General features: G+C 37.8%; 1 protein-coding gene across 5 annotated transcripts; it reads right to left on the reverse strand.

Annotated features, from left to right (window-relative positions):
• Positions 1–9342: 9342 nt before the first annotated feature.
• On the reverse strand, positions 9343–37843 carry Dsel (dermatan sulfate epimerase like). Of its 5 annotated transcripts, none has more exons than XM_041648278.1 (4): positions 37233–37690; positions 33155–36807; positions 23476–23570; positions 9343–9748 (listed from the first exon to the last, which is right to left on the reverse strand). In XM_041648278.1, exons 2-4 carry the CDS (start codon positions 35991–35993, stop codon positions 9707–9709), a joined length of 2976 nt encoding a protein of 991 aa, XP_041504212.1. In that variant the 5' UTR covers positions 35994–36807; positions 37233–37690; the 3' UTR covers positions 9343–9706. The 5 variants fall into 5 exon arrangements, with proteins under 5 accessions (XP_041504212.1, XP_041504213.1, XP_041504211.1 ...); XM_041648279.1 differs by having other exon boundaries at positions 9726–9748; positions 34329–36807; XM_041648277.1 differs by lacking the exon at positions 9343–9748 and adding an exon at positions 12157–13281.
• Between the last annotated feature and the right edge of the window lie 34246 nt (positions 37844–72089).

Raw genomic sequence — 72089 nt, forward strand, 5'->3', positions numbered from 1 at the left:
CTTCTGTTCAGACTCATATGTGTAGCCAACTGAAACAGTGTTTGTCTCAGGAAGTGCTTCAGATCTATCTAAAAACTCTGCCTATTCTACTTAAATCCAGGTTTGTGCATTTTTACAGTTGGATGAATGCTTTGAATATAAGATAAAGTCTGTGTGTGTTTAAATTTCTAACCTTGATGTCTCCAGGACCTCAACCACAGTATAATCATAGTTACTATTTTGCTTTCAAGGATTTAGTTTGTCCACAAAGAAAGTACTCTTCCCATGTCATGTTTTAAACATTTTAAAATTTACTTTTCTGGGGATAGTTAAGGAAGAGAGACTAGAGATGTTGATATTTGGCTTCTCAATGGAAAAAAAAGGTAAAAGTTTTTAATATATTTCTGAGGAAAGAAGTGTGTGGAATGAAGATGTCAGAACAAAGTCAGTTAATATTAATTTTTTTGTTTTACTATGTAGATAGAATATTATAAACCATTAAGATGTTTATAAAGATCATGTTAGAACAAGACAATGCTTATTTTATGAGTAAAATATAAAATAATAATTTTAATGTATTTGCAACAGTGTATAATTTATACATACGTGAAATATTTAGTTCTCGAGTCAGTGGCATTGAGGAGATCATTTCTTAAATATCATAGTTGCGTTTATTACTCAAAGTTGAAAACACAGATAGGCAAAAAGAAAGTTTAAGTTGTCTTCTATCAGTGAAACTTTCAAATTCATGAGATTGTTAAGTATGGGATATTTTACAATGACTGTGTAAGTAAAGCTTAATGGACAGATTGGCCATTTAAATTAATGCATATGTAATATGGCTACCTTAAAACTGACGTGGAGCTGGGCGGTGGTGTACGCCTTTAATCCCAGCACTCGGGAGGCAGAGGCAGGCAGATCTTTGTGAGTTCGAGGACAACCTGGTCTACAAGAACTAGTTCTAGGACAGGCTCCAAAGCTACAGAGAAACCCTGTCTCAAAAAAACAAAACAAAACAAAAAAAAAAACCTGACATGGATTTTACCAAGCTAAGCTATATTCATCTTTTATATCTGTGCTGTTGACTTTGATCAACTCAACAAATTAGAAGAGAACTATAAGGAAACTCACATGGTACTAAACCTTCAAGTTGAGAGAATATCTTCCCAAGATTTTCAGCTCTGTAGTTTGGTTCTTTCCTTTCCTAGAGTGTAGTATAAAACAGATGGAAAGTCTGAGTAGAGTGTTAGACAGACAACCGAGTGAGCAAGTGAACAAATGTATGCCTGCTCTCCTGTACCCACATCAGGGGTGGTATGATATTTAGAATTTCTATGAAATTTACTATTGAAATTGAAGAAAAAAATTCTTTCTTGAGTTACTTATTTTAATGTGTTATATATATAAACATTTCTAGAGCTATATATAAACATGTAAGTGCAATTAGAAAATAACTTGAGATCTTAATCAGTATCTTAGAACTGTTCAGTGAGTCAGAGTAGGCAGTGGTCAGTATAGAGCACACATAGAGAACTGTTCAGACAGTGAGTCAGAGTAGGCAGTGGTCAGTATAGAGCACACATAGCAGTGTCATGTTTACATAGCATATGTGCCTATTTGCAAATGTTTCACCATGTTATATAAAATATTTTATTTTTCCTATCTCTTACAGGGTAATAAGAGATTTGTTTTTAAGTTGTAATGGAGTAAACCAAATAATTGAATTAAATTACTTAGATGGGATTCGAAGTCATTCCCTCAAAGCATTTGAAACTCTGATTATCAGCCTAGGGGAACAACAGAAAGATGCTTCAGTTCCTCAGCCGATGCTGAGAGATAACGCTATGGCTTTGTGAAAGAACACACTTTTAGGATGGCTAGGGAAGTTCAGGTGTGTCTCCACAGCTCCGCGCTCCGGGGTGCAGCCTCCGCGTCCTCCCCGTCCGCGGGTCCCCGGGCCCCGAGGCCGGCGACCCGAGCTAGGCCGCCGCGGGGGAGCTGCTTGCCGGGCGCGGGGAGTGGGGGGAGGCGTCCTGGCGCAGGTGAGCGGGGCGTCTCCTCCACCCTCCCGGGCCCCGCCCTGTGAGCCTGCGGCAGTGAGGTCACAGTTCTGAGGCTCGGTGTGTGCCTGTGATGTCAGGGCTCTACCCGGAGAGACCGTGATGTCACCGCAGGCCCCGAGTGGCGGAAGGGCTGGGAGGACCCGCGGGGAGAAAAAGGAAGTTCAGTCCTCGCAGATTTGAACCGAAATCGTGGATATCAGCTTCATAGAATTTGAATGTAATAATTGTCAGGTGTTTAAACTTCATTTCAGAAAGCATCGTTAGTGTCAATTTAAAGGACATTTGGTTTAGAAGTAGAGAAATTGTGGGAGATCTTGAGGGGAGGCGGGAGAAGGGGTTTTGGGATATTCACTGTGAGTGTCTTTCAGGAAGCTAAACTCAGTTTGATGGTTTGATAACAGCAGTTGCTGGGGAGGGGTGAGCGGGGGCAGAACCAACTGGAGTGCTGATAATTCCGTTGGCTTTATTTACCTTTTTCTGGCTAGTGATCTGCTTGTTAGCCTTTTAGTTAGCGAATGGCCGTGGCAAGCAGATCTTAAACGAACTTTGTTTTATAAGAGCTCTTTTTAAATAATAATCACCTGAGGATTTAATTTATCCAAGTGCTTATCGCCCCCCCCCCCCCCCATGAAGGATAATTGGAGGTTTTCTGTGGTTATGGCTCAGCAACAAGACTTTTTTATTTTTTTGCTTTTTTTAAAAAAAACAGACTGGGCTGTAACTTAATATAATAACACATCTGAAGATTGCCTTTTGGGACTGGTAACTAAAATTTCATCAGTAGTGCTTTGAATGTGAAATTATAAATTTTAGGAGATTTTGTGTATGATGATTTTCTTGGCTTTGACCTGCATAGAAGCTGGCGTGCTGAACTAACCTGCAGGAGACATTCCAGAGACTCAGTCCTTTCAGCCTTTCTTCCTTCTAGACTCTTGTTCAAAGGTAGCAGACTTAAAACCGAAGCATGCTTACAATTAGGGTTCTCAGAAGGAAGCCTTCATTGGAACTGTCTGTGCCTCCTCATGCACAGTTACTTGCAATAGTAGGGTCCCCTCTTTCCAATACTTTCTGCTTCCCATTTGCTCTTCAAATATTTGCATTTTTATAGGCAAATATATCCTTAATAACTTTTTTTTGACAGGGTCTCACTCTAGCTCTGAGTGGCGTGGTACTTGCTGTGCTGTCTAGGCTGTCCTTGAACCCTCAGCCTGCCCCTGGTGTGCTGGGATTACCTCTGCGTGCCATCACACCTGGCTCCTTGAAGACTTTTAATGGCTTTCTGGATTTTGCATCAGTATGCAGATGAAATGCAAATTAGCACAGGAAATGAAAGCAAAAATTATCTGTTAATATTGGATTTGGATGTGTGTCCAGAGAGACAAGTCTAGGGTCTCCTGCAGGAATACCGATCGGCACTGAGCTACATTCCCAGGCCCTGACTGTTGGATCTGACTGGCTGTCAGTGGTTCTCAACCTTCCTGATGTCTCAGCCCTTTAACACAGCTGCACATGTAGTGGAAACCCCACCACAAAGTTATTCCTAATGCCGCAGCCCTTTAATACAGCTGCTCGTGTAGTGGAGACCCCACCATAAAGTTATTCCTTTGCTCCTTGATAACTAATTTTACTACTGTTATGAATTGTAAATATCTGGTGTGTGAGCCCTGTGAAGGGATCGCTCGCTCTGTGTAAATGGACACTGCTAATATAAATGGAAGGGGTGGGGTCAGTGTAAACGGGAGTTAAAAACCCTGTAGCTGACTGCTGTGCTTGCCAGTGCTTGGCCACCTCACTGTCTATCTTGCTTTGGTGTTAGTTTTTATTTTTACATGGAAAGAGAAGAGTTACTGGGTGGAGAATGAAAGTCTTAGTGTGTTCTGATGTTACTAAGAAACAGTGGTGGGCACAAGAAAGCCGCCTGCATGTGTGTCATTGCATAACAAGCCATGACTATGGAACATTTCTATAACCTGCTTCTGCTTCGGTGCTTCTCACCCACGTCTTGCAGTTTTTGGTCCAGGAAGCAGCTTTTACTTAAATGGTTTTAAGGAAATTGGAGATTAAGCTTATATTTTTAAAAGACATTTTGTCATTTAGTTCACTCACAGAATTTGAAGGAACTAAAGCATCATTAGTAATGTGGCATCTTTGTGACGAATAAGGCAATATTGTGAGCAGAGTGTGCTATTAGACAGGAGCAGATGCAAGGCCATGGAAGGGTGCTGCTTATGACTTGCTCCCCGGGCTTGCTCGGCCTGCTTTCTTGTAGAACCCAGGACCACCAGCCCAGGGATGGCACCACCCAAATAGATTGTGCCCTCCCATATTACTAATTAAGAAAATGCTGTATACAGGCATGCCTATGGCCTGATATTATGGAGGCATTTTCTCAGTTGAGGCTCCCTCCTCTCAGGTGACTTTAGCTTGTGTCAAGTTATTATAAAACTAGCCAGCACACTGTCCAATGTGGTTAATATTATTCTATGGAAACAATAATTTTAAAGATTATTAAAAATTAGTTTATTCTCTGACTTGAATATAAGTATTGGAAATCGGGGATTTTTTTTTAAATTGACAAGCCTGTAGGTTGCTCTAGACTAGTATTTCAACCTCAAAGTTTATGTACTTTCTGGTAGGTACTTCAGTCATAATTTCATGTAAAATATAATTTCTGGTAAATTTAAATTTTCTTTATGTTTATGGTGTTTTGCCTGCATGTCCTGTCCTACATATCACTGAATAATTAAGCTACCCTCAAGAACCAACTATAGGTTATACATGAATAAACATCAAAACACATAAGAAAAAGAGCTTTTAAATTTAGCTACTTTAGACTTTTACTTTATTCTTTCTTCCACTTTAAATAGGGGCAGTGATATATGCTCAACTTTCAGCATCTTCAGTCCAAAGTGCTGGACTCTGGGAAAGATATCAAGGGACTGAAGAATAGAGAATAGAAATGAGGGAAAGAAAAGAAAGCAAAGGGAAGAGAAGAGTAAGAGAAGGATGGGGTAATGGGGGAAAGAAAAACATGGAAGGGTAAAGAGAGGGAAGTACAGAAAAAACAATAGAAGAAAGGGCTGGACAAATAGGTATATGGAGAACAAGAAGAAAAAGGAGATTTAGTCCAGAGTGGGGGGGCAGGAGATCTAATCTAGAAAACACTGGCTCTATTATTTTAAGTTGGGTATTTGACAGCTGGTATTTGAAAAATAAGCAAATAAAGAAAATGGATTTTCAAAATCAGTGTGTAAATTCGCATGTATGTTTAAGATGATTTTATATAGAAAAAAATTCCCAGAGGAATACTCTGTATTGTTCTTCATTTTCATTAAAAGTTATTGTTCTAGGATTCTGAATTGAGCAGCTGTTGGTATATGTGTCTCTTGCCACACTCATAAAGGGATCTTATGTTCAATAACAGACTATAGCTCACCTCGTCTATGGTTGGCTGCATTATTTATATATAACTTTGTAGCAACTTTATATGTGAAAGTCATACTTTGATCTCTCCATTTTTAGTTCACAGCAAACAAGACTTTTCATTCTAAATAGTGTCATTTACCTAGCAGCCTTTCTGCCAGAGATGTTTTATTTCAGCACACTCATATGTGAGAACTGTGAGAAGTTTCCTGTTTAAACAGGTTATCCTGAAAGCTAATCTGATTATGCTGAGAACTTACCTGTGCTCCCACAGCTTATTTCCATATGCATGTATAGCTCAGAAATGAAAAAAAAACTTTAGTATATATGCATAGGATTCATTTATCAGTGAAGTGAAATTAGCAAATTGATGATCATATATCAAAAGTTACAATGACTGAGTGTAAATTTTGATTGAGAACTGTTCTTCTGACACTAATACCTTCTGATTCTGATAGCCTTCACATCACAGGGCACTGTGGAACCACAAGATGAAATTATTTTATCCACACATTTTGTTTTAAGACATGCCCTATATATCTACCAACTGTTTTTATGAACACTGATTTCTTGGATCTTCTTGGTAGAAAATGGAGCCTGAAGTCATAATGTCAGAACAGTTTACTCTCCCATAAGGAAGACAAAACAGTGAGTGTTCTCCAACCTGGCTGCATGGAAAAGACAATCCAACTCTTTGTTAGAAGTTATCTGTAAGGGAAACGTATTTTGGAGTGACTTTTAGTAAAGGGGATAGGTTCATTCAAACCAAACTGATAAAATACTAATGCATTTCAAACACAGCTCCTACAAAGGTGCTAACTATCCATGGCTAGACAGATTCTCATGTAGAGTAGAGGAGTGAATCAAGTGGAACTGCAGCACATAGAACAATTTAGAAATCCACACAGGAAAAAATAATATCACTCTGTTGAAATAGTTTGGTTTGGGAAATTGAGAAGGAATGTAAATATATGATCTCTTTGCAGGATAAGAAATTTCCTTTCAGAAAAAATACTGTAGCCACTATGTGGGTATTATTGGGCAGTAGACACTCTGAGGAAGTCACAGAATACATACAATTACTGCAGGGCCTAAGCAAATCTTACTCTGGGTATTATGTTAGGACAGAATTCCAAATGAGACAAAATGTAAGAGTGTTTTGTCTATAATTATATGCAGCCAATCACTGATTCCTTCTTTAATTCAAGGTGGCTTTATTGGGACCATGGAGTGACTGTGTAAATAATTCTTCTGCAACATTTGGTCCTGGATGAACATTGGAAGATTGTTGGATTCTTGATCCCAATTATTAATAGTCCATCAAAATAATAGAGAAAGGCAAAAAATATTCCAGCCTAGGAATTTTATGTAGTCACTGGTACTTTCCATTATTTCCATTTCATTGTTCTTTAAGATCATATAGTATTTAACTTATGTTGTAAATCTAAGAATGTGCATTGACCTATTGTAGACATAAAATTATTTCCAAGAATCTCTTCTTTTAATTAATGAAAAAAAATTCTGCTCTTTTCCCTTCCCTTTTCCCTCCCCCCACTCCTTTCTCTCTCCCTCTCCAGTCCGAAGAGCAGTCAGGGCTCCCTGCCCTGTGGGAAGTCCAAGGTCCTTTCTGCTCCATCCAGGTCTAGGAAGGTGAGCATCCAAAGAGGCTAGGCTCCCACAAAGCCAGTGCATGCAGTAGGATCAAAACCCAGTGCCATTATCCTTAGCTTCTCATCACCCTCTTTTTAAAAAGTTGACTCATTGTCCAGTCCTCCATAACACTGAATAATTAAGCTATCCTTCACAACTATAGAAGAAAGTATAAAGAAACTAAAAAGCAAAACTGCCCCTCCAATGAAGTGGTATGATAAACAGCTATTATAAAATCCATTCCATGTTAAGATAAAGAAAATATGCCTCAGGAAGTTAATTTTTTATAGAAATTTAAGTTCTAAAATCAAATTGAATTCCAAAATGCCAACATATATTAAATTATAAAGTTTAATATACTTCAACAAAGTATACTGTGTTGGCTCTTAGTCCTCTCATATTGAAAACTCAATTATTGAACAGAAGGAAGATAGATAAAAGGAATAGTTTTTAAGATTTGTAGAGAGTAGCAAAATAGAATTGATAGCTAATGCAATGAAAACAAAATTAGGAGCGATAATGGCTTTGTCCATCTGGCATACTGTGTAGAATCCATGCCTGATTGCTATAGAACTCAAATAAATGTCTGGCACTTTTCGTATCTTGTTGGTATAATTTCAGAGATTTTGAAACCTCTTGGGAGTAATTACTTTACAATTTAAAAAAGTGTGGAGATTATAATTGAATGTGCAAATATAATTTGATTATCAGGTTTAAGTTCCTAAGACTTCTAACATAGAAACACACAGCTGTTAACATAGATATTATATTCCATTCTTGAACTGGATTTAAGTACACTTCTATATCACTTTTCTGTTTTGGCCAAGTATTTACTTTCATGATTATGTGTCAAGTAATCAATTCTAAATCTGATGTCCAGATTCTTGGATTTCAGTGGTGGAGTCAGCAAGGGCCAGGGAGTGAAAGAGAAAAGGTCAGAGTTGAGTCAAAAGTTTTGGCTCAGTGCTAGTGAGTCTGTAGACTGGAGGTTGGTAGGATACAGATTGGCTCTTCATAGTGACTGCTTAGTAGGAGCAGTGGGAGAGTTCCTTTAAAAAAAGAAAAACCAACAGCCTCAAACTTTGGAGGCAGGGAGAGAGAGTCCGACTTGGATTTTTTGTAACTCCAAAGCCACATCTGCTCCACCAAGGCCACACTTAATACTTCCTTAAATAGTTCCATGAATAGGGACCAACCAGTCAAATATATGAGTTTAGACAATCATTCTCCTGCCAACCATCATAGACACGTAACTGAAGATAAACAATGCTCTCATTCTCAGAGTGAACTAGAGCCATTCTAGGGAGAACCCAGGCATATATTCCTTAAAATCTGGAACTTCCATGAAAATCAACTGCAGATCTGGGTCTTAGTTGTATTTCCTTGCCAGACTGTATACTCCTGGTAATGCTACACTTGCTTTCTCTTTCAGTAATTTTTAGAACATCAAGGATACTTCAGCATCCAAACATATTTAATTTGACAAAAAGAGAACCAGGAGTAAACACATCCATGTGTCATCAAAATTGGACACAAAACATTACTATAGGAAAAAGACCTTCTTCCTGACACATTAATATACCAGAGAGGCCCAAGGTCAGAGAAAAGGGGAACCATTAAAATGAAGGCTAGACCTGGGAGAAAAAGAGGAAGGAGGCACCATAATATGGATATATAAAATGAGAAAATGTATATTTTTAATATGGGAAAATAAAAAACAGTAAATACAACAAATAAATGAAACAAATAAAGAGATTATGTGAAATAACAATTTAAAAAAGGATGAACAATACTTTGAGAAGGAAAGAAGGCATATGGGACAGGTTGCAGGGAGGAAAGGAAATTGGGAAAAGATGTAATGATACCATACTAATGTAAAAAAATTAATAAATATTGTCAATAGATTCTAATTTGTATATGCTATATTTTTGCAATTATCACTCATTCACTTTTTGTCAACTAACAATTTTGGAAGGCCTTTATTATATCTATATAACTGATTGTGAAAATTTCCAAAAATAAATAATGCTTTTCTTTTTTTGTTAAAGAAAAACAGGGGCTGGAAAATTTGGTAGCTCCTACATCAGAAAGGGACACTTTAAAAAACAAACTAAATGAAGAGATGCCTGATATCAACCTCTGACCTCTAGATGCATAAAGAACGTACTTGTGCCCCTACCCCTAGTAGGAATCAAAGAGGAATAAGCTTTGGAGAAACCAGGATTGTCAATCACAAGGGCACAGTTTCTTCACTAATTGATGTCTAGTCACCTGAAATGAGAGGGTGAAAAGTGATCGATCAACCTTGTTATTTCTTCCACCTGAATTTCCTTAATATTCTGAGCATTTTTTAGCCATATGGTGAATAGAACACATTCCTTTGAAAGAGGTCCATGTACTTTACATCCTCCAACAGTACTCTACCCATAATACAGATGCTTCTCTAGGCCCTAGCCTTAGCTCTCTTTATCAGTCAATAAAATTCATTCTTACTGTAAAGATCACAGACCACAAGTTCAGTTTTTAAGTGTGTAATAAAAGTAAACCCAAGGTCAGTCTCTGGAAGATTTCAACCAAGTGCAAGATGGCCTCTAGTTTCGTTCTTCATATATTGCAGATACTCCCACCACTGTCTGTAGAATGAGAGGTTTGTGTGTGTAAGGCAGTGAACCAGCATGCTCCTAATACACACATACACAGACATAAACACAAAGAAAGTCACTAAAATGCAGAAAAATGTTGCTGTTCACAGACCAAAATTCATATGATATGTTGAAAACCAGGAGAAATATATGAAAAAGATGTTAAAGTTTTATAAAAACACAAAACAAAAAAATGAAATGTCTGGTTTATTACTGGGTTATCATACAATTAAAAAATAAGAACCCCCATCATATTAGAAAAACACAGTATCACATCTATAAGTTAATTTTTAGAAGTATTTTCCTGGTCAGTGTTTGTGTATAAGTTCCATCTCAAGCCCCCTCCTCTATGAGTTGCTTCAGTCTAGACTCCACTCTGAGAAAGCCTGCCAACTATGACCCCTCCCCAGAGATTCTCATGACCACAGGGTATTTAAACAGCACCTTAGAGAACAAACACATGGTTTTCAGGTCTTTCTTCCTGGCTCCTCTCTGGGGGACTGGAAAGCCATCTAGTAGTGTTGGTATCCATTAAACCTGGGCTTTTTCTAATTTGGTTCGATTTGGTCAGATTTGGATTATTGCATTGGTAGAGAAGTTTATTGGAGTGCAAAAACTTCAGTCAAAAGTTGTAGCTTAGTAGGAAAATACTTGCTTAAAAAGTCCTATTTTGTCCTCAGTAACTCTTCAGTAAATCAACCAATAAAAGTAAGCTATTTTTTTTCCTTTTAAGACTAAACTTAAACTCCTGGGTAAGGGTTTACTTGCTTGCTTTTATGTCTAAATAAAATAATGTAGGGCTGTTGACATAGTTCAGTGACAGAGTATTTGCTTATCAAGAACAAGATCCCATGTTCAATGTTCTGTACTATAAAAAGAACAAAATTCTTAAAGTATCTACTAAATATTTGAGAAAAAATAAAATGTTTTTTCTTTTAACATATGTAGTTTTCTACTAAAATACATGTTTGTTCCAAATAAATGCCTTAAATTTGTATTGTGGATTAAATATTAACACATATCTGAGATTTGTTAGACTTTTTTACAAATCCAAAAGATGGGAAGAGAAAGACCACTGACCCAAAGAATCATGGCCAAAGCAAACAATTAATTAAAGCAAGCTTTTATATTCATGTACATGGGCTACAACTCTCCTGCTTAAGATGGGGTTCAAGAGGTCAGCATTAGGTGTGATGAAAACAAGGTTTTTATAGCTCAGGTGTAAAGTGTTTCCAAACAGGGGATTTGGCTGGCAAAACAGGCAGGATTACAGCATCGTAACATAAGCATAACAATTTAGTCCCTTCTGAAACAGGTTGCAACCTGAGCAAAACAAGGTGGTCATAAAACTTTTTGAAACAAAAGTCAGGTTGAAAGAAATAAAGTCATGAATATTGTTTACAAATAATGAAAGAGAGAATCATTTGTAGTTAAGGTTACAAATATGACATAGCCTAACCATGATGAAACAGGTTTAATCAAAAAAGGAATGAACCTAATTTGCCTTTACTATAAGATAGCTTTTAACTCTAAGTTGGATGCAGACAGGTTCTTCACAATATGTACTGATTTACAATCCTACTAATAAGTATGGACCTTCACTACAAAACTCACATCTATATATAATTTTGTTGAAATAAAATTTTTATGCTTTTTTATTTAAAAATTAAATTTCAATTATTCATTAAAGTCCTTTTAATGTTAATTTTTATTGTGACAGATCAAGCATTACCTATCATATATTCAAATTAACTATACATTAAATATTGGTACTCTTTTATATTGATTTTACTGAGCTATGCGTTTTTCTCTGCTTGCCTCCCTTCTTCACTTCCCTTATACCCTCTCCCATGGTCCCCATGCTCCCAATTTATTCAGGACATCCTGCCTTTTCCTACTTCCCATGTAGATTAGATCTACATATATTTCTCTTGGGTCTTCATTGTTCTCTAGGTTCTCTGGGATTGTGACTTAAAGAAATGCTCAACATCCTCAGTCGTTAGAGAAATCAAATCAAAACAACTCTGAGGTTCCATCTTATACCTGTAAGAAAGGCCAAGATCAAAAACACCGATGACAACTTATGCTGGACAGGTTGTGGGCTAAAGGGAACACTTATGCATTGCTGGTGGGAATGTAAGCTGGTATAGCCACTTTGGATATCAGTCTGGTGATTTCTCAGAAAAAATAGGAATTCCAGAAGACCCAGCAATACACAATTTTGGGGTATATACCCAAAGGATGCTCAATCATACCACAAGGACATACATTTAACTATGTTCATAGTAGCATTGTTTGTCATAGCCAGAACCTGGAAACAATCTAAATGCCCCTCAACCAAAGAATGGATGAGAAAAACATGACACCTTTATACAATGGAGTATTACTCAGCAGGAAAAATAATGACATCTTGAAATTTGCAGGCAAATAGATGAATCTAGAAAACACCACTTTGAGTGAGGTAACCCATACTCAGGACAAACATCATATGTACTCACTCACTTTAAAGAAAAATATTCTTAGAGAGAAAAAGAGCCTTTGTGTGCAAAGAATAGTCATGTGAATCTGATGACTTCCCTGGCATCCTGTGTTCCATAACTAGCTGAAGGGACTGAGTAAGAGGGATTGATAAAGCTGCTGCCTGCCTTTTTTTTTATTTAATTAAAAATTTCCACCTTCTCCCCTCCTCCCATGCCTGCCATTTTTTAAGCAGATAAAATAAAATTATTTATTGTCTCTGAGCTGTCAGGATTCTTCCACAGGAAAAGAGATTGGCTTTCATCACTGTCCTAAGTCTAAAGCAAAAAGAGTGGCCACTTAAATTACTGTGATCTGTTTAATAGGAATTGTCTTTGAGAATGTGTGCCATAGGTCAAAACTAATTAAACTGGATGTTAAAAACACAGTGCTCATATAAACGTTCAATCCTGCCATTTCATCCCTGTTTTTAACTAATAGAAATAAAAAGAAAAGTAAATTAACAGAAATACAAATATATGAAACAAAACCTAATGAAAATACAAGGAAACACAGGCAAAGTCCATTGAGTATTTTTAACAACATAATAGAAAACTAATATATGTGGGCAGACATATAATAATATACACAATTTAAAAACTGTCCTAGGAATCAGGACTAAAAGTGACTTGGTCTATAAGAACCCTATCTTAAGAAATACATAGAGCACATTACATCCACACATATGTTTTGCCATGAATAAGTGATACTTCCTAACCACTGACTATATACAGAACCATTAAGATGAATTCTAAAAACATTCCAAGTGCTGAAATTATCTTTATTCTAGGCTTATCAAAATAATAGCTAGAAAAATAATTAATAGGGCTGCTATACTAAAAAAGCTAATAATCATAACATACAATATAATAAAAATAATGAAAATCTTATATATCAAAATATAGGAAATATATGCCATCTGAAGATCAGATTCCATGCATTTCTCTAGCTAAACAGGCATCATGTAAGCTACTCCAGTGGCCAAAGAACTGTGTATCAAGCATCTCCTGGGTAAGAAGAAAATATTAATTAGGGACTATCAAGGTGGTCAATTACATACTTATATTACCATTTTACATGCACAATCCCTAAAGGTCAGCATTTCTCCATGTTTTCCTGCTGTTTATTTTAGCCTTTGGTTTGGCAAAAGACTGTGAAGTGCTATCCCTTGGTAATGCCTAATATTTCATTTAATCAAAAATTTTATTTTACAATGCAGAAAAGGAATGAAAGCAGAAAAAGACACAATGCCTAATTCTAGAATTAAGTAGAACTGAAAATTTTCTGTAAATGAAATAAAATTACAATTTTATATTTCCATAACTTATAGAACTATTTTAAACTATCTCTACTTAAGCTTTATTCCATTACACCCAAAATTACATATATTAAATAAAAAATGCACTTGGATTATTTGGATCTCAATTACTAGGCGTAAAAGGCACTTCCAGTTTTTGAAACTTTTAGTAACAAATGAATCTGTAATATTTTAAAGCACCATTTTTTAAAAAAATTCTACTTTAGGATCTCATTTCAAGATGTCCAAAGTAGACTTTAAGTTTAATGATTACTTGCTTAGTAGTCAATCTGTTTTTAAATTTTATATTTAATCTTCTCAGAAGGCACCATAACTAGGCACTGAATTTCAAACTTTTACTACATTTCTTATTGACAGTTTTTCTAATAAAAAAATTGCTGTAGATATTTGCATTGTGTCTCAGATGTATGAATGTCTGAAGTTATATTAGAAAAATATAATTCATGTATATATGAATTTGATCATTAGGTTGACTATCTTCAAATTACTAACATCTAATCACATTGGCATAATCACATCTATTTTATATGGTTCAGAATATCCCTTATATACCCATTTTGTAAATAAAAAAGAAATATTTTATATTTAACTAATAAAATTTGTTTTAAGAACCTTTTAAATGCTAGATGTTCTACAAGATTTGATGTATAAATGGTGCTATAATACGTATCTTGTTATATGTGCTCAATGTTTTTCTATATGGGATAAGATTTTTCAATGTAAATGCCATGCCCAAAGCAAATTTTGATGGTAGTTTAAGGAGGAATAAAGTAGCAGAGTCATCTTGCTCTTATTAAAGATACTTGCTTACATTCCCAAAGAAATCGACAATGGTTTACTTCTTGTTATACCTCCAAAAAGTGTTCACTTTTTGTTATTGTATTCACTAAGACACAATACTGAGGCCACTTCTACTTAATTTTATATAGTAGGTTTATAGTGTTTTTATGTATTGTACCATGGCATACTTTTAAAAAATTAATGCCCTTAATTCTTTGAGAATTTTATATGATGCATTTTGATCATATTTAACTCCCTTCTTCTCTCAAATCCTTCCCCACCAACCTACAGAAGCAATTTTATTACACACATTCTCTCTTTCCTTCTTTCTACTCTATCTCTCCCCTCTTTCCCTCTCTCCATCTCCTTCTCTCCGATGGGTGCAGTTTGTTTTGGGCTACTACTTCTGGGAATGCAACTTCTCTTGGAGCAGTCTATGAAGCAGGTCTCACACTATTAAAGAGGACAGCTAGCAGGTCCTCAGCTAAAGGTGGTACCTCATGTCCATGTCCCTGCCTCTGTGCTTTTTTAAAAGTCCTAGCTGCTCTTGCTGGTCTAGACAGGAGCTATTTTCTATTTTCCCTTACTGACTCTAAAACCCCATATATATACACACACATACAGAGAGAGAGAGGGAGAGAGAAAGAAAGAGAGAGAGAGAGAGAGAGAGAGAGAGAGGGAGAGAGCTTTAATCCAACCTTTATTTTAGTATAAAAGTTGAGATTTGAGACGCGGCAGAGCGGCAGCGGCCAGACGCGGCGAAGCGGCGGCAGACGCGGCGGAGCAACACCGCATACAGGAAGAGGCTTTCGGGAACCGGTGCAGCGGCAGACCCAAGCGGCGGGGACAGGCGTGCAATAAGGAGAGCAGATCGCCCTACTACAATTGAATCAAAGAGGTAGGCCTTTGGTTGGCCAGGTCACTGGCACAAGGGGAGCCTGGTCCTGTCCTGAAGATCCTTTGGAGGGGTGAGAGGGTTCTTGGCCTGCAGCAGGAACCATGAAAGAGAGTGAGGGCATTTTGTAAGCGGAGCCCTTGGCCAGCAGGGAAGCCTGATCCGGTTTTTAAAGGACCCATTGGATAGGATCAATAGGAGGAGATGGGCAGGCGCCAAAGCAAGAATTCACCCAATAATCTGAAAAACAACATGAAAACACCAGAACCCAATGATCTTACAACAGAAGTATTTGAACAACCTAACACAGAAGAAGTGGAAAAAATCGACTTTATGAAGACAATAGAGTCCCTTAAACAACATGTAAAAAATGCCCTTATAGAAATGGATGAGAAGTATAACAAAAAGTTTGAAGAAATGAGTAAATACGTACATGATACCCTGGGAAACCAAGAAAAAATGATCAAACAGGTAATGGAAACAGTTCAAGATTTGAAAACTGAGATGAAGGCAAAGAAGAAAATACAAACTGAGGACCAACTGGATATGGAAAATCTAGGCCAACGAGCAGAGTCTACAGAAACAAGCATAATCAATAGAATACAAGAGCTAGAAGAAAGAATCTCAGATGCTGAGGACACCATAGAGAAAATAAACGAACAGATCAAAGAAAACAGCAAAGCCAACAAATTCTCAACACAAAACATTCAGGAACTATGGGACACAATAAAAAAAACCAAACCTAAGAATAATAGGAATAGAAGAAGGAGAAGAGTCACAGCTCAAAGGCCCAGAAAATATTTTCAACAAAATTATGGAAGAAAACTTTCCCAACTTAAAGAAAGATATTCATTTAAATATTCAAGAAGCATACAGAACACCAAACAGACTGGATCAAAGAAAAACGTCTCCTCGCCATATAATAATCAAAACACAAAATATACAGGTTAAAGAAAGAATATTAAGAGCTGCAAAAGAAAAAGCGCAAGTAACTTATAAAGGTAAACGGATCAGACTTACACCTGACTTCTCTATGGAAACTATGAAAGCCAGAAGGTCCTGGATAGAGGTTCTGCAGAAGCTAAGAGACCATGGATGCAAACCCAAACTACTATACCCAGCCAAGCTATCGTTCATTATCAATGGAGAAAACAAGACATTCCAGGATAAGAACAAATTTAAACAATACGTAGCCACAAATCCAGCCCTACAGAAAGTAATAGAAGGAAAATCGCAACCGAAGGAATCCAACACTGCCAACAATTAGATGCCTACAATAACCCAGGCATCTAATGACCCTTCATGAGCACATCTCAAAGAAGGGAGACACACAATCTCTACTACAAAAGCAAAAAGAATAACCAGAGTAAACAACCTCTGGTCATTAATATCACTTAATATTAATGGGCTCAATTCACCTATAAAAAGGCACAGGCTAAAAGATTGGATGCGAAAACAGGATCCAACATTCTGCTGTTTGCAAGAAACACATCTCAACCACAAAGACAGGTACCTACTCAGAGTAAAGGGTTGGGAAAAGGCTTATCAAGCAAATGGTCCTAAGAAAAAAGCAGGTGTGGCCATACTAATTTCTAACAAAACTGACTTCAAACTAAAATCAATCAGAAGAGACCGAGACGGTCACTTTATACTCATAACAGGAACAATTCATCAGGAGGATGTCTCAATCCTGAATATATACGCCTCCAATATAAAAGCACCTACTTATGTAAAAGAAATATTACTAGAACTCAAGGCAGACATCAAACCACACACACTAGTAGTAGGAGACTTCAACACACCTCTCTCTCCAAGGGACAGGTCCATCAGACAGAAACCTAATAGAGAATTAAGAAAATTATTGGAGGTAATGAAGCAAATGGACTTAACAGACATCTATAGAACATTCCACCCAAATAGGAAAGAATATACCTTCTTCTCTGCAGCTCATGGAACCTTCTAAAAAATTGACCACATACTCGGAAACAAAGGAAACCTCCACAGATACAAAAAAAATCAGTGTCCACCTGTGTCTTATCAGATCATCACGGATTAAAGTTAGAAGGCAACAACCACGCTGCCCCCAAAAAACCGACAAACTCATGGAAACTGAACAGTCAACTACTGAACCACACCTGGGTCAAGGAAGAAATCAAGAAAGAAATTAAAGTCTTCCTTGAATTTAATGAAAATAAAGGGACAACATACTCAAACCTATGGGACACAATGAAAGCAGTCCTAAGAGGAAAGTTCATAGCACTAAGTGCCCACTTAAAGAAAACGGAGAATGCATACATTGGGGACTTAACAACACACCTGAAAGCTCTAGAAAAAAAAGAAGCAGACGCGCCCAGGAGAAGTAGAAGACTGGAAATAATAAAACTGAGGGCTGAAATCAACAAAACAGAAACACAGAAAACAGTCCAAAGAATCAATGAAACAAAAAGCTGGTTCTTGGAGAAAATCAACAAGATCGACAAACCCCTATCCAAACTAATTAAACGACAGAGAGAGAACACGCAAATAAATAAGATCAGAAATGAAAAGGGGGACATAACCACAGACACAGAGGAAATTCAGAGAATCATTAGATCTTACTACAAAAGCCTTTATGCCACAAAACTGGAAAATACAAAAGAAATGGACATTTTTTTAAATAAGTACCATATACCAAAGCTAAACCAAGACCAGGTGAATGATCTAAATAGACCGGTTACTCGTGAAGAATTAGAAATGGTTATCAAAAATCTCCCTTCGAAAAAAAGCCCAGGACCAGATGGTTTCAATGCAGAATTCTACCAGAACTTCCAAGAAGAACTAATACCTATACTCCTTAATGTATTTCACAATATAGAAACAGAAGAGTCATTGCCAAATTCCTTTCATGAGGCTACAGTTACCCTGATACCAAAACCACAAAAAGACCCAATCAAGAAAGAGAATTACAGACCGATCTCACTCATGAACATCGACGCAAAAATTCTCAATAAAATACTGGCAAACCGAATCCAAGAACACATAAGAAAAATTATCCATTATGATCAAGTAGGCTTCATCCCAGAGATGCAGGGCTGGTTCAACATACGCAAATCTATCAATGTAATCCACCATATAAATAAACTGAAAGAAAAAAACCATATGATCATTTCATTAGATGCTGAAAAAGCATTCGACAAAATTCAACACCTCTTTATGATAAAGGTCTTGGAGAGAATAGGGATACAAGGGTCATACCTAAATATAATAAAAGCTATTTACAGCAAGCCAACAGCTAACATTAAACGGAGAAAAACTCAAAGCCATCCCACTAAAATCAGGAACACGACAAGGATGTCCACTCTCTCCATACCTCTTCAATATAGTGCTTGAAATTCTAGCAATAGCAATAAGACAACATAAGGAGATCAAGGGGATTCGTATTGGAAAGGAAGAAGTTAAGCTTTCGTTATTTGCAGATGATATGATAGTGTACATAAGCGACCCCAAAAATTCTACCAAAGAACTCCTACAGCTGATAAACACCTTTAGTAATGTGGCAGGATACAAGATCAACTCCAAAAAATCAGTTGCCTTCCTATACACTAAGGATAAGGAAGCAGAGAGGGAAATCAGAGAAGCATCACCTTTCACGATAGCCACAAATAGCATAAAATATCTTGGGGTAACCCTGACTAAAGAAGTGAAAGATCTACTTGACAAGAACTATAAGTCTTTGAAGAAAGAAATTGAAGAAGATACCAGAAAATGGAAAGATCTCCCTTGCTCTTGGATTGGGAGGATCAACATAGTAAAAATGGCAATTCTACCAAAAGCAATCTATAGATTCAAAATCCCATCAAAATTCTTCACAGATCTGGAGAAGACAATAATCAACTTTATATGGAAAAACAAAAAACCCAGGATAGCCAAAACAATCTTATACAATAAAGGATTGTCTGGAGGCATTACCATCCCTGACTTCAAACTCTATTACAGAGCTACAGTATTGAAAACAGCTTGGTATTGGCATAAAAACAGAGAAGTCGACCAATGGAATCGAATAGAAGACCCTGACATTAACCCACAAACCTATGAACACCTGATTTTCGATAAAGGAGCTAAAAGTATACAATGGAAAAAAGAGAGCATCTTCAACAAATTGTGCTGGCAAAACTGGATGCCAATCTGTAGAAGAATGAAAATAGATCCATATCTATCACCATGCACAAAACTCAAGTCCAAATGGATTAAAGACCTCAATATCAGTCCGAACACACTGAACCTGATAGAAGAGAAAGTGGGAAGTACTCTACAGCACATGGGCACAGGAGACCACTTCCTACGTATAACCCCAGCAGCACAGACACTAAGGGCATCATTGAATAAATGGGACTTCCTGAGGCTGAGAAGCTTCTGTAAAGCAAAGGACACTGTCACTAAGACAAAAAGGCAACCCACTGACTGGGAGAAGATCTTCACCAACCCTGCAACTGACAAAGGTTTGATCTCCAAAATATATAAAGAACTCAAGAAACTAGACCGCAAAAGGCTAATCAACCCAATTATAAAATGGGGCACTGATCTGAACAGAGAATTCTCAACAGAAGAACTTCAAATGGCCAAAAGACACTTAAGGTCATGCTCAACTTCCTTAGCGATCAGGGAAATGCAAATCAAGACAACTTTAAGATACCACCTTACACCTGTCAGAATGGCTAAAATAAAAAACACTAATGATAGCCTTTGCTGGAGAGGTTGTGGAGAAAGGGGTACACTCACCCATTGCTGGTGGGAATGCAAACTTGTGCAACCACTCTGGAAAGCAGTGTTTCGGTTTCTCAGGAAATTCGGGATCAACCTACCCCTGGATCCAGCAATACCACTCTTGGGAATATACCCAAGAGAGGCCCTATCATACAACAAAAGAATATGCTCAACTATGTTCATGGCAGCATTGTTTGTAATAGCCAGAACCTGGAAACAACCTAGATGCCCTTCAACGGAAGAATGGATGAAGAAAGGATGGAATATATACATATTAGAGTATTACTCAGCAGTAAAAAACAAGGACTTCTTGAATTTTGCATACAAATGGATGGAAATAGAAAACACTATCCTGAGTGAGGTAAGCCAGACCCAAAAAGAGGAACATGGGATGTACTCACTCATATTTGGTTTCTAGCCATAAATAAAGGACATTGAGCTTATAATTCATGTTCCTAGAGAAGCTAAATAAGATGGTGAATCCAAAGACAAACACATAGGCATCCTCATGAATATTAACCTTCATCAGGTGATGAAAGGAGACAGAGACAGAGACCCACATGGGAGCACCGGACAGAAATCTCAAGGTCCAAATCAGGAGCAGAAGGAGACGGAGCACGAGCAAGGAACTCAGGACCAAGAGGGGTGCACCCACACACTAAGACAATGGGGATGATCTATTGGGATCTCACCAAGGCCAGCTGGCCTAGGTCTGAAAAAGCATGGGATAAATCCGGACTAGCTGAACATAGCGGACAATGAGGAATACTGAGAATTCAAGAACAATTGCAGTGGGTTTTTGATCCTACTGCACGTACTGGCTTTGTGGGAGCCTAGGCAGTTTGGATGCTCACCTTACGAGACCTGGATAGAGGTGGGCAGTCCTTGGGCTTCCCACAGGTCAGGGAACCCTGATTGCTCTTCGAGCAGATGAGGGAGGGGGACTTGATCGGGGGAGGGGGAGGGAAATGGGAAGCGGTTGTGGGGACGAGGCAGAAATCCTTAATAAATAAATAAATTTAAAAAAAACAAAAAAAAAAAAAGAAAAAAAAAGTTGAGATTTTGGAAAGGAAACTTGTGGGTTTGGAAAAATTGGTCTCTGGTATTTGGTTTGGAATTAGAAACCAAATCCACTACTGTGGTGACAACTGATCTCTTCATATTATCTTTCAAAGCAGAATTCCCAGCAACCAACTTATTCCCACATTCTTGTCCACATACAATGTGACAATAAAGAGACCTTAAAAGTTGATTCTATATCAGCTCAAAACAATTATTTGTACAAAACAGAGAAGTAAAGCCCTCAAATAAAATCACCTTGAGAGGGGAGTTTGGGCTGCTAATTCAGGTTCTATAGAAGTACATAATATTTTTCTGAGGAGAAAAGAATTGATTCCCAAACAACATGTAACCCCTGTAGATGCACATCACAGACTAAGTATCAGTGGTGCAATGGGTTCTGCTTCTGTAGAAGCAAAGAAAAACTATGCTAACAATTTTAATGAACGTGTCTTTTATGTATGGCCCTGCAGTATAACCTACTTAGAAATAGTATGTGTGATGATGAGCCTACTTTTTTGTTTTTTTAAAAAAGTAACACTTATCTAGTTTTGTAGTACAAAACTAGGGTTGGTAACATTTGGTAGCAGAGAGAGCCATCAAAATTCTGGCTATGAAGGGTTATGGCTCTTCATCTTACATTTGGATGTAGTTCAGAAAGCTGATAGCTTTTGATTAAGTCAAACTGTTTTGAGTTTTCCCCACTGATTCCAAAGTGAGAAAGTACTGTAAGGAGAAATATCTTAGTGTTTAAGATATGTTTTTAAGGGGTTCAGTGATCACCAAGTCTAAGAGGTCTAATTTATTTTTATAGTAACTGTTTATTATTATTTTTATTAATTATTATATTTTTCAAGACAGGATTTCTCTGTGAAACAGTCCTGGCTCTACTAGACCTTGCTTTGTAGACTAGTCTGACTCGTGAACTCCCAGAAATCTGCCTGCCTCTGCCTCCCCATTGTTAGGATTAAAGGTATGAGCTACCACCTTGCTTTTTATTTTATTTTTAAACCAGATCTTATTATATAGCCCTGAGTAGTCTGTAATTTAATCTGCAGGCCAGGATGATCACAGAGATCTACTTGCTCTGCAACCTGAGTGCTGATATTAGTCATTGCTACTTCTATAACAATGATAAATTCAGTATCTATATTTACCTCCTTCTAAATAAGTATTCAGATACCAAACTATCTTATTAGCCCTACTTCCTGACAGAATTAATTTTGAGAGAAATCATACCTTCTGAATCCCTAGCACTGCAAAAGGAATGGATACCTATATTTTTCTGATGAAGCACATTGACAAAAACGTTGAGCCATACATGTAATTATGAAAAGTACAAAACACAATCCAACATGATGTAGGATTCCCCTCCATATGTTGTGAATACCATTGATTAATAAAGAAACTACCTTGGACCTGCACAGGGCAGAATAGAGGTAGGCAGGGGAAACAAAACTGAATGCTGGAAGAAGGTGGAGTTGAGGAGACACCATGTAGCCGCCAGAGAGGAAAGACACAAGCTGCCAGCTGGAACCTTGTTGGTAGGCCAAGAGCCTCATGAGGATGACAACGGGTGGAATCCTTCCAGAATAATATGGTATGATGGACCAAGACCCCAAGAAAGGTCACTGTGAACAGCCCCCAATTACTTTGCCCAACAAAAAGTAGGAAGCAGTTTGAAAAGAACTATGCCCAAATTCCCAAATATTTTTTTTTATAAATTTTTGCTTACATTTATGAGAGGATATGCTATAGATATGAATACTTTGCTTTGGTATGGATCTTAGTTTATTGATACGAATTTAAGGTCAGTTCTGTTTTAAGTATATTTCTGTTCTTGATTAAGGTATTGTGTTTGTGCAGTTCATTTAAACATTTATGTATAGTTAAGAAATATGGGTTAATAGTCATTTCTAATAGTCAAGTTTGTAATCATGTTAGGTTTTCTAGATATATAGAGATGTATTTCAGTTAGATATTCTTCAAATATTTCAAAAATCACAGAATATGGCATTTAAAATGTTTTAAGAACTTTGAACTTTTCATGATAGTGTGACACTACTTCAAGAGGATGATAAATATCGAAAAGGCTCCTCGTGGAGTTTGTCAGCCATTTGGGCAAGAAACTGCTCTTGCCTGGACTGCTTGATGTTATGCTGTATAAACTAGACATGCAGGAACCACAGAGAGATGACTGGTAAAACTGCCTAAAGGTGAGATGATCCTTTGGGGTTCCTGCTTCATGAAAGAGTCGGCCAGACATTCTGCAGACAAAGGACATTGACAAACTGACAATATAAGTGAATCTTTCTTTGAAATTTCTTGCTTCATAGAAAAGTCTGCTGAATACTATGGACCTGTAAGCTGAAGATGGGTACCCACAATGTTACAGAAGAACTTTACCTGACAGTCCATGCCATGAGATGTCTCTGTCAATTCAAGAGTTTTGGAGGTTGCTGACAAAGACTTCCTGTTAACTTCGGTAAAATTGTATCCGTCTGGAGTTTTTGATGGAGTTAAAGAATAGATAGTTAATAGTTTTCCTTAGTTATGATAAAAGACAAATTAGATATACTGTAATTCTTGCTTGATACCTGTTTTGTTGTATGTAATTTTGTTATGTTAAGTTAAAACATTCCTTTTTAGACAGAAAAATGGAGATGATGTGGGATTCCCTTCCATATGCTGTGAATAACATTGGTTAATAAAGAAGCTCTCTTGGGCCTGCACAGGGCAGAATAGAGGTAGGTGGGGGAAAGTAAACTGAATGCTTGAGGAAAGAAGTGGAGTATCCACCAGATGGAAAACACACAAGCCATCAACTAGAACTTTGCAGTTAGGCAATAAGACTTGTGGTAAAATATCATAAAATATAAATGGATTAACCAAAGATATAAGTGCTAGCTAGCAATATGCTTAAGTGATTGGCCATGAAGTGGTGTAAATAGTATAGCTTCTGTGTGATTATTTTGCAAATCTGGGCTGCCAGGAAACAAACAAGTGGCCTTCGTCGACACCAACAGAGACTTAATTGTAAGAATATGTAAAATCTAAACCTAATGCATTATCAAATAAATAAAATAGGAGACAAGTTAACTATTGGGTAGACATATAACACACAAATTTTAATTAAGAAGTATGGTCTATATACTCTATATTAAAGTTTTTAAAACAAAGTTTTTGAGGTGAATAAGAAAAGACAACAAAAGACTTTGACAAATTCAGTCAAGTAAATTTGAAAAATTAAGAGAATAGATTCTTCAAAATATAATTATCTAAAGATAGTTAACCAGAAATGCAGGAGTAAATAAAATAAGTCCAGAAGTACAAGTAATATTTATATGGTATTATATTTCCATATATAAAGTAAAATGTCCACATGGTTTTATAAATGAGTCTAAGCTGATATGTGAATATTAGAGTATTTCAATTTACAGTCTTCTAAAAAACATAAATGTAGACCATCCCAATTTACTTTATGTGATGAGTATATTGTTGATTTGAACAGTATACAGGTCAATTAATATTTATGCAAATATCTTAACTAACCATTACAATACAGCAATAAATACAATAAATAATTCCCAGACTGTTTTTCATAAAGATTAAGTTAGATCGAATCTTTAAAAAAAGTATTTTCATTCGTTACAATAAATTAACAGATAAACAGCAAAAATTATGACTAGATAGTCAGGGAAAGGCAAAAATATTCAATCAACTTTATCTTGCACTCATGGTAAATCTCAGAATAGGTATATAAAGCAACACTACATCTTAATAAGGAACACCTGTAACATGTGCAGAGAATGGACTATAATCAATTGTGAAATATAAGAAGCCTTCCATAAGCATCTACTGTCACAAAATCTACTTAGAATCTTACAAGAAGCCATAAAAATAAAGCATATTAAATGCTTTAAAACTCAAAAGAAGAAAATGTTATTATCAATAAACATACATGGCAATCCATATATGTTTTAAAGGAATTTAGGATTACAAAAGTAGTAAGAATATTTCATAATATTCCTAATAGAAAATAAACAAAAAAATCAATTGAAAGTTTTATATTCTAGCAAAGTTAAAAGTATACAATTAAAAATAAATATCATCTACTATAATAATAGTATCCTGGATGCAACCATATAAATTCTATCAAAAGACTGACAAATAGTAAAAGGAAAGACATGTCATATATACAAATTGGAACTAATTTACTATATATTTCCATACTACCAAAAGTAATGTAATGAACTTATTAGTAAGATGCATTATTTTTACATTGTTAATGGAACTTTGCAAACTTAATGCTAAAGTGAATGTCAAATAAGTGCTTAAAATGAAGCAATACAATGAGAAAGAAAATAAATATTCTAAGTTGTCAGATTTCAACCATACCAATACGAATAGTAATTAATACAGTGTGGTATCATCAATGGCCTAATCCAATGATGATGTACATATCACATTAACCAAGAAAAGTTTAGTAATTTGTATATATGCAATAGTTGTGTACATGAATATGTATATAGTCATACAAACATATAATATTCACACTATTTTAAACTGTCTAAAATAGTTTTAAATGTAGACAACTGCAATAATATATTTCAAAATAAAAGCATGAACATGAATTTAATGCTGAAATTATACAGCTTACACTTTTGACATAGAATAAATGTAAGATACTGTACCCATTGTACTTGAATTTAGAAAGTTCTATACTTAATATATTACAAAAATAAATACAAAATGTCATGGAAAAGTCATAAAAGTCAAGTGACAGATACTGAAGGGAAACTAAACAAACTGTCTTTTGAAGTTTGAATACACAGAAAGCAATACTTCAAAAATAAACATATTAACCAGAAAGTGTGATTTTGCTTCCTTGTGCTGCTCAGTATATATTAAATTATAAAAATGTATTGTCCTTGATCTACATATTTTAGTTCTATATGTTCTGGAAATATTTGAGTATTTTATTATTGTGAAATTTATATCACACATGAGTTTGCCTTCTTTTTGAGCATAGCCCTTTCTTTCTCTTAGAGAACTGTAGGTGATTACTGAGAACATATTTTTCTATTAATTTTCACACTTTGAAATATATTCTTATTGACTCCAAGGAACTCAGAGCTAGAAAACTTTGACAGAGAACATCACTCAATAAATTATATGAATAATGTTTATAGAAGTTTCCCTCTTCAATTAAAAGAGGATAAAGAAAACATTGAAGCAAAACTTGTGAAAATTTACTCTGCCAGTCACACACACAAAAAAAGCCTTGCAACTCCAAGTTAATGGAGCTTTCTGAGTTTTGTAATGTGTATTTATTGTGTCCAATAATGAGATATTGTAGATAGTTTTATAGCTGTTTTAAAAGAGAAATCACTTAATTTCCTGCTACTAAGGAAGGAAAGGAGGAAGGGAGGCAGGGAGGGAGGGAGGGAGGGAGGAAGGAAGAAAGAAAGAAAAAGGAAAGAGAAATAACTAAGTGTGTGAACATTTCAGTTTGTTTTGGCCATTATAGAGATTTGTGCACTTAAACCAAGTGCAATTCTATTGCATTCTACATACCAATAAATTAGGGAGAATTCTCAAGATAATTAGTAATTGAAAATTAACAGCAAAACTATCATACTTATATGGAATGTTATTGACTATACATTTGATATATTTAATGGAAATTGTTAGTGATTTCATAATTTGGTTGTATTTTTTCTTTAAAACAAATGAAACTTTCCTGAAAGTTTTGTGATATAGAATATCAAGGTACCAAATCAAAATAGTTCAATTAAGCTAAGAACAGCAATGCTGTAAAGTTCCACACTTGAGCAGTTTTACAATAAAATCTATCTCCTCAATTAAAATGCAGTAATAAATGATCATATATTAAAAACCAAGTATCAGTAAAATATGATGGTAATCTTTCAATATAGTAAAATAAGGATTAAAGTATAATCTCTACCATACCACGCCTTGGTGAAGTATTGTTTATGTATGTGTTAGAGACTGTAATTCAGATAATTTGCCTTATGTGGTTCCTTTGACAGTGTGGAAAGTCAGTATTGTGAGCTGAATTGGCGCTTTAAAATGGAAAGACATCAAGGCTGCCTAGTGTGCATGAGGTTTTTTCTTTCTCCTTAAACAATAAAGAATAAAGTATAAAGTCCAGCATTTTAAGAAGGAAGGAATAGAAAAATGTGGGAGAATATGACACATCTGGATAATCAGAAATCCTGAAATATTTGAAATCTAAAATTAGGATTAACACACTTGAATTAAGACAGTCACAACAAAAGAGGCAGAGAGATACAGAACTAGTTGAAAAAGCATTAAATAAGAAAGCAACTGCAATGGAAAAAGTGCTTAGATTATAGCTTTTTATGAGTTTCATCTACTCTAATATTTCAAGATCTTTTAAAATAGTTTAAATTATAATGTGAGCATGATAAGAATAAATGCTAAATAATTGTTTCCTGCCTTCTTCTTTCTCTCTCACTCCATAAATTCCTCCCCCCTCCGCTTTCTCATTTTTTCTCTTTTCCCTTCTAGCATTGTGCACAAAACAAAGAATAAAAAAGTAAAACATTTTATATATTAAAAAATAATTTTTACATATAGGGTTAACTGTTAGTCACATATCATAGACTTCAAATTAGTATAGGCTATTGTAAAGGAAGATATTTGAAAATTCTGATTAGATGGTTCCTCCCTTGTCGTCTATAGTACAGTTTTCATAATACATCCCGTGGACAGAAATTTAATGCTGGGTATTATGGCTATTTGGAGGCACTTGTGGTTGTGAGGGTATTAAGAAAAGAAAAAAATGAATTAAGACATACTTTATACTGCTATTACTAGAAAGTTCATCCTCCCCTCAACCCCATCCTCTCAGCAATTTTCTTTACCAAGAATCCTTTGATAATAAATGTTTGATCCATAATCACATGTTAAATTAGTTGGGTAGGAGTGTTAAATAACTACCAATATTTTTATTCAAGTGAATCAAATATAAATTCTAGCACCGGAAAAACTTCCTCTGTCAGTATTTCAATAAAACACTCATCAGTTTTAATTTGAGAAAATCATTTGACTTGAATTTCAATTTTTTTATATATAAATACCACAAAGAATCTTAAGGGTTGTATATATGTTACATATGGAAATATTTTTAGTTATTATTCCTGAATGTAAACCTACCAGGAACCAGGGGATGGGTGTAAAGTGCACATGAGCATCATAGACAGATTCTTATTATTTAAGGTTATAGAGCTTAGAATAATGTTAGTAGAGCAGAAGGAAGGTTGGCCATCACTTAAGTGAGGGATTTCCAAGTCTATTAGGTGAATTTGCAGACATGGGCCTTAACATCAAACATGCCTGCATTCTCCAACTTCTATTCATTTAGTGTCACAAAAAATGTCATGGACCCAAAGACATAAAGAGTTGCATGACAAAATTATTTCAATCATAGCCAAATTGCCTTTAGCACTTCATTTTTATATCATTGGGGAGTCTTACTTATGATCTTACTCTGTTTTCTTACCTGCGTGACTGGAAAAATGTATGAAACACCAAAAAAAAAAAAAAAATAAAAAACCTAAAATTCCTATGTCTATAGACATCACTGAATCCACTTTGAAAATTGAATGAACTAAACACATTGCTTATGTTAAATACTACATAAATCCAAATAATTGTATAGTGCAAATACCAAGGCTAAGGATGTATTTGCAAAATACATCTACAAAATTGCCTGTCATCAAAATTAAAGTCATTTAGATCTTCCTAATTGTTTGGATTTTTTCCTGCTAAAATAATGTAAAATAAATAGAAACATTAGATAATTTATTTAAAATAAATAAACAAGAAATGGTTCAATACTCAATATCCTGGCATATTTGAGAATATTAAGTATACTTATATCTCATTGCTATTTTCTTCTATATTTTTCTTCATCATTAAAAGCTTTCCCAGTTATAATCAAAGACTGTATGTAAAAACTGCAGTGTATTACTCAAAATAGATAGGCACCATACATCAGGAATGTACATACATCATAATACACAACTTTTCTGATCAATGATATCAATTAAAAGTTCAGTCAATGAGATTATAACATGACATTATGTGGACTATTTAACACGTGCTAATATGTGAAAGAAACAAAAATGGTTCTTTGAAGACAGTTGCATAGGGAAGCTGGATAGGTCCTGACATCTCTCAAAACTTGATAAAACATTGTTTTATTCTTAGGAGGCAGTTAGTTCTTACGTTTGTCTAAAGAAACCAAATGTGTGATTTTGTGTAATCAAGGCCTAATATGTACATGTCATTGCATCCTCTTGATAAAAATCATAAATTTAAGCATATTCATAAATTTAACAACCAGGATTTAAAAAAAAATCAACTCTAAATGAGGTTTAGCTTGAGGATAGGTTATTTTCTATTATCTAGATTTGAATACTGTATGATTAATGTTTCCCTACTTTATCAGTTGATCGCCTAATTTTCCAGTATTTCCAAAGCTACTTTTAATGAGTTGTACGAATTAAGCTTAAGTGTCAGGACATTGATAAGGGAATGACTTTTACAGATAGGCCATTTTAAATGGCTCTATTATCTATAAACTGTAGTAGGAGTGGAGGGTTGCTTCCCACCACCTGGCTCCCAGCCACCGGCTAGCTTTACCCAAAATAATTACATGGAAACTGTATTCTTTTAAACACTGCCTGACTCATTAGTTCCAGCCTCTTACTGGCTAATTCTCACATCTTGGTTAACCCATTTTTAATGATCTGTGTAGCACCACGAGGTGGTGGCTTACCAGGAAGGATCTTAACCTGCGTCCATCTTGGAGAGGAGAGCTATAGCATCTGTGTCTCACTTCCCTTATTCCCAGCATTCTGTTCAGTCTACTCCATCTATCTAATTTTCTGTCCTATCAAAGGGCCAAGGGAGTTTTTTTTATTAACCAATGAAAGTAACACATAGACAGATGACCCTCCTCCATCAATAAACAATAAAATATGGTAATAATCCTATTCACAAATTATTAATAAGTTCAGAGGGCATTCAAAGCAAAGATGTGCCAGAAGTGTCACTCACCTTAGGTATTCAAATTGTAAGGCAGCAGGTCTTAGGCATTAGCATACACAGGCAAATTCAGTGGATTCCTTTCCTACACACAACACTCTTCTGAGGGGATCTGTAAAGTTATCTTCAAACTTCCATTATGGAAATAACTATGAAAATGGCTGATGTTTTACATTTTCTCTGAGGTGAGGAAGTTTAGCTCTAAATTGCTCTGTGGAGTTCAAAGCTATGTTCCACTATGATTTATAGGTAAAACATTCCCATATCCCTTCTCAAAAATCACTCAGTCTATTTTCTCAATCTCTTCTTTCTGTTTTCCTCCACATAACCTACTTACCACCTTCTGCACAAGGGTGCATTTCCGTACAATATGCAGAAGTAGCTTCACTGTGTTTTCTGTGCCTTTACCCATTTCTAATTCTCACTTTAGTATGATGTAATACTTTTCCACCCCAGTGCTTTTCTACTTGCTCTGACTTAAGATCATATTCTGAAAACGAATAGCTGGGAGACTCTGACCAATAAGAAAATAGTGTTATCATCCATGTAGTAATTTTACATGAGAAACCTGAGAGAAGAGTAATGCCCCTTCAAAATATAAATGTAGATTTGAGTCTTCAATCTATATTGATTTTTATTCATTTTAATATGAAGGGAACATTATGAGTCCTGTGGAACAAAAACAAATGTAGGGGACATGTAACAGTTCCACTCATGCCATAATAGAAGAAAAGAAATAACAGCTAAGTTAGATTCAGCTAAAAATAACATATGTACAGCTTTATCACTCTGATAAAATTTTATCATTTAGATAAAAGAACAAACTACTGAGACAGACTGCTTTTATCTAGATCAGAGTGACAGAATATGAATGTTAGAACTTGGGTAAACTGTAGTTTGAAACATCAGGAAGAAAACTGCAATCTGCATAGACTCTCACCAAATCCCAATGCTGGTAATGTTCATGTAGCACACTGTAAATACTCCACTGGCCTATAATAGCATAGCATTTTTGATTTCAGAAACTACTAAGCAAAATGGGTGAACATTTTATGTTCGCTACATTTATAAGATGCAGATGGTAAAGGAAACAGATGCCTCTGACATCATCTCTCAATTGGCTTCAACTTTTGCAAACACTGGCAGCCTATAAATTCACTCAGAGGATACAGGATAAGGCTTTCTGATTCTGTTTCTAGCACCCAGCCATGCCAGCACTACCCCACCCCACCTGCAACAACAATGAATGACAACCACTGTCAGTAGACTTCTGCTCCTTTCTTTGAGTCAGAGTGGTAATACAACAAAACTAAATTTGATTTTAAGTCTGTGTCAGTCTTTAATACAAAATTAATCATCAGGGAAAGGGGCTGTAGGAACAGCTTTATTACTAAGCTGTTTTGTAGTTACTAACAACTACCTGTTTTTTTGAAAATGACTGAAAGGCCAGATGAGGTGGTCATGGTATGACGGTGAAGAATGATAGCTTCAGACAGGCAAATAAAAGCATTTGAGGAGAGCAGCATTTCCAAAATAATACACTGAATTTCAACATGCTCTGTTCACAATCTTATTTCTTGAGTAAGAAAAGAAAAAAAAGCCTATAGTCTATATCTTTGTCTATATTTACTGAAAGTTCTAATAGAAATCTTTGTCATTTCCCCAGTGATTTCAGAGAACATTATACAAAGTACAAGAAATTCATTTTTTTATTTCATTTTTTCTTTGTGTTAGAAGACCTTTTCAAAAGATAAGGAACCTATGTAGTTCATTTTAAGAGCAAGAAATGACTGGGCAAAGCAGCAATTGCAAGGCCTTTCATAGTGTTTTAGGTGCCAAGATAGATTAACACAGTTACCAAAGAAGGTAAATTAAAGTACATTAAAATCTCCCTATCTTCCCAGATACCATAATATATACTTCTGTAGCACAAACATTTTAGCAGAAAAAAAATTCAGAAATCAAGGCAAGGAAAGTGGAAACATAAAAATAAACCCTACTAGGCCAAATATGCTGCTTATTTTTTAAAGACTCTTTCTGTGCAAATAACAGACTGAACACACACACTCTCCCCACACATACACAACTTGTACAAGAATAAACAAAATTATCTAGTTAATAGTCACAAAGTAGGTTGGGATATATTAGTGCAAATTTTTGCTGACCTGCAGCATTTAATTCATAAATTTTGGATATCCTAGACGATCCATCAGTGTCCAGCAGATATTTTCAATTATTTTAATTTCATCTCTAGGCAAGTTTTGTTTCCAAATATTAGTATTAGATGGTGATATTTCCCCCTCAAAAGGAAGATAAAAAAGGTTTGTGGAAGTGGCAAATAGTATTTGGTTTAAACTAGAAGGAGACAAAGGGATTCCAAGAAATGCAAAAATTCTTTCTGTAGTCTTCTGAGGAAACTGAACAATATCTTCAAACTTGACCAGCTGGTAGTTGGCAGGCAGCAAATCCGTGTTTATTCTCAAAGCTGCTGCAGTGTTTGCTAGCCACAGACGAGACAGCAAGGAGACCGCGTTTGACTGGGATGTTTCTAATTCTTTCTTCAGTGATTCATACTCAAAAGCATAGCCTGAATTTAAGTTACATTTGCTTTTACCTTCCTCTATGTTAAACAATTTTGCTAAGTGCTCTGGTACATTTTTCAAAGAATAAAGACTTGGTTTACTACCATATAGCATTGAATAGATCCAGGCTCGAGGGTCTCGTACTATGTACAAAGCCCGCATTGAAGTTCCTAAAACTTCTTTAAAAAAATGAAGCTTCAATGTCCAGCTTCCACTACTTAAACTGAGCACAGGACGAGCACTTGGGTAATAAACTAGGTGTCTCCTCAAGGCTCTAATATATTCAGCATCTCTATCAAAAGATCCTTTCACTTTACTTCTTTGTTCCGGCAAAAACTCTCTCCTTTTCAATTTTCGTTTTTTGTCCTTATTAGCTGCAAAATACTGAGCAAGTTTATTCCTACCTGTTTCACGAAGATGAATATTTTGCAAATGAAATTTTGTGTCCTGGACCAAAGACAGCAGCCACCCTCGAAGAAGATGAAAATGCCCAGTGCGGATATCTGATACTTTCCATTCACAAGCATCTACAAATGAGTCAATTTCAAATTCAGTTTCAGGAATATCAATGTAGCCTGTAGGTATTCTGATGTAGAGAAAATCACTACTGTTGAAAAAAACTTGTTTCAGAATTTCAGCTCCTGAACCAGGGAGTGAGGTAATAACAACATCAGGCAGATCTACATGCTTCCCTTCAGAGATTATGGTCTTCTCATTTGTCTTGGTTTCAGTCCTTGTCCACTTTGCACAAATGGGCTGAGTACAAGTGCTCCACACATCCAGAAACTCAATAAACCACAAAGCAATAACAAGTATTAATACACAGCGCATTAGCTTTCTAAAAGAAAGGTAGAACCGCCACTGAAAAGTTAAAATAACCAAACAAATACACAAAATGAATCCAACTGCTATATTAAATTTAAATCCAAAAGGGAAAATAACTCTATCATGTCTTATAGGGTTTACTATTGCTTGAGTCCCTAAACCAAATCGAGTTATTTGGCCTTGATTAGCCACACTGGCAAAACCACCAAATCCCAGGTAATCAAATCTCCTTTTCAGATTTTGATGGTCAGTTATAACAGAAACACTATGTTCGGTATTATTGACATTTAGAGAAATCTGAAGTCCAGAACTAGAACTGTCAATAAATTTGCAGCTAGAAACATTTATATATGGACCATAAAATACATAAGCAATTCTTGTGATTGTGGATTCCATATGAAATGTAACATTAACAAACTGAGTCCACCTTTTCTTAAACTCAGCAGCTTGTTCTGCTTCCTGTATATTAGCCACAGGAGTGTTACCATGATGATCAAACCAAAACATTTTATAGTGTGCATCCCACACATCCATCATGGCACCATTATACCTATTCATAAACTTGTATGGGATGTATTTAAAATCAATATCCAAATTATGAAAGAAGGCACTGACAGAATTTACTGGGGATGTTTCTTGCCTTTCAATGTGGTCAACAACAAGTAGAGTTTGAGAATTTAAGAGAAGTAAAGCACGATAGACACTTTTTAGTCTCATTGCTGAAGAATAAGCAGCCACTGCTTCCCCACTTACAAACATCATTTCTCCATGTTGTGAAGCAGTAATAACTTCCCCAGCTGCATCACCAACCTCTTCACCAGTCCACTTGAGCCACTGTGCACATTCTCCCAGTTGACCTTCCCAAGGTTTATTACACTGGCTTGATGGTGATGGGGCAAATACCAACACATTGTTAAGGTGGCTTAACTTTGGTCCATAAAGAGCCTCAGAAACAAATACTTGTCCATTGGGGGCAAAAGTAAATGAATTTTGATCTGGATGTTCATGTCCTGGGTTAAAGCTTCTCCATCCATCAATCCAGGAATATGGCTGAAAGTGAACTATGTCATACACAGCTCGTCCTCCCAATTTCCCAGATTTAAAGGACACAAAGGTATTGGCCTGTGTACTTGGCAGTCCAGCCCCATACGTCACAACACCCCAGTTAGGGAATGTGTGCATTTTAGCTGTACCAAAGTCAACAGGAGGCTGTGGGAGAAGCTTTGGATCATACCAGATGTATTCAGTATGAAGAGTACTCCACCTTTGGGAAGTAGAAGGAACCATTGGTCCATCCTTAGGTCGATGCTTTCTAATTTGCTGAGCTAACCAATTTCCAGCTCCATTTCTTAAAATGAACTTATCCAAGAAAACTAGCTGGCTCTCTGGACCATAAAACCAATTATAATTGGAATCTGCTACACCTATAGTTCTTTGATAGCCTGGTAAAAGCGTAGCATAATAAAACCAAAAGTGCATTTTTAACCAGTTATTATCCAAGTTGTTGATGTTAAAATGGCGTTGTGCTAAGAAAACATACTGTGTAAGTGATTTTGAGGTATAGCTTCCATAGGCTACACCTTCATCCAAAGAGCCATCTACAATATGATTCAAGAGAAACATAGTCTTTTCCATAACATCAACAACATCTTGCTTCCATATATGTGCTTTAGATCCTTTATCTACTCCAGTAACCAATGCACCTATGAGCAATGCTATCATATTTGTAGCTTGGTGGTTATGAAGAAGTTGTTTGCCCCATGAGCGAATCTTTGAATATTCATACATTTCCTCAGTAACAATCCGTATTTTTTCTAGGTATTTTTGTTTTCGCTGATTACCTAACAGATTATACAAAAAGTCAAAGGCAGTGGCAAAGCCTGTTAAAGAATGGCCAACTGGAACCTCATCCCCTGGTGCACTCTCAACTAGCCAGTCTTTGTAGCTAACCATCCTGTCCATGTATTCCAAGATAAATTCAAAGGCAACTTTGTCTTCTGGACATAATAAACAATACAGTGCTAAAGGAGGAAGATTATTACCATATATTTCATTCCACTTGGCAGCAAAATCAGCATGCTTGGGTGGAGGTAGGTAGTATGTTGGATTAGACAGCATAATTGTCACTGCACTTCTGATAGCTATAAAAAGATGCAAATGGCTTGTACGAGAATTTTGTCTCATTGTTTGTACATCTCCAGCATCAAAATACAAATTTGGATGAAGTTTTTGGTTAGATCTGAAGTCTTCTAATTTCTGATTCTTAAACTGTTGTATACCATCTGTGAAAACTGCCCATCCAGAGTAATTGCTCACAGATTCTTCGCAAGTAGAAAAACTAAACATCATTGTTAAAAATACGAAATGTCCTGTAAACATTAACGCCATGATCCATCCGGAAGATCTTTCCTTAGGCATACATGTTAAACACAGTGTTTAATATGTTTCTCATCTGGTTATTATAAATTATATATTAAATATCTTGATAAAACAGATTTTATACCTCATAGGCTGTGAAATCCAGATGATATTTAGCTCATCCAAAGCAAAGAACATTGCTATGAAAGGAAAACTTACATCATATCTCCGTGTCCCCGGCAGTTTTGCATCCAATAAAATAAAACTTCAAGGAATATGAGTGCCTCCAACATTTTCATAATGCACAGAAAACAGCAGTGTAGTCAGAAAATACCAGGAATCCAGCATTTATTTTCTTTACTTAGTCTAATTAACATATAAAATCATGGGAAAAAGAGAAAAATCCCAAAATTTAAATGAAGCTGTTTGTAGCATGTAGCATAAGAAACCATCCTTATTGATTTACTCACCACACAAACAAGGTATGTTTCTGTTTGTTACCAAAGAGAAGATCATAAAATACTGTCCTTCTCAGAGTGAGCAAACTTTATTATTTCTTATTTCTCTCAGAGTCTTGGTCTGTGATTTGTTTCTTCTTCCATTTTGGGGAGCAAAATATTCCAAATAGTTGTTCAAAGTCCTACATGGTTGACAAATATGATCAAAATTTCTGCCTTCATTTCAAATATCTTTTTAAAGTATTTCAAAATTTTCCTTGTACCAAATGTACAAATGTATCTGAACCTCTGGAAGTATCTATGCTCTTCAGTCTCGAGGTGCTCGTCTTCAAATCATAACCAACAACTGGGAAAAAAAATTCCCCTTTCAGCAAAACTAAAGACTGTTTTCTGTTCCTTTTTCATGTCACTCCTCTCTGTGTGAATACAAAAAACAAAAACAAAGCAAATCTGTAAGGTCTCCTGGGTGTAGAGATTAACTAATGATTTAAATAGTTTAAGCCATTTAATAAAAATGTATCACAGTTAAAAATCTTTTATTATTTGCAATCTAACATTTCTCATGTTTTGCCCATATTTTCATAAACACATAGATCCCAGTTAATATTAGCAGAGAAGAAACAACTACAAGACATATTTCATATCTCAGAGTGTTTGTTTCAGCTATTTAAACACGTCATCATCATAAAGTTATTTTGGTTATGAAAGGTAAAAGTCAAAATGTCCCCTTAAAATTATTATTCAAAGTTTAGCTTTTAAGGAATTAGAATGTCGGTTCATGAAACAAGTTATTTTCCTTCGGAGAAATTGTGACTATTGGGTAGGAGGCTCTGTTGCTCACCTGTAGCAGCTGCCTCACCAGAGGGCGCGCAGACTCGGGGTTAAGGAACAGGCCTCTCCTTTGCCGTCTTGAATTTGAGAGACCCTCACTAAGTTTCAGTTAGGCAAGTCTCCTTTCTGTAGGAAACGAACACTTCCAGCAGTTGCCTGGCCTGCCTCATCTGTTGCACATTTTAATTCGTGTCTTCAGAGCGATCGCCCTTCTGCTCAACTCCCCGCTTCCTGACCTGTGGCTGTGAACACGGCCACCTCAGCTCACCTCCACGCCGCCGGCCCGAGCTGGGCCCCAACAAAGGCAAAGGTGGGGACTTCAGGAGAGCGTGGTTCTCGGAAGGCCGGGCTGCGGGGACCGAGAGCTCCGGGGCGACGCAGACGCGGGGCCTGAACAGGCAGCAGCCGGGCGAGGACTCCTCAGCGCGGGGGGCCTCTGGGTGTGGAGTCTCCGCACCCGGACACGCCCGACCTTCAGGAAGGCTGGGGACCGCAAGGGCGGCTCCGCGGGCGGAAGGCAAAGCGTGGGCGGCGTGCGAGCGGAGGCTCGGTCTGCAGCTGCGCCCGCCACAAAGGCCCGGAAGTCCGACTCCGCCGAGCGCACAGCGGTTGCCAGGGCACCGGAGGGTGAGAAAAGGAAACGAGGGCCGGAGGGTGGGGCGGGTCTGACGCGCGGAGGCGGGTCTGGGGCCGGAGGGTGGGGGCGGAGGCTGGGGGCGGGGTCTGACTCGCGGAGGCGGGTCTGGGGCCGGAGGGTGGGGGCGGGTCTGACGCGCGGAGGCGGGTCTGGGGCCGGAGGGTGGGGGCGGAGGCTGGGGGCGGGGTCTGACTCGCGGAGGCGGGTCTGGGGCCGGAGGGTGGGGGCGGGGCCTGACGCGCGGAGGCGGGTCTGGGGCCGGAGGGTGGGGGCGGAGGCTGGGGGCGGGGTCTGACTCGCGGAGGCGGGTCTGGGGCCGGAGAGTGGGGGCGGGGCCTGACGCGCGGAGGCGGGTCTGGGGCCGGAGGGTGGGGGCGGAGACTGACGGGCGGAGGCGGGTCTGGGGCAGGGCGGGTGCGGAGTATTGGGGGAAGGGAGAGATGAGCACGTCTCAGGCCCGCAAGCCAGGGCGGGGCGCTGTAAGGAAAGCAGAGGTCTTGGTGAAGGCCTAGGACGCACGTTCTATACCAGAGTGTGTGTCTAGACAGTTTGGCAGATTTGTTGCGAGTTTGGAAGCCCGTTTATTGAAGATCTGTCTGGCCTGTTGATCTGACCTTTTGGTCATTAGACAAAGACAACTGTAAAACGTCTAAATAGAACAGAAAGGAGTTGTAATTGCAAATAATCAAAGAAACTCTTGGGATATGGGATGGGTGACGACAGTGGAAGGACTAGAATAATCAATTATCCTTAAGGGTTGGGAAAGGACTGGAAAGCACTTATTTGGAACCCTGAGGCATGCTGGCTGAGATTGCAGTCCTAGAAAAACAAAACCAAAATATCCAGATTAATATACTTGGAACAACTTCAACAGAAAAAAATGGACTATTCACCTCTACTGATTGAAAGCTTCTCCTGGAGTGTAAACAGGAGCAAATATGGGACAGCAGGCATGAACAAGTCCTAGGAAAGAAAGAAGAATAAGCAATCAGTAAAAACCTGTAGATAACACTTACCGTCATTACTGTCACACCACCACCACTTCTGTGTGTGTAATTTGAAGGTTGGGAATTCAACAAAACAAGCTGGGCCATAATTCCTGTTCTACGCACTTGAACATTTCCCACAGAACTACATGACACCTGGGCAGAGAACAAGGAGCTGTCAAGCTTCACAGACAAAAACTTCATCTCTAGTTGGGTATTATTTACAGTTCAGTTTCCTTCTAATCTTTATTATTGGTAGAAATAAACAGCTGTATTCATATGGGGAAAAAGCCAGGTGGTTGAATGACATTCTGGTAAGAAGCAAAGATAATTTTACCAGCTAAGTTATTTTGAGAGCATGTAATTATAGACAAAACACTCTTACATTTTGTCTCATTTGGAATTCTATCCTAAAATAATACCCAGAGTAGGATTTGCTTAGGCCCTGCAGTAATTGTGTGTATTCTGTGACTTCCTCAGAGTGTCTACTGCCCAATCATACCCACATAGTGGCTACAATGTTTTTCTGAATGGAAATTTATTATCCTGCTAAGAGATCATATATTTACATTCCTTCTCAATTTCCCAAACCAAACTATTTCAACAGAGTGATATTATTTTTTCCTGTGTGGATTTCTAAATTGTTCTATGTGCTGCAGTTCCACTTGGTTCACTCCTCTACTCTACATGAGAATCTGTCAAGCCATGGATAGTTAGCACCTTTGTAGGAGCTGTGTTTGAAATGCATTAGTATTTTATCAGTTTGGTTTGAATGAACCTATCCCCTTTACTAAAAGTCACTCCAAAATACGTTTCCCTTACAGATAACTTCTAACAAAGAGTTGGATTGTCTTTTCCATGCAGCCAGGTTGGAGAACACTCACTGTTTTGTCTTCCTTATGGGAGAGTAAACTGTTATGACATTATGACTTCAGGCTCCATTTTCTACCAAGATCCAAGAAATCAGTGTTCGTAAAAACAGTTGGTAGATATATAGGGCATGTCTTAAAACAAAATGTGTGGATAAAATAATTTCATCTTGTGGTTCCACAGTGCCCTGTGATGTGAAGGCTATCAGAATCAGAAGGCTATCAGTGTCAGAAGAACAGTTCTCAATCAAAATTTACACTCAGTCATTGTAACTTTTGATATATGATCATCAATTTGCTAATTTCACTTCACTGATAAATGAATCCTATGCATATATACTAAAGTCTTTTCATTTCTGAGCTATATATGCATATGGAAATGAGCTGGGGGAGCGCAGGTAAGTTCTCAGCATAATCAGATTAGCTTTCAGGATAACCTGTTTAAACAGGAAACTTCTCACAGTTCTCACATATGAGTGTGCTGAAATAAAACATCTCTGGCAGAAAGGCTGCTAGGTAAATGACACTATTTAGAATGAAAAGTCTTGTTTGCTGTGAACTAAAAATGGAGAGATCAAAGTATGACTTCCACATATGAAGTTGCTACAAAGTTATATATAAATAATGCAGCCAACCATAGACGAGGTGAGCTATAGTCTGTTATTGAACATCAGATCCCTGATGTGGGAGTGTCATATCAATCTGTTGATTTCATTGATTAAGCAATAAAGAAACTGCTTGGCCCTGTGGGTGGAGTAAACAGAGCAGAATGCTGGGAGGAAGAGGAAGTGAGGTCAGACTTGACAGCTCTCCTCTCGGGAGCAGATGCCTCAGAGAGACGCCATGCTCCTGGCTCCTGGGCAGATGCACGCTATGAAGCTCCGACCCAGGATGGACTAGACTAGAATCTTCCCGGTAAGACCGGTTCTCACAGATTATTAGAGATGGGTTGATCAGGATGTGAGAATTAGCCTGTAAGTGCTAGAGCTAAAGGGCCAAGCAGTGCTTAAAAGAATACAGTGTCCGTGTAATTATTTTGGGTAAAGCTAGCCGTGGGGGCGGCCGGGTGCTGGGGATGCAGCCCCGCCGCCCTTATTACTACAGATCCCTTTATGAGTGTGGCAAGAGACACATATACCAACAGCTGCTCAATTCAGAATCCTAGAACAATAACTTTTAATGAAAATGAAGAACAATACAGAGTATTCCTCTGGGAATTTTTTTCTATATAAAGTCATCTTAAACATACATGCGAATTTACACACTGATTTTGAAAATCCATTTTCTTTATTTGCTTATTTTTCAAATACCAGCTGTCAAATACCCAACTTAAAATAATAGAGCCAGTGTTTTCTAGAATAGATCTCCTGCCCCCTACCCTGGACTGAATCTCTTGTTTTCTTCTTGTTCTCCATATACCTATTTGTCCAGCCCTTTCTTATTCCACCCTACCTTCTATTGTTTTTTTCTGTACTTCCCTCTCTTTACTCTTCCATGTTTTTCTTTCCCCCACTACCCCATCCTTCTCTTACTCTTCTCTTCCCTTTGCTTTCTTTTCTTTCCCTCATTTCTATTCTCTATTCTTCAGTCCCTTGATATCTGTCCCAGAGCCCAGCACTTTGGATTGAAGATGTTGGAAGTTGAGCATATATCACTACCCCTAATTAAAGTGGAAGAGACAATAAAGTAAAGTTGTAAAGTGAGTAGCTAAATTTAAAAGCTCTTTTTCTTATGTGTTGTGATGTTTGCTTCTGCATAACCTATAGTTAGGTAGTTGTCTTGAGGGTAGCTTAATTATCCAGTGGTATGTAGGACTGGACAGTGAGTCAACCTTTTAAAAAGATTCTTGGAAATTATTTTATGTCTAATATAGTTCAGTGCATGTTTTTAGATTTACAACATAGGTTAAATATTACATGGTCTTATGTAGGGCTAGGTCCCGCCCCTTGGGGGGCGTGTTCACCTCGGGCTAATGTCTGCCTATAAATTTGGCGAGCGTGCTCCCAGCCGTAGCTTCTGCTTTCCTGGTCTCCGCTGGAACGGTGGTTCTGTAAGTCTATTTCTACATTAAAGCTATAGATATATATTTTTTTACAATCTGTCTGCATTTGTTTACGCTGTTACAGTCTTAAAGAACAATAAAATGGAAATAATGAAAAGTACCAGTGACTACATAAAATCCCTAGACTGGAATATTGTTTGCCTTTCTCTATTATTTTGATGGACTCTTAATAATTGGGATCAAGAAGCCAAGAATCAACTGATGTTCATCCAGCACCAAAGTGTTGCAGGAGAATTATTCACAATGCCACTCCATGGTTCTATTTATTGGGACCGTGAATTAAAGAAGGAATTAAATCCTTGAATTAAAGAAGGAATCAGTGATTTTCTGACTAGGATTAACCATAGAGATGTAGGTGGTCTGAGGAACGTGAATACAGAGAGAATAGAAGAAAGAAAGAGCAGCTGAGGGAGACTTTTGGGGCTTTTTGATCTGGAAAACATGGAGAATAGGTTCATCCAACTGCCCCCTTTTGTTCCTTGAATTGGTCATGTTTTTATCTCAATTTCTGACTGCTGAGTTTCATTAATACTAATCCAATTTAGGTAAAATGTTACATATAGCATCCAATGTGGAAAAAATATGTATTTCCAAATAGGACCTTAGAAAGCTTTTTTTTAAAAAAAAATGTTTCAGTCACACACACAGTGCCAGACATAACTTGCTAGTCTGTCCAACACTCAGGAGGACCACAACATACAGAGACACAGCTCTGGGCCTTTGCCTTCAGGCTTAAGCCAGCCAGTACCATGTGTGGAGATGCACAGTGAGTGTAAGGTTTGACTCATATAATCACAGAAGGCTGCAGGTGCATAATAAAGTGGTTCAGACTGAAAAAAAAACTTTAAAAAGATACAGTAAAATAATGGATATAGACAATCATAAACTAGTTTGAAAATAATAAAGAGTAAAGTAATGTAAAAAGTCACATAAGTATTGGAAATACACAGTGCATCTGGATCCTCTATGATATTTTGTTGACTTTTATTTTTTTTGAGTGATAAATAAAGAGCAGCAGCTGATAAACATTGAGTTATGGAAGAGACTGCTAAATCCAGCCCATATGGTTTAGAGGCATCATGGCTTCAGGATGGAAGTTGGTAAATGTGTTTCATTGGGGGAGAGGTGCCTTTGTTTTCACAGGACACAAAAAGCTATGTATTCCTTCAAAGTTTTTAGTGATCAGGTTTGACCAGCAGAGACCTCCTGATGATCTTGGCAACAAATATGAGGAAGTAAGACATAACAACTACAGGACAGGCTATGTGTATGTTGATTCCTCTTCATGGAAACAGCTCTGACACTGGATGAAACATAAATCTTGGTGGGTACATACTCCTCATGACACATTATTATACGTCATCCATTCATATGCTGTGAATAGAGCTTCGGTTATACAGTTCAAACTTATAAATTAAAAGATGTTCAAACATAAAATAAAAGTATCATCTGTAACTGACTTGTGCACACTCCACATTCTATACTTGGGTTAATACAAATATGTGTTACCTTTAAAAGTTTATGTTTTCAAAAACAAAACAAGCAAAACAAAACAAAATAAAGACAAAGAAATAGACACTGATAACAATAAGTAGCCCAGGTAATACAGCCACCCAGGATGGCACTTTTGTAGTTTCCTCAAAATTCTACTTCTAAATCAACTTCAAACCTGCTAGTTGAGATGGTCTAGCCTCATAGACAGAACTTCATAAAAGATTTGCACTTTCCAAACACACAGACCCTGGACAACAGTTAGCTCTCCCAGAATTTGATCTTTATTTCAATTTTTTTAATGTTTTCCATATTGATGCTATCACCTCCAGGCAATAGGAAATTATTTTAAAACTATAACACTCACATTTCCAAGATGTGGGGCTTAGTGGTTTCTGGTTGTTCAGTGGATGTCTGTCATCATTTAGAGGGCTTGATTGCAACTTGATCAGGAGAATACCTGAACAAAGATTAAATTCAGGGATCACTGAAGGGCAAAGTAGGGGTTATAACTCCATATTGTTAATGAGCAGCATAGATAACACCAAATCCTATGAACCACTTTTAGAGGTTGTGCAGTACCTTTAATGCTGTCTATAAGGATGGAGAAGAATTGTAGATAATATCCTAACCTACAAAAATAAAAAAAGCACTGGATTAGAAGCATAGGGAGATACTTTGGGTATGTGCAAATCAAGCAAAACAAGTATTTTTGAACTACCAATCATTTTGTAGTATCAATGACATTTTATAAACTGTAACATCTCCAGATCAATGATCTTGTTTCTATGAATAGATAACAGGTATATACATTAACAATGCAAATAACAATGAAAAGTGGATAAAGACAGCAAAAAGAAGACAAAAGGAAAACAGAAAAAAATTAGAGAATGATTACCTTCAGATTTGGAAATATGGTGCCATCATAACTTTTTTTCATGTGCTCATCCTGTATTTTGAACTTGAAATCATTAAAATCTTGATATCATAATTCTGAGAGCTTTTTAATAGATAGAATATAGCAGAAATGTGTTATGTGAGTTCTCATTCTAGATAACAAATAAGCATGTCTTTTATTTACTTCCTTATGAGTTCTGTTTTGGGAACCTAATTGTGATGCTTTGAACATGCTCAGTTGAAATATGGGCCATAGCCCATTGCTCCAGCTCAAAACCATATACATTTCTGTTATTTCAGCTAATTACCTTCCATGCCTATATTCTTGAATTTCCTTTGCTAATGCTCTATGAATCACAGATATGCCATCCCAAATGAGCTCTCTGTAAAGTTCAGATATATGGAATGAATAAATTATTATAAACTATTGAGATAAGTGGTTATGAAGTAATAGTCACATACACAGTTGTCTTAAAAATAACTAAAATGATCAGTTTCAAGCCTTCACAGCTTTAAATAATTCTAATTTATAAAATATTTCAGATTGAACAGCAATTTTAGGGTGAAACTTCTCAGCTCAATGAAACTCTTCCCAGATATATAAAGGGGATTATATCCTAGATGATTCTTTGTCACGTTCAATTGACAATCAATATTTACTATCATTCCTAGTGAACTTTAAAATTACATTTGTTAGGTCTTGGGATTATAGCTCAGTGCTATTTAACATTTAGATTATCTGTTCTTACATTCTATAACCTTGATAAATCTGGTTGTGAGGAAATGTCTCCATATTCTTGGAATATATCTTTCTGTTTCATAATTATGCTATGAAGTCTTTCTATTTCACTCTATTCTTCAGGTTTGATGATAATTCTCAGAAGTAGAAATGATTTTATGAACAAAGAAAGATGTATAGAGTTTCTGTCTTACTATAAGTCCATATAATTATGGCTGTTTAAAATTTCCTAGATATTTTATTTTGTATTGATAAAATTTTAGTATATCATTTTCCTACCACTTACAAAATATCTGGTAATATAAAGTTAGGAATGGATTTATTTTGGCCTTTGTCATGGAAGTCATGGAACAGTAGAGTGATGGACCTCGTTGTCCTATTCTGATTGCATCCACACTTAGGAAGCAAAGACATTAACACTGATGGCATGCTTTGTCTCCATTTTAGTCATTCAATGACTCTAGTTTACTCATATGTAGGGCAAATCTTCTTCAAAACCTTCTTCTAAAACTGTATCCCAGACATATAAAGAAGGTTGCATACTATATTTTAGGTCATTAAATTCACAATTAGTATTAACAATAATTCCTGGTGGCATTTAAAATTAGAAATAGAACTTGGAATTATAATGTGTGTGATAGAATGCTTAACTTGGATGTAATGTGTTGTATTGTAAAGTAAACCAAAATAAATAAATTCTGCATACACAAATCACAAATAACCCCATGTAATTTATTTTCAAAACACATAGTTTTAAAAATAAGGGATTCATTATTCCATACCAGTAGATTACCAAATATCTCCTCTTACTAATGACCTATGCAGGTAAAATGCAAAAGAAATGTGAATGCCAAAGAAAATTAAATCCCTGGGCAGGAGAGATAAAGCACTGATTGAGAGTATTGCTTTCTTTGCAGAAGATACGAGTTTGGTTGACAGCAGCCAAAGGCATCTAAAAACCAACTGTCTCTATATCCAGTTCTCTTCTGGCCTATATACACATATGATGCAAGGCAGACATCAGGCAAAATACCCATTCTTCTCTCTCTCTGTCTCTCTGTCTCTCTGTCTCTCTGTCTCTCTGTCTCTCTCTCTGTCTCTCTCTCTCTCTCTCTCTCTCTCTGTTTCTCTCTCTGTTCTAGAACTGATTAACATAGATCAGACTGGCCTTAAGCTCACAGAGATCATATTGCCTCTGCTTTCCAAGTATTGCAGTTAAATGTGTGAGTCACCAAAGTCACCAAACCACTCATAAATATTTTTACATAAAAGATAAAGAAGAAAACAAAACTCAGTTTTGTTTATTAAAAGCATCTTAGAAGTTGAGAGGGAGGAACTTGGTTTTGTTTTATGCATTAGTATTTTAGAGCTCATAGAATTCAATAAGAATCTTATCTGATTCTGGGGTTGACTGACATGGTAAAAGTTCTGCACTAATTACCAGACATCATAGTACATGGAGATCTGTTGATGTTTATTTACCTACTCACTCTTTCTGCCTTTCCAGAGAAAAGTCTGAATGTCCTGAACCTGGCTTGATTGACAAAGATATTTTAAATTCCCTAATATTTATTTCTTGTTTAATTCAGTGATAGCTATTTATGTAAATTTCTTACTCAAAAAATACAGTCTATTCATTGGTCAGTCTTTGTACATGTGTGTGTGTGTGTGTGTGTGTGTGTGTGTGTGTGTGTGGTTTTTGGGACAGGGTTTCTCTGTATAACAGCTTTGGCTGTCTTGAAACTTACTTTGTTAAGCAGGCTGGCTTCAAACTCACAGAAATTCACCTGCCTCTGCTTGCCGAGTGTTGGGACTAAGGGTCTGTGCCACCATGCCTGGCTATGACTGGTCATTCTTAATAACAGATAATTTAAAACAATTTAAGTTGTAAAATTTTTATGAAAAGAGAAATGTGGTAATAGAAATTTTACACTACTCTATGCAGTCAGAATTTCACAGATCCAAGAACACAGTTAAAGTGTTTTGAGAAATATTAGTCCCTCAAATACTTAACTAGCAGATGTCATCTAAGCATGTGCTGAAATTTTTTCCGGGTGCAGTCAGTTTGCTGCTTATTATTTTTGTATGTGGGAAAAGGGAATTATAATGGAAGGGAATTTAGTTATACTTCTGGAAGTGTTTCATTGATAATAGTTTAATATGAAGTTTCCTCTTGACAACTGCTAAAATTTAAAATGGAAATTCACAGCTAATAAATTATAATAATTGCTTTCTATAGGTTTTATAGCAGAAAAGGGCTATTGGATAAACAGAATGACCACCATTTCAGTGAAATCTATCATGTATTTATGATCATAGATGGATGGCAAAACTTGAATTGTGACTTTGACCATACAACTTTACAACTTTATAGCTTCTCTCTCTCTCTCTCTCTCTCTCTTCTCTCTCTCTCTCTCTCTCTCTCTCTCTCTCTCTCCTCTCTCTCTTTCTCTCTTCTCTCCTCTCTCTCTCTCTCTTTCTCTCTTCTCTCTTCTCTCTCTCTCTCTCTCTCCTCTCTCTCTCTCTCTCTCTCTCACACACACACACACACACACACACATACAGAGATGCACTCACAATGAGAATGTGGGGAGATAGAGTCATCATGATCACCAGAGGCTAGTCCGTTTTCATCACTGTTACAGAGTTCCTCAGGTAAATATGATTTTTTAATTATTTTTTATTGAAAAAAAATTTCCGCCTCCTCCCAGCCTCCCATTTCCCTCCCACTCCTCCTACCCCTCTCCCTCTCCCCCCCATTCCTCTCCCCCTCCCTCTCAGTCCGAAGAGCAGTCAGGGTTCCCTACTCTGTGGAAAGTCCAAGGTCCTTCGCACTCCATCCAGGTCTAGGAAGGTGAGCATCCAAACTGGTTAGGCTCCCACAAAGCCAGAACAGGAAGTTGGATCAAAACCCCCTGCCATTGTCCTTGGCTTCTCATCAGCCCTCATTGTTAGCCATGTTCAGAGAATCCGGTTTTATCCCATGCTTTTTCAGTCACAGTCGAGCTGGCCTTGGTGAGCTCCCAATAGATCAGCCCCACCGTCTCAGTGGGTGGGTGGACCCCTTGTGGTCCTGACTTCCTTGCTCATGTTCTCCCTCCTTCTGCTCCTCATTGGGACCTTGGGAGCTCAGTCTGGTGCTCCAGGGTCGGTCTCTGCCTCTATCTCCATCCATCGCCACATGAAGGTTCTATGGTGATATGCAAAATATTCATCAGTATGGCTATAGGATAGGGTCATTTCAGGTTCCCTGTCCTCAGCTGCACAAGGAACTAACTGGGGACATCGCTCTGGGCACCTGGGTGCCACATTAGGTTGAAGTCTCTTGCCAACCCTAAGGTACCTCCCTTAATTAAGATATATGCTTCCCTTCTCCCCTATCCAACCTTCTTTTATCCCAATAATCCTGTTTCTTCAAGTTCCCCCGATCCCCCCCTTCTCATTTTTCTCTCCCCATTTCCCCTTACCCCCATCCCACCCCACCTCACCCCACCCCACCCCAAGATCCCAATTTTTTGCCTGGCCTACTTCCCATGGCCAGGAAGATAACTGTATGTTTTTCTTTGGGTTCACCTTCTTATTTAGCTTCTTTAGGATCACAAATTATAGACTCATGTTGTAATAGGAGCGGCAGGCTGCGTCCCCGGCACCCGGCCGCCCCACGGCTTGCTTTACCCAAAATAATTACACGGAAACTGTATTCTTTTAAACAGCGCTTGGCCCATTTCTATCTAGCCTCTTCTAGGCTAGCTCTAGCACCTGGACTAGCCCATTTCTAATAATCTGCTGTAGCTCACGAGCTGGCTTACCAGGAATGATCTTAACCTGCATCTGTCTGGAGTGGGAGAACCATAGCGACTCCTTGACTCAGTTTCTTTCTCCCAGCATTCTGTTCTGTTTACTCCGCGTACCTATGTATTAACCTATGAGGGCCAGCCAAGCAGTTTCTTTATTACTTAACCAATGAAATCAACAGATTGATATACGACACTCCCACATCACTTCCCCTTTTTCTGTTTAAACAAAAAAAAGGCTTTAACTTTAACATAGCAATATTACATATAACAAAACAGTTATTAAGCAAGAATTACAGTTACAATATTTATATCTATTTTATCTTTTATCATAACAATGGAAAACTATAACTATCTATCCATTCTTCAACTCCATCAAAGACTCCAGAAGGATATAATATTACCTAAGTAAACAAGAACTAAGAAACTTCAAACTCTATAAATGACAAAGACATCTCGCTGCCTGGACAGTCACCCAAAGTTCTTTTATACCGTTGAGGCATCCATCTTCAGCCTTCAGGCCCATAGTATCCAGCAGACATTTTCATCAAGCAGGAAATTCCAAAGACAGTTCAGTCACTTTCTGCTGTGTCTTGCAGAATGTCTCGCAGACTCTCATGAATCAAGAACCCTGAAAGACCATCTCACCTTTAGGCAAGTTCAGCAGTCCTCTCTCTGTGGGTTCTCTTTGTCCAGTTTATGCAACAGTCCAGGCAAGAACAGTTTCTTGCCCAAATGGCTATCAAACTCCATAAGGATCCTCTTCGATGCCCATCTTCCTATCGAAGTAGATTGGTGCCGCCAGGAGCAGACATGTCTCATTGTCATGAAAAGTCCTAAGTTATTAAAATATTTTAAATGCCATATTCTGCAGCCTTTGATAGATATGAAGAATGCCTATCTGAAATATATCTCCATATATCTAGAAAATCTAAGTAACATGACTACAAGCTTTACTATCATGAATGATTATCCATTAGCAAACTATATTTCCTATTATACATTACATTTTAAAAATGAACTACACAATCACAACACCTTATTCAAGATCAGAAATACATATACATATAACAAAATTGACTGTAAAATCCATACCAAAGCAAATTATTCATACCTATATCATTTCCCCCTTTAAATGTAAAAGAACATTTATAAACCATATTTGGGAACATGGGTGCAGTTTTTCCTCTCCAAACTGCTTCCTGCTGAATGGGGGCGCTGTTAATCAGATCAGTTAGGTTGTAACCTGTATGCCAGGTTTATCTCAGTTGGCAGTTGAGTGAAGTAATTTTTTGAGCGTGTTCACAGGAACTTTTCCGGAGGTCATGGTCTATCATACCATATCAGGATAGATGCAATCCACAGGGTCTGGTCCTCTGTGAAAACAAAAGAAGACCCTCTCCAAAGCATCATATCCTTAGACCCAAATTCTGAAATCGTAATACCCTTATATCCATTCTGATTTAGCTTGACAGCCCATGTAATGAAATGTCTCTCTGTACTTAGCTCCTTCACAGTCAAAAATTTTAAAGAAAACACAATGTACATAATCCAGACTCTCTGTGAATTTTCCATTTTTACGTGGCTTATTTTTCTTTATTTCTCTTAACCTATAACTATCTGTACTCTGTCTCTTTAAAGACTTTACCTTTTTTTTAAACCATTAACTTTATTCTCTATATTCTTTTTCTTCTCTCTCTCAAGCCTACGTACATTCATCCAACAGTGTGACTCATTTAGTGGTCTGAATCTGTCCTATTGTGAATCTGCAATTTTTTACTATCCAGGAGCACTTTTGATTTGCACCTTTAAATCAGTAGGCACTTAAGAATCTAAGCTGTGACATTCCTAGGTCAAAAACAGGTACTGCCTGCTGCCCCCCCCCCAGTCCAAAATGGCGGAGCCACTCGTGCCTCTGATCCTTGCACATTGCACCATTAGCATGGCGGAGCTGCTTGTGCCTCTGAGCTGTGGCATGCAATGTCCCCCTTTTAGGCACACAGCAGTCTAGTTGCCATCAAACAAATCGTAGCACTTTACTCCAAATGCTCCATTCAAAAGCTCTGTCTCCCGCAGGAGTGAGACAGAGATTGCAATGGCTGCACAGCCCAGAAAGCCGGCATTTTAAAACAGAGAGTTTTTTTTCCTGCTGCTGAGTCAGGAAAATTTCAAAATGGAGGACGTACCATTTTGTGCGAGCTCTGGGGCCGCCAGGTAGGAGCGGCACTCAGCACTTTAATTCTGAGACTGAGCGTCCAGCACAGAAATTCTTTTCATCCAAGTTACAGCCAAATCTGACACGCAGAGCATTGTGCAGTCTGAAAACACGCCATGCCCTTCCACCTGCCTAAGCCTGATTCGGCCATCTGCCCATGTGCAGTTGGGGAGTGCTGAGCCATCAGCACGGTCTCAGAGCATTCTCCTTCCGATCCCAAGCGGGAACACAAACATCCAGTCCCATAAAATCCTTTGAAATGCTTTAAAGCCAGAGTTCACGCTGGCAGTACAGCCCCAGGAAGCCATGCTTTAAAATGACACAGCATTTTTTTATGATGCTGTTGCCGAATCAGGAAATCTCTCTACAGCATGCCACCAACAAACAGCAAAAATCTGTGTTAAACTCTCTCTTCCTTATTTTTAAGCCTTCTCAGGTTTTTAAGTGGATTTAGTCCATCACATCTTTGCACCATCTGTTGTAATAGGAGTGGCGGGCTGTGTCCCCGGCACCCGGCCGCCCCACGGCTAGCTTTACCCGAAATAATTACATGGAAACTGTATTCTTTTAAACACCGCTTGGCCCATTTCTATCTAGCCTCTTCTAGGCTAGCTCTCACACCTGGACTAGCCAATTTCTAATAATCTGCTGTAGCCCACGAGCTGGCTTACCAGGAATGATCTTTACCTGCATCTGTCTGGAGTGGGAGAACTATGGCAACTCCTTGACTCAGTTTCTTTCTCCCAACATTCTGTTCTGTTTACTCTGCCTACCTATGTTTTAACCATGAGGGCTAACCAAGCAGTTTCTTTATTACTTAACCAATGAAATCAACAGATTGATATATGACACTCCCACATCAGACTCACTGAACTTTTTTTATGGCTAGAAACCAATTATGAGTGAGTACATCACATGTTCATCTTTTCGGGTCTGGGTTACCTTACTCAGGATAGTGTTTTCTATTTCCACCCATTTGCATGCAAAATTCAAGAAGTCATTGTTTCTTACTGCTGAGAAGTACTCTAATATGTATATATTCCACACTTTCAGGTCCATTCTTCCATTGAAGGACATCTAGGTTGTTTTCAGGTTCTGGCTATTACAAATAATGCTGCTATAAACATAGTTGAACAAATGCTTTTGTCATATGATAGGGCATCTCTTGGGTATATTCCCAAGAGTGGTATTGCTGGTTCCAAAGGTAGGTTGATCCCGAATTTCCTGAGAAACTGCTACACTGATTTCAAAAGTGGTTGCACAAGTTTGCATTCCCACCAATAATGGATGGGGGTACCCCTTCCTCCACAACATCTCCAGCAAAGGCTATCCTTGGTGTTTTTGATTTTAGCCATTCTGAAAGGTGTAAGATGATATCTCAAAGTTATTTTGTTTTGCATTTCCCTGATTGCTAAGGAGGTTGAGCATGACCTTAAGTGTCTTTTGGCCATTTGACCTTCTGTTGAGAATTCTCTGTTCAGTTCAGTGCCCCATTTTTTAATTGGGTTAATTAGCATTTTAAAATATAGTTTCTTGATTTCTTTATATATTTTGGAGATCAGACCTTTGTCTGTTGTGGGGTTGGTGAAGATCTTCTCCCAGTCAGGAGGTTGCCTTTTTGTCTTAGTGACAGTGTCCTTTGCTTTACAGAAACTTCTCAGTTTCAGGAGGTCCCATTTATTCAATGTTGCCCTTAATGTCTGTGCTTCTGGGGTTATACATAGGAAGCGATCTCCTGTGCCCATCTGTTGTAGGGTACTTCCCACTTTCTCTTCTATCAGGTTCAGTGTGTTCAGATTGATATTGAGTTCTCTGATCCATTTGGACTTAGGTTTGGGCATGATGATAGATATGGGTCTATTTTCATTCTTCTACAGGTTGACATCCAGTTGTGCCAGTACCATTTGTTGAAGATACTTTCTTTCTTCCATTGTATACTTTTAGCTCCTTTATCAAAAATGAGGTGTTCATAGGTTTGTGGGTTAAAAACTGGGTCGTCTATACGATTCCATTGGGAAAAAAAAAAACCTTTTCTTTTTTTATGCCAGTAACACGCTGTTTTCACTATTGTAGCTCTGTAATAGAGTTTGAAATCAGGGATGGTAATGCCTCCAGAAGTTCCTTTATTCTATAAGATTGTTTTGGCTATCCTGGGTTTTTTTGTTTTTCCATATAAAGAAGATTATTGTCCTCTCAAGATCTGTGAAGAATTTTGATGGGACCTTGATGGGGATTGCAGTGAATATATACATTGCCTTTGGTATAATTGCCATTTTTTTATGTTGATCCTCCCAATCCAAGAGCAAGGGAGCTCCTTCTATTTTTCTGGTGTCCTCCTCAATTTCTTTCTTCAATGCCTTAAAGTTCTTGTCAAATAGATCTTTCACTTCCTTGGTTAGAGTTACCCCAAGATATTTATGCTGTTTGTGGCTATCGTGAAAGGTGAAGCTTCTCTGATTTCCCTCTCTGCTTCCATATCCTTTGTGTATAGGAGGGCGACTGATTTTTTAGAGTTGATCTTGTATCCTGCCACATTACTAAAGCTGTTTATCAGCTGTAAGAGTTCTTTGGTAGAGTTTTTGGGGTCGCTTATGTACACTATCATATCATCTGCAAATAACGAAAGTTTAACTTCTTCCTTTCCAATTCGAATCCCCTTGGTCCCCTTATGTTGTCTTATTGCTATTGCTAAAACTTCAAGCACAATATTGAAGAGGTATGGCGAGAGTGGTCAGCCTTGTCGTGTTCCTGAGTTAAGTGGGATGGCTTTGAGTTTCTCTCTGTTTAATTTGATGTTAGCTGTCGGGTTGCTTTTCTTATAATTAGGTATGACCCTTGTATCCCTAATCTCTCCAATACTTTTATCATAAAGGGATGTTGAATTTTGTCAAATGCTTTTTCAGCATCTAATGAAATGATCATGTGGTTTTTTCTTTCAGTTTATTTATATGATGGATTACATTGATAGATTTTCGTATGTTGAACCAGCCCTGCATCTTTGGGATGAAGCCTACGTGATCATAATGAATAATTTTTCTAATGTGTTCTTGGATTCGGTTTGCCAGTATTTTGTTGAGGATTTTTGCCTCGATGTTCATGAGTGAGATTGGCCTATAATTCTTTTTCTTGGTTGAGTCTTTGTGTGGTTTTGTTATCAGAGTAACTGTAGCTTCATAAAAGGAATTTGGCAATGCCTCTTCTGTTTCTATATTGTGAAATGCATTAAGGAGTATAGGTATTAGTTCTTCTTGGAAGTTCTGGTAGAATTCCGCATTGAAACCATCTGGACCTGGGCTTTTGTTGGTAGGGTGATTTTTGAAAACTGCTTCTAATTCTTTGTGACTAACAGGTCTATTTAGATTGTTCACCTGGTCCTAGTTTAACTTTGGTATATGGTATTTATCTAAAAAAGTGTCCATTTCCTTTACATTTTCCAGTTTTGTGGCATACAGGCTTTTGTAGTAAGATCTAATGATTCTCTGAATTTCCTCTGTGTCTGTGGTTATGTCCCCCTTTTCACATCTGATCTTATTAATTTGCATATTCTCTCTCTGCCATTTCATTAGTTTGGATAGGAGTTTACCAATCTTGTTGATTTTCTCCAGGAACCAGCTTTTTGTTTCATTGATTTCTTGGATTGTTTTCTGTGTTTCTATTTTGTTGATTTCAGCCCTCAGTTTGATTTTTTCCAGTCTTCTACTCCTCCTAGGTGAGTCTGCTTCTTTTTTTCTAGAGCTTTCAGGTGGGCTGTTAAGTCTCCAATATGTGCTTTCTCTGTTTTCTTTAAGTGGGCACTTAGTGCTATGAACTCTCCTCTTAGGACTGCTTTCATAGTGTCTCATAAGTTTGAGTATGTTGTTTCTTTATTTTCATTGAATTCAAGGAAAACTTTAATTTCTTTCTTTATTTCTTCCTTAATCCAGGTATGGTTCAGTAGTTGGCTTTTCAGTTTCTCTGAATTTGTAGGCTTTCTGGGGGTAGCATTATTGTTGAATTCTAACTTTAATCCATGGTGATCTGATAAGACACAGGTGGTTACTAATACTTTTTTGTAACTGTGAACGTTTGCTTTGTTACCGACTATGTGGTCTATTTTCGAGAAGGTTCCATGAGCTGCAGAGAAGAAGGTATATTCTTTCCTCTTTGGGTGGAATGATCTATAGATGTCTGTTAAGTCCATCTGCTTCATTACCTCCATTAATTCTCTAATTTCTCTGTTAGATTTTTGTCTGATTGACCTATCCATTGGTGAGAGAGGGGTGTTGAAGTCTCCTACTATTAGTGTGTGTGGTTTTTTGGCTGCCTTGAGATTTAGCAATGCTTCTTTTATGTATGTGGGTGCTTTTATATTAGGGGCATAGATATTCAGGATTGAGACTTCATTCTGATGAACTGTTCCTGTTATGAGTAAAAATGCCCCTCTCCATCTCTTCTGATTGATTTAAGTTTGAAGTCAACTTTGTTAGAGATTAGTATGGCCACATCTGCTTGTTTCTTAGGTCCATTTGCTTGATAAGCCTTTTCTCAGCCCTTTACTCTGAATAGGTGCCTATCTTTATGGTTGAAGTGTGTTTCTTGTAAACAGCAGAGTGTTGGATCCTGTTTCCTTATCCAATCTCTTAGCCTGTGCCTTTTTATAGGTGAGTTGAGTTCATTCACATTAAGTGATATTAATGACCAGTGATTGTTAACTCCGGCCACATTTTAGTCATAGAGTTTGTGTGTTTCCCTTCTTTCAGTTGTGTTGGTGAAGGGTCTCTTGATGTCTGAGTTATTGTGGTCATTGTTGGACTCCTTGGTTTGTGATTTTCCTCCTATTACTTTCTGTAAGGCTGGATTTGTGGCTACGTATTGTTTAAATTTGTTTTTATCCTGGAAAATTTTATTTTCTCCATTTATAGTGAACGAAAGCTTGGCTGGGTATAGTAGTCTGGGCTTGCATCCATGGTCTCTAAGTTTCTGCAGTACATCTATCCAGGACCTTCTGGCTTTCATGGTTTCCATGGAGAAGTCAGGTGTAAGTTTGATAGGTTTACCTTTATAATTAATTTGGCCTTTTTCCATTGCATCTCTTAATATTCTTTCTTTCCTCTGTATGCTTTGTGTTTTGATTATTATATGATGAGGGGATTTTTTTTTGATCCAGCCTATTCGGTGTTCTGTATGCTTCTTGAACCTTCATAGGTATATCTTTCTTTAGGTTGGGGAAGTTTTCTTCTATAATTTTATTAAATATATTTTCTGGACCATTGAGCTGCACTTCTTCTCCTTCTTCTACTCCTATTATTCTTAGGTTTGGTCTTTTTATTGTGTCCCAGATTTCCTGAATATTTTGTGATGAAAGGTTGTTGGACTTGCTGTTTTTTTATCACTGTGTTTATTTTCTCTATGGTGTCTTCAGAATCTGAGATTCTTTCTTTTATTTCTTGTATTCTGTTGGTTATGCTTGTTTCTGTAGTCTCTCTTTGTTTTCTTAAATTTTCCATGTCCATCTGGCCCTCTGCTTGTATTTTCTTCTTTGCCTCCATTCCAGTTTTCCAGTCTTGAACTGTTTCCATTATCTGTTTGATTGTTTTTCCTTGGTTTTCTAGGGTATCATTCACTGATTTATTCAATTCTTCAAATTTTCTGTTATATTTCTCCTCCATTTCTATAAGGGCATTATTTACATGTTGTTTAAGGGCGTCAATCACTTTCCTGAAGTCAATCTTTTCCACTTCTTCTTGATTAAGGTCTTCTTGTCCTCCCGATATGAGGTCACTGGTTTCTGGTGGCTTCATGTTGCTTTTCAGATTGTTGGATGAATTCTTGCATTGGCGTCTGCCCATCTCTTCCTCCGGATGCTCCCCTATGGATCTTCTTTTACAGGATCAGGTCTCCTTGCCTACTGATATACCTTCCCAGTGATTGCTCTCCCCAGTGATGGCTCTCCTGGCACCAAGATCAGATCTTTGTGCTGGTTGGGTAGCTCTTAAACAAAGTGCCTACCTTGCTTGGTGCAGGATGGCTATTGAAACAAAGGAACTCCCTCCCACTTGGTTGCCCTGAGGATTCGTACCCAGCGCCCAGACAGTCTGAGCTGGGCGATGTTATGTGTCCAAAGAGGGCAGGGGGGCCGAAGTGGGGAGGGTTCTGGATGCAAGCTGGTTGGGATAGGAAGAAAGAGGCAGTATGCAGGGAGTAGAGGCCCTGCAGAGAGTGCAAGAAGGATAGGGGGTTGAGGAACTTCTGAGTTCCCTGTCCCAGGCTGGTGCTCCTGGATAAACTAGTTCTTACAACCAGTGGTGACATTGTATCCTGCCCTTGTGTTTTCTCATCCTCTTCATCAGCTCCAATAATTTCCTCAATCATTTCAAATCTCTTTATCATTATCTGTTGTAAAGCCAGAATATCCTGAGCTGCAAGTGTTTCTAGTGATTTCCCTATGGTATCAATTTTCTGATCCCCATTCTGCACCTGTCATTCCAAGATCTTAAATTTTCTCTACAAAGATAAAATCTTCTCCTTTAACTGTTTCTGGATATCATGTAAATTGCCATCCTGGAGGTATATTCTGTTTGTTACCTTATCAAAACTCTGTGATAACTTCTTAATGTCAAATTCAACAGCCTGGACTCTTTCAGGTAATTTTCTAGTACCCTTAGCTATGGAGTCAATTTTGCCTATCATGGCATTAATCCTATCAAGTAGTACCATATTCTTTCATAATGATATAATATGGAGAAGAAAACTGGAACTTAATATCCAGTAAATTAAGGCACCTCCATATTCATGGAGGCCTCATGTGATTTCTTCCATCGTGGTAGCAAGGAGGGTGGCAAAAGTCCAAATAGAAATGAAATCTGCCATTTTAACTGTTAACCACCATATGGTTCTGTTTCTGAGTCACAACTGTAACTGACGCAATGGTGTCAAGACAGATCCTATGGTAAAATCGTTCCTGATACTTGTTTAAAAACTGGGAAAAATGAGTCACTAGAGAGGTTAGATGTAGTACACAGAGGTAGAAAACCCAAAGGCCAGGCACAAAGAACAAAAACCCAGGGAGCTTCCAGTGGCTGATAAACAGTGCAGCTTACCCCAGACACCCACTTTGCCACTCCACTGGGGATTGCAGCTCTGACCCAATGCAAGAGCGGCAAACTATGTGCCCAGCATCACTATGCTGTGTCCGCTGGGACAGAGGGTCAAGCTACAAATGTCTCTGTGGTAGCATTCCGATCTGTCATGGCAGGGATTTCAAACAGCATGCCTCTATTAGTGTTGCCTGGACATCCCAGGGAATTTTTATAAAGAGTAGCTCCAGGGAGTTTTCCACATTTGTTGAACAGCCCTCCTAATTGAGATCCATCTCTAATGCTGCAAACCCCCTTGTGACAGGTATTTTCTGTCCAGGCCATGGGAGGACTCAACCTCCAGCCCAGAGGACAGGGAGTTCAAATCCTTGTGGTGCCAAGTGAAGGTGGAAATATCGGGAGCTTAATAAAAGGAATCTCATACTAGCTCGGAGCTAAGAAAACAGATCAGTGTTTATTAAAGGTAGACTTACAAAGTCAGGATGTTCCACTTGAATGACAGATGAAGATCAGATCCAAAACAAACCAAACAGCCAAAACAGGGCACCGGAGCAAGCAGTGAGGAAGGAAGGAAAAGGGGCTGGACGTGCTTCCACATCCGGGTATATTGTCCATGAGGCCACGCCCCAGTAGGCGGGTAGGTATTAGCTGTAACCTTCCTGAAGCACACTTACATAGAGTTTCCAGTCAAGGTTATCGACAGAGGGATTATGCTATATGACACACCTAAGCCAAAAATGCCATCAAGATGAATGAAAAAGTGATGGAGAGTCAGGAGAAGCAGAGATTTTGTTTCAGATGCGTTTTTTTTTATTGTTCTGTTTTGACTTAATGGTTTTTTTTTCTCTTTTTCTTCCTTTTATCTGCTTGTTTATTGTTTTCTTTCCTGGGGTGGGGAATACAACAGGAATTAGAGGAGAATATGGGCAAAATAGGAGGTGAAGAGAATTGGGATGCATGATGTGAAACCTCCAAAGATTCAATAAAGAAGTTAAAAAAAAGAAAATTATGAATTTCACAGAGACTTTTAATGTTTGTGGTTGTCATCATTGCTGAAGTTTAGTTTCCCTTAGCAATATATGTATGTATATATATATATATATGTGTGTGTGTGTGTGTGTGTGTGTGTGTGTGTGTATTTTTGCTCCAGTTTTCCATTCTTACAATAGAAAGGATATACCTTACTGTGGACTATATCACAGTCCTTAGTAAAGACTTTAGATTTCAAAGAAAATTTAGATTTGGACTGCATTTTATATTATATTAGCATGGAGTTTGGGGACTAAGAAATGAAGAGACTAAGACTGCATTAAGAGGATGTGCTTGTGTGTCAATTTTGAAAGAGGGGGGTTGTCATCATTAACATCAACTGTCAGCTTCATAAAACATAGAGTAACCTGGGGAAAACAATCATATTTTAGGAATTTTATAAATCATGTCATTGATGCATTTTAATAATGTCTAACTGATACAAGAGTTTCCAGCTTACTGTAGTTAGTAGCATTCCTAGGCAGGGTGAATTGTCCCAACTACTTTGGATTGGTTTGTATAAGACAGGTAACTGTGCAAGTCAGAAAGTACAAACAAGAATAAAAACTGAATCCTTGACCATTGTTCTTATTTACTGCCTTCAGTTTCTTGCTGTGAGTTCCATCACTGTTTTTTTCTGTGATGTGCTATAACATTTCCTCTCTCAATATTACTTTTAGTCAATGTTTTATCACAGAAACAGAAAATCAAATTAATACACAAGCACTATACATACATATTTTTGCTTTCTTAAATAACAATTCAATTTTTTCTCTTCTGAATGATATGAGTATGCCAAAAGAAATGTAACAGTTATTACCTGTTTTTTTTTATTAAATTGTAAGAATACTATTACAAATTATGTGAAATTTTTCTCTTTTTGTCTCCTTTGGGGGCTGATTTTTACATTGTCTATTGGTCAGAGAATTTGGCAATTGACAAGCATAATTGCTCATTTCAACTCAGGATGTAAAAATGTTCACCTAAGCAGATATGATCATCTGTCCTGTGGTAGAAGCACATGCATTACTAAAATTAATAAAATGGGAGGAATTTTGAAGGACAAAAAATACAGGCCCATTTTCACCTTGTCTGATGGTCAGAGAGTTTGAAGATTGATAAGCATAGTTGCACATCCCAACTCAGGGTGTAATTGCTCAGTTTTTTTGAAATTAAGATAAATCCAAGCCATCCTGACAGGTGGTCAGAATGTGCAAATATACTGCTCCTTCTTTGGTAACAATGAGGTTACCTGAAGAAGGGCAGTGTTCAGCATATGTGATCAAGAGCACATTTGCTACCTAGACAACAGAATGCTAATGATTTCATGTTTCAGAGTGATAAAGCAATTGATTTTGAGTTATTCTTTGTATCATGTTAATAAAGCTTTTTTGTTACCTTCTCCCTCCCATTTATGCTAGGTATAAAAGCTGTGAAAAAATAAACATGGGTAAATTTTCAGTATTTCAGTCACCCTCCCAATACATTCTATGTTTATGTCTTATTATTTTTATGCATCTTCATATTATTTACTTATATTTCTTCAATTCGCACATTCCTACCCTGGTAAGAAATATTTTTATTGAGGTCAGCCCTTAACAGACTCCTACCTAATGAAGTTATAGATAAGCATTTATCTTCTTTTTTGATATTAATATTTAAGTAGACCATCTTTTCTTAAAACTTCATATGTTGAGTATATATATATATATTTTTTGTTTTATTTTATAAATCAAAAAATATACCTAAAATGGAATTTTTAATGTATGTAAAGATATATCATTCAACAGAAATCAATTCATTTGAAATATTTACTGAGTGCTTATCTAATGAACATGTAGAAAACATTTTATCTACTTTGTTTCACTATAATAAAATAGCTATTATTAGGTGGACAAGCATGCAATTACAAAATGACTAACAGTGTACTCATGTAATAAATGTTTGTTTAACACAGGTTTTGGAAATTCAAATCCAACATACACCTAATTACACTACTTTAACTTTAGTAGCTGGTGTTGAATAGATCAGTCCACATATACCATAACCCTGATTTCATCATTGCCAGGAAGGAGAGAAGAGAGGATTTTCCAATCACTCTTGGCTACTCTCAGTGACTTGGTTCTACGTTTTAGAAGTCCATAGCATTTTCCAATACTACCCTACTAAAAAGCAAGACCCTAATTGGGTGTTTGAGGAAGATACAATGATCTCTACATATCTATCAAATAACTTAAAATAGAGAAAATTTAATTAAATTTACCTTTAGAAATTTGCTTCACAAAAATTATTGGTACCAAAATCTCATGGCTAGATCATAGGTCTTAGGAGAACCTATTACAGTTACTGTGCTAGGTGAACGTAGTAGAAAACTGGTTCTTAACAACTTGCTGTTATAATCATAGATTAGTGTATTTTTCATTTTTTATCTCAGGTGCTTTCTATCGCAGTACATGACAACAAAGATACCCATAAAAATACAAGATTCTGAGAATAAGAGACTTTGGATAAATATTTATATCACATACACCCTCCTTATGTCTTATGGATCTTTATGGATGTTGAGAAGAAAGACTGTAAGAATCTGATTACAGGAAATAGTTTTTAGGATGCAACAGTGCACATGTCCACAGGTACTCATGGCAGTTGTTAAAGCATGCACAGGACATGTTCAGACTCAAGTCAGAAGAAGTTCCAGCATGAACAGTGTGTGTGTGTGTGTGTGTGTGTGTGTGTGTGTGTGTGTGTGTGTGTGTAGGAAGCTAGCAGTAAATCACAGTTGCTGAAACTGACCCATTGAGTCGATTCTTTTAAGTCTTTGGTATTTGGTAAAATGAAGAGAGCCAGCTGAGGCCAGAAATCCAAGAGTATCTGGGCAAAACAAACTTTATTTCATCGGTTATGTTGGTGTGGGTGTTTGTGTGTGTTTAAATGGTAACATAAAGTTGTTGAGATGAGAGAGGAAGTGAATACAATTAAAATGCATGAAAATTCTCAATTAGGAAAAGAGAAAGAAAAGGTAATTATATTTAATAACAGGCAGTTTAATGTATGTTATATTGTGTATTTGAAAATAACTCTCAACTTTGATTTAATAAGTATATTTCTTGAATTAACTGAATGAAAGACTTAATTTTCTTCGCTCCTGGCCAGAATACAAAGATAGACATATAATAATCCAGTACTGTTTGAAGGTGAAATTGCATTCTTCAAGATCATCACATGATGGCACTAAACTTCATCTATTTAATCATCTGAATCACTTGGGTTATGTGTGTTAGCACATATAAGTATATAGTACAAACAGAAGAGCAAACAAACTAAGGGTTTGTTAGAAGAAAGAAATTTTATGTAAAAAACTCAGTGAAATGAATTTTTTCCTTCAAAATATATGCATGTGTCATGTGTCCTACGAATATCAATTTGTAACTGCAGTGACTGAAGCTATACAGTCCACAAGTTGTCCATCATAGTATGTTATTAGAGACTTCAATCAAGGCCTATAGAGTTAGCTGTGAATTACAACCAACGCTTAAGTACAGAAGGAAAAAAATGGTTGTCCAAAGGCCTTGATACCCACCATAGATTATTTATAAATTGTAAAAATTGTAAAATTGTTAAAAGGCATTATAAATTGTTAAGTATTACAAAAATAAAATTAAAAAATACATTTTAGAATTATGATACTCTGTTCCCTTAGCAACCTTCTTGTGTTTTGGTATCAGTGAAAATGCAAATGACTTACCATTTTACATATGTATATTAAAAGCATCCACTCACAGCCAAGCAGCACTGAATGGTAACTTTTGCTTTAACTCAATATTATATCTATCTCATGAATGTTGACGTATTTTTGAGACCTATTTTTAATTTTATTTATTAGTACTGTATTTTTATCACTGATCCTTCTCTCTATTTTGCACCCTCACTTCACACATTGTTGGTTTCTTATTACTATGCTTGATGTGTGTTTGTTTGTTTGTTTGTGTTTATATGTACAACTTGCTAAGTTCATTTAGTGTTGTTAATATGTGTATATATCTAAATGTTGTTTAGGACTGAGTACTTGCGACTGCATAACCTATAAGGAATCTTATCACTAAAGGCCTTATAAAATTTCCTAACATATACTGGCATGTCTGTTGCAGTTGCCATTGGTCAGGTATTGTTTAGGAAACAATACTGTTGTGATTTGAACTGTGAGGCTTCCCTGTAGAAATTACCTGGTGCAAGTGAGAAGGAACCACAAAACATACAACAAACCTTCTTAGGAGTTTATTGGAGGGGTATATACAGGAGTATATACAGGCCTGGGGAATTGGTGTGCAGAGAGAGAGAGAGAAAAAAAGATGGTACGCCCATCTTTTAAAACCTGCATAGAGCATATGCACAGGGTTTTGATGGGGCTACATCATACACAGATAATGGGGCTCACACATGCAAGCAAGAGCTTAGCTGAGACATACGTGACATGGATGTAACCATATATGTATAGGCAAGGGTCACACGGGAACCTTTAATATTTAGTCCCTTCTACCTGAGGGCTTGTCTGTATATGCGTGGCTCTAGAAACTGGAAGTGCAGCCTTGATGTAGGAGGGTTATCTATCTATGTGCTACTTTCATTGGTTAATAAAGAAACTGCCTTGGCTTTCTGATAGGCAGGATTTAGATAGGTGGAGTAGACAGAACAGAATGCTGGGAGAAAGACAGAGTCAGGCAGATGCCATGAATCTCTGGCCCAAGAAGGACGTAGGTTAGGCTCTTTCCCGGTACGCCACAGCCTCATGGTGCTACACAGATTTAATGAAAATGGGTTAATAAAAATGTGAGAGATAGCCAATAAGAGGCTAGAAATAAGGGGCCAGGCAGTGTTTAAATGAATACAGTTTCTGTGTTGTTATTTCCAGGCTAAGCTAGCCATGTGGGAGCTGGGCGTGATGAAAAGCAGGCCTGCTTGCCTCATCACTACACAGCCTTATTTGTGACTGAATAGTAACATTTTACACTTTTGTTTATTATAAAAATGTGGGAGTTTGGAGGTATTTAATAAGTGGGAACGGGTTGTTGTAAGGTCTCTTGTGACTACTTCATGGTGATTTTTTGGACTTTGCCAGGCCTCTGGAGACTGCTTTTTGCTGACCTTGTGGGCATCAGGGAGTTGAAATGCTTTACCATGTCCTAGGGTGGCTGATTACTGTTGTGTTTTTCCAGGCACTGCAGAACTGGCTGGCAGACAGCATGGACCATGCAAGATGCAGGAAAGGTAGAGAATTATGTCTGGAAAAATGTTTACATTCCAGTGAGTAAGGGAGGAGAGTCTCAAGATGGAAAATAGGAGGATCTTTTGGGGGTGGAGAAGGGAATTTCCCAGGGGCTCACAAGACCAGGAATGATAAGGAAAGAATTAAATAATACTTATGCTGGGCAAGTCTGGTCTGTTTATGTGGGTTTAATTGACTCCATGGAGCTTATGAAAAATGTTTGAAAAGAAATTTTAGACATATAAAAAGCATGATTACGATGATACAATGTTGGAATGGAAGATGGCAGGGAGGAGGAGGAAAAGAAGGGTGAATTTTTGGAAAGGGGATTTATTAGACTTCTTAATGTATTACCTGAAATAAATCTTAAGGGACTTTTTTCCTTTAGCATCATGGTATTACCTTAACATCCAGGAAACTGCTGTAGTCAGTGAAAAACCTTTTATGTCAAACTCTGTTGTGTGAGATTTTGGAGTTTGGGGCTGCAAACTCATTATTGTTTATTACCACTTGGGCTTTTGGCAGTCCTTGCACCTCCAACTCTATGTTTAATGATGGTCCCTATAATAACAGCTGAGTGCTTCACTGTAAACTTAAGCATGACATTGGCGATATAGAGAAGTTGGTAAAGCAGATAGGAGAGAGATAAAGAGGGAGATTATATGGAGTTTTTCTGGCACAGGAGAGTTGAGTATGGTGATGAGACCTTTATTTTTGGGGACTGGAGAAAGAGTGGCTAATATTGGTGCACTCTGAAACTTAATGGAACAGGGCCCTGTATGACCATATATGAGGGAGTATCTTGAGTTGGATGAATAAAATGTTTAAGATGGGATAGATGAATCTAATGAGGAATCCCTCAATCTTGGCAGCTGTGAGAGTTACGAGAATTACTTTAAAGGGTTCTAATTTCGGAGAAAGAGGTAAGGGGCGTTGATCTGGGAGAGAGAATAGTATGTGATCCCCTAGTTTAATCAGCAGTAGGCATGAATTAACACATGGTTGAGGTAATGAGTAGTAGAGAAAATCCCATAATAGTTAGCGAAGATGGGTTAACAATGTAACAACCAGGTGATCAGGAAGAGGAGAGGTTTTAGCTGAGAAGCTTGGGGGTAAAACCAGCCACCAATACATGAGTTTAAAAGGCAAGATGAAAAGAGGGCTTTTGGGGAGAGCCCTAAGCCTAAGAAGGGCCAGAGGCAAAAGTTTTACCCAGTTGAGGTGATGCTCCTGTGATTTCTTAATAAGAACATTTTTAAGGAATGGTTAGTTTGTTCTACCTTCCCTGAAGACTGAGGGTGGTATGGGATATGAAAATGCGAAGTAATGTTAAGAGCCTTACACAAAGTTTGAGGAACCTGGGGAGTAAATTCTGGGCCATTATCTGACTGAAGAGATTTTGGGATTCCAAATGAAGGAATGAGTTGTTGGAGAAGAACATTGGAAACTATCTGGGCCCTCTTGCTAGTGGTTGGAAATGCATCAATCCACCCAAACATGGTGTCCACCAACCAGGAGATATTTAACACCTTTTTTTTTGTTTTTTCTTGTTTTTTTTTTGTTTTTGTTTTTCATATATATACTGCTTGGCCCATATCTATTAATGTGTGTAGCACCACGAGGTGCTCTTACCAGGAAGATTCTAGCCTACATCCATCCTGGGACGCATCTTCCCTGGAGACAAGAGGCATGGCAACTGCCTCACTTCCTCCCATCATTCTATTCTGTCTACTCCACCCACCCAAGGGCAGGCCGATCAAATGGGCCAAGGCAGTTTCTTTATTAACCAATTAGCTTCCTCCATTATTTCCCCTTTTTCTATTTAAACAAAAAGGAAAGGATTTCACTTTAACATAGTAAAATTACATATAACAAAACAGTTATCAAGTAATAATTACAGTTATAATATTTATATCTATTTTATCTTTTATCATAACTAAGGAAAACAACTATAACTATCTATCTATTATTCAACTCCATCAAAGACTCCAGAAGGATATAATATTACCTAAGTAAATCATAAGTAAGCATCTTACAAAACTCTAGAAATCACAGAGACATCTCGCTGCCTGGACAGTCACCCAAAGTTCCTCTGTACAGCTGGAGCATCCATCATCAGCCTACAGGCCCATAGTTTCCAGCAGACATTTCCATGAAGCAGGAAATTTCAAAGACAGTTCAGTCACTATCTGCTGTTTCCTGCAGAATGTCTCACAGACTCTTTCATGAATCAGAAACCCCGAAAGATCATCTCACCTTTAGGCAAGTTCAGTAGTCCTCTCTCTGTGGGTTCTCTGTGTCCATTTTATGCAACAGTCCAAGCAAGTGCAGTTTCTTGCCCAAATGTCTATCAAACTCCATAAGGAGCCTCTTCAATGCCCATCTTCCTTTTGGAGTAGATTGGTGCTGCCAGGAGAAGGTGTGCCACCTGGAGGGAAAGAACTCAGGAAGGAGGTAAAGTTTGTAAGCCTTTATAAGTTAAGAAATGGGACAGATTGTGGTGGGAGATGACAGTGGTGAGTGACCCAAATGTTAGCTTCTTTTACTCATGAAACAGAAACTCAGCGGCCACTAAAGCACATATACAGTGTGCCCAGCCCTGAGCGGTGAGGTCCAGCTTCTTTGACAGGTATGCTACAGATGCAAAGGAAGGTTCTAGCTGATGTCCTAGGACCCCAAGGGCATATGTCTCTTTCTCTGTTACATAGGGAGAAAGGGGATGAGTTAAATCAGGGAGATGAAGGACTGGGGCTTGGAAAATGGCATGTTGGAGTCTCTGAAAAGGTTTAGTAATGGGATGAAGAAGGGGCTCATGCAGAGAGCCAAGAGCTGCCTTGTATAAGGGGCAGGAGAGGAGAGAAAAAGAGCCATCCAGGAATACAGGAAGCCAACTATTCCTAGAAATAATAAAATCTCTTCTTTTGTAAATGGAACTGCAAGGGACTGAATTAGCTTTTTTATTCTGTTTAGGGTAATAGCTTTTGGGGTTAGGGTAATAGTTAATCCCAAGTAAATTAACTGAGAGGTAGACAGTTGGGCCTTAGCAGCTAAGATTCTATAGCCCCCCCCCCTCTTTTTTTGGACAGTAAATATAAAAGAGTGGAGGTCAGTTTTGCTGATCTCTAAGGATGGACTGTAAAGTAAAATATACTGTATAATTTTAGATTTAGGGAGAGACAGTGAGAGTAGATCAGAAGGTAAAACCTGACCAAACAGGTGTGGGCTGTCCCAGAATCCCTGGAGAAGGATGGTCCAGGTGAGCTTTGTGGAGAGGTGAGTGTCAGGGTCATTCTAGGTGAAGGCAAAGATATTTTAAGATTGAGAGCTAAGAGGAATAGAGAAAAAAATCCTTGAGATCTAAAAATGAGAAGTGGAAGATTCCTCGAGGAATAGTGGAAAGAAGTATGTAAGGGTTACACACTACAGAATGAAGAGAGACCATTGTGGAGTTAATGAGCCAGAGGTCTTGAATCAGGCCATAGGTTCCATTAGGTTTTTGAACAGCAAGTGTAGGAGTGTTAAAGGGAGAAGAGGTGGGGCAAAGTAGCTTTTTTCTTAAAAGGTCAGAGATAATAGGCTTACATTCCCTATGGCTCTGGAGAGAGAGGGAATACTAAGTCTGGGTAATGTACTTAGTAAGATCTTGTAATTGGATAATAATGGGGGAATGGTGTTTAGCGATAGAGTGGTTTGGGATGTCCCAGACTTGGGGGTTTACCTGAGAGGCTAGTAGAGAAAAAGACACATTGGGGTTGGGAGGTTGAGAGGCTAGAAGGAGGATGAGTGGAGTTGCTGGTGAGTGTAGAACAAAGTAAATGGAAGGAACAAATGCTCCCATTTTTGCTAAAAAAAAATCTCTTCCCATAAGAGGTACTGAGCAGGTTGGTATGACTAAAAATGAATGAATGAGGTAAATACCCCTAAAACACACTTTGTGGTGGGGTCTGCTGAGGTAGATATGACTGTACATTTACCCCAACAATAGCGAAACTAGAAGGAGAGGTAGGCCCTTAAAATTCCCTCAGTACCAAGTATGTAGTCCCAGTGACCAAGAGAAAGGAGATGGGCTGTCCTGATACCATGATGTTTACCCATGGCTCCCTATTACAGATGACTGTTGTGGTCAGGTCAAAGGAGCCCAGGCAGTCTCACTTGTCCACAGCCAGACCTAAAAGGTCAACTTGGGAATTTTCTGGGTTTGTTGTCTCCATGCCACTATGTGCACGAGGACAATCAACGGCCCAATGTCCTTCCCTATGACATCTTGGAAAAGGTCTCACGGGACCAAGGTGAGGATTAGGGCATGCTTGGGACCGGTGACCAGTTCTACCACATTTATAAAATGGGCCTGGCAGTTAACAAGCACTGGGGTCCAAAAGAGCAGCATACACAGCATTGAGTGTGTGGTCTGTCACCTTGGCCATGGTTGTCATGTGACAATGATTGCAGGCTTTGTCATTCTTCACATGGTATACCTTAAAAGACAACGGGGTCAAGGAGCCTTAATCCAAACATCTAAGTTTAGTCTTAATGTCAGGGTTGCACTGAGAAAAAAAATGAGTCATGAGTAACTGTCTGACTTCTGTGGTTTCTGAATTTAAGTTAGTATATTGTAACAGGGCTTTAGTGAGGCATTCCAAAAATGAAAAAGGATTCTCCTTCATATCCTGAATGACCTCTGACAGCTTATTATAGTTTACTGGTTTGAGTGCTGCCTTGCAGAGATCACTAAGAGGCAAGTCAACAAAAGGTTCCCAGCTAAAATCCCACCCGGGGTATTATAGTCCCACCTCTGCTCCGGGAGGGTGTGTTGCATGAGATTGGTGAATCTCATCTGCATTTAGTCTGGACTGCTCCCAAACTTGCCTGCACTCTTCAGGAAGTGGGTTATTAGATAGGATTATATAAATATCATGAAAAGTGAGATTATAAGACTGTGTAATATATTGGAATTGTTTTATGAAAGTGGTAGAATTAGAAATATAAGACCTGATTTTTTTCTATATGGGAGAGTTCTGAGATGGAGAAAAGAATGTGTACCCTAATCAATCAATCTACACAGGCCACCTTTCACAATGGGAGAACTGCAGGTGGCTTGACTTGGTCAGGGTTGGAAAGATGTGGATGCCTTCACAGGGTTCAGAGCACTAGCTAAAGGAATGGGGATAACAGCTGGAGTGACTGTGGTAGAAGCTAAAAGAATGGGGGTAGGAGCTGGAAGGATGGTGGTAGGAGCTAAAGGAACAGGGGTAGGCCTGAAGGGATGGTGGTAAGAGCTAAAGAATCAGGGGTAGGGACTGAAATAATAGTGATAGGAATAATGAAAGAGGAGTAGGGACTAGTGGAATGGGGGTAGCTATCTTCTGAGGTTGAAAAGATAGGGATTCATTAGCTGGGTCCACAGTGAAAGTGGAGGGTTCTTCTGGCTCAGATGGCAAAGCATGTGAGCAGGCGAACAACTTGCAAGGACAGAGGGCTTAGGCTTAGAGCTTAGATAATAAAAGGCTTGGATGTAAGGAAACTCCTTCCGTTTGCCTGTGTGCTGACAGTAGTTAAAAATCTCCCATAAAATATTGGGATCAAAGTTGCCATTAGGCAGCCACTTTAGATTGCTATGTAAATTGTAACAAGGCCATTTTTTGAACAAAGATGGACAAGTGTGGGAATCTGTAAGTGGGGCATTAAGGCCTGGGAATTTAGGGCCTCTAAAAGGCATCCCAGTGGGGGTGGGGGGCTGAATTGATGGGCTGGGATGGCTTGCTACAAATAGTTGAAACCTTGAAAATCTGCAAAAAAAAAATGCCAACAGTACAAGGCCTATATAAAGAAGTCTCTCCTCTATAGGATGAAAATCAGTGTGAACACTGAAGGACCCATTGGTGAGCATCCTCTGCCCCTGGTTGTGGAGCTATAGCCTGACTTGATCTGGTCAGGGTAACTTGGAAATCAGAGAAGCCAGAAGCCTTTCTTAGTTGCCTATCACAGCAGGGGTAAAAAAGAAAGAAGGGAAGAAGAGAAAAAGAAAAAGAAAGAAGAATCTGAAAGACCCTGAGATCCTGTCATGGGAGGATCATCTGGAGGCCATCCAAACACAATTGTAGCTAAGGGAAGCAATCCAGAGATCAATGTCAGTGAAGGGCTCAACCATAGCCTTAAAGACCATAGTTGGGGACTTCCCCCTCATTTCTAGGAACACCACAAGATTTCAGGGAGCTCAGGTTTGGAAAAATGGTTAAACTAACCAAAATGGGGGATACTCACCAATTAAAGATGGGGTTGTGCAGAGAAATTTCACTCAGGCATATGGAACACATGTTTGTTGTGGAAAAAAATACCTGGTTTCTGATCCCAACCCCAGGAAAGGAGCCCAGGGAAAGAGAGCCTCCTGGGTCTCGTGGAGCTGGCACAAATGAGAGAGAACCACAAAACACCCAACAAGTCCAATTAGGAGTTTATTATAGGGCGTGCATACAGTCCTGGGGGATTGGTGTGCAGTGAGAGAAAGTTGCTGTGTCCAGCTTTTGAAACCTGCCTAGTGGATGTGCATATGGGGTTGATTTGGCTGTGTCGTATGCAGATGACAGGGCTCACACATGCATGCCAGTGATCAACTGAGTCATATGTGGCATGGATGCAGTCATGAATGTGTGCACGCACTTAGCTGAGTCATAATGGATGTACCCGTGCATGCATTTGGGTCATGCAGGGCCCTTTAACATTCAAACACTTCTGCCTGAGGGCTTGTCTGCACCTGCATGGCTCTAGAACCCAGAAGTGCAGCCTTATTTGTAGCTGAGAAATTCCACCTGTCATAGAAAATACTCTGTGTCTTAGTACATACCCAGGCATGAAAGTTGGCAATTGTGTTGTTCATGTGTCAGCTGAGACTGGATAACTTGCAATAAATTATTTGGGGATTTTAACCAGGAGGTGTGTGTGGTACAGGAGAATTGTCTGTATTCTGTCAATCATGTTTCAAATAAAGGCTGATTGGCCAGGCAGGAAATACAGGCGGGAAAACCAGACAGGAAGTAGAAATGATGTAATGAGAACAGGAGAATTCTGGGAAGGAGGAAGTTGATTCCTCCCACCCCTGCCCAGACCACCGAAGCAGCAGGATGTGATCTGCCCCAGTGAAAATGGTACTGAGCCACATTGCTAACATAGATCAGAAAAATGGGTTAATCAAGATGTGTGAGTCAGCCAGTGAGAGGCTAGAGCTAATGGGCCAATCAGCTTATAACTTATAGAGATCTATGTGTGATTTTCTTTGGGGCTAAACAGTTGTGGGGTACTGGGAGGAATAGAAAACAACAACAAACAAGCAGGCCTGGCCCCTGCTCATGTTACAGTATGTTCGAGCATGTGTGTGTGTGTGTTTATTGTCTATATCTCCTGCTGCAAAAAGACATATCTTTGATGAACGGTGAGAGATTTAGTATCCTGTGGGTATAGAATAAGTATTTAGAATGCAGTTAATAATTATTTGTCTTAGGTAATTAGCAGTAATAGGTTAGCTTCTGTGGTACAAAGCCTACCAGCCTTGGACTCAGAACTGGTGTCAAATCTTTCTAGTTGAGATGATCTTAAATACAATCAGACCAGGATATTAGTTTCATTATTATATCTTTTTAATACCTTGCATGTTTGTCACTACTGAGGTTCATAGCATTCAAAGATAGGGTTATTGACTGATTTTCTCCCTTGGCAAGTTTCACAGCCTGTCAAACACTAGGGGAAAAAGTTTTCAAGGAAGAGGCTTCCAAGTCATATATGGTCAAATTACTCCAAATTCTGTGTCCAAATTGT

This window comes from Microtus oregoni, unplaced genomic scaffold (genome assembly GCF_018167655.1).
Source record: "Microtus oregoni isolate MIOR12 unplaced genomic scaffold, Mior012 000003F_ref0000135, whole genome shotgun sequence".
Classification (NCBI taxonomy): Eukaryota; Metazoa; Chordata; class Mammalia; order Rodentia; family Cricetidae; genus Microtus; species Microtus oregoni.

Coding starts and splice junctions, on each gene's coding strand:
- Dsel (XM_041648276.1), bottom strand. CDS start 35,993: ATGCCTAAGGAAAGATCTTCCGGATGGATCATGGCGTTAATGTTTACA.